General features: G+C 35.7%; 1 non-coding gene across 1 annotated transcript; it reads left to right on the forward strand.

Annotated features, from left to right (window-relative positions):
• The first annotated feature begins 31,844 nt into the window (after window positions 1-31,844).
• LOC120886064 (U6 spliceosomal RNA) lies at window positions 31,845-31,951 on the forward strand. Its single transcript, XR_005728837.1, has one exon. It is a non-coding gene; the product is annotated as a U6 spliceosomal RNA (small nuclear RNA).
• Window positions 31,952-72,089: the final 40,138 nt, after the last annotated feature.

Here is a 72,089-nt window from a genome sequence, read left to right on the forward strand (position 1 = left end):
TCCTTTCCTCCTTTTTGGAAAAAAAATCTTTTTTTCAGTGCTGGGGAGCAAATACAGGGCCTCATACTTACTGGGTAAGTACTCTACCACTGAGCTGCATCTCCAGTTATTTTTATTTATTTATTTTTTAAATTTTGAGACAGGATCTTGCTAAATTACCTTGAACTTGTGATCCTCCTGCTTTTGTTTCCTGAGTACCTGGGATTGTAGGCATGTGCCACAATGTCTGGCTAAAAGCCCTAGATTTTCAATGATTAAGTATCTGGTTACTGTAGAACAGGGGTGAATATCCAGTAACTATTCCTTAGAAAGTATGAAATTATGAGACAGTCCTTCATGTTATTCATTTAATAACTAACATTTATTAAAGATTTTACTGTATGCCAGTCACCGAGTTTTGCCTTTTTAATAAACTATTATACTATTTTACAAAAGATAAAACTGTGGCTCAGAGCTATTAAGTAGTTAGCTCAAAATCACCTGGAAAGTAGCATAGACTGAATCATAATGCAGATTTTCACTTAAAAATAAAGTCCATGCTCTTAAGCATTACTCACTTCCTGATACTCTGGAACAAGGTATTAGCCACACTTCCTTTCTTCCACTCTTACCTTACCTACATGGTAGCACTCAGGGGAATAAGGGAGGCTGTCAAGGGAAGATATTGCTAACTTGCTTTAGATGATTTTCTTTTCTTTTTTTTTTTTTAAAGAGAGAGAGAGAGAAAGAGAGGGAGAGAGAGAATTTTTTTAATATTTATTTTTTAGTTATCAACGGACACAACATCTTTTGTTTTTTTTTGGTTTTTTTTGTGTGTGTGTTGCTGAGGATCAAACCCAGGCTGCACGCATGCCAGGCGAGCGCGCTACCACTTGAGCCACATCCCCAGCCCTAGATGATTTTCTTTCACCTCATTTTTCCATATGTACATAAAGCAGCCAAAGGTCTGTGGTGTTTACTTCAGAAACCTTTAATTCATGCTGTTTTAATTGCTCTGATTCTTTTATGATGTTTAGACATGACTGTGCCTGGGATGCTTTGCTGCATTGTCCTTTGAGGAGCTACAATGCCAGTGAATTAAGTAAAACACAATCTCCTGATTTTTTTCCCCTTGTACTAACCTATTACTAGGTTAAAACCTCGGTGTGTATGTTGGCAGGGGAGTAGACATGGGTGAGAGAAGGACCACTGGCCTCTGGGGCCCCTCATTTATGAAAAGTCTCTATGGATATAGTCCATATATAGATAAAATAGATATATTTTATCTCTAAATCAGGCCAAATATATGGCCATTGTCAACATGTGTGTTCATAACATTATTTTTTTTCATTTAAGAATCAGCTTTCTTGAAATATAATTTATATGCAATAGAATTAAACAATCATAAGTATACAATATAGTGAGTTTTTAACAGTTGGGGTCTATATTAACTTTTTAAAATAATACCTGTATTTAATCTCAATTCATGTATCATACAATTCACCTATTTAAAGTGTGCAGTACACACTAAAAAGAAATCTCATAATCATTAGCATTCACTCCATTTTCCACTTCAAAATTTCCTAGTTCTAGGCAGTTACTGCACTTTCTGTTTCTATGGATTTGCCCATTCTGGACATTGCATGTAAATGGAATCATATGATGTGTGGTCTTTCTTATGCTGTTTTTTTTTTTTCTTTTACATGAGTTCTTATTAAGTTGCCTAGGCCGACCTCAAAGGTGCCATTCCCAGAGCCTCCTGAGATGCTGGGACTACAGATGTGCCAGTGCCCCACTGCTTAAGGTTTTTAAGGTTCATTTTGGTTACCACATACATTAGTATTTCAATCTTTTTTATTGCTAAATAATAATTAATCTTAATATATAGTTGTTTTATTAATATTAATCACTTGTTTGTTGATAGTATTAAATATTTTTTTGGTGTGGCACTGGGGATTAAATTTAGGATCTCATGCATGCCAGATAAACACCCTACCACTGAGCCTCACCCACAAACCTTAGCATTAATTTTAAGTCAACATTTAACAGATAACTTGATTTTTATATTCCCATTTTGGCTTTTTTTCCCCTTCTACATTTAATATACCAGGAAACAGAAACATGGAAGTGGCTTAGTCCTTCTTGAGACAATCTGATCAAGAGCACCATAAATGGATTCATTTTTTGTACTAAAATTATTTATATAATCACATAGCTATTATAATACTGTACATTGTAATATTATTATAATAATAGCATATACAGCCACTTAATATTATAGAAAATGCTTATAGAATTATAGCTATAAAATAAGTATATCTATAATATGAGGATGTCAATATGATTTTACAGAGTTTTAATATTTAAAAGCACAACAGTGTAGATTCTCTTTCTTTAAAAAACTTATTTTGATAAATAACTAAATGTACTTGCCTTTAGAAGAGGAATCATAGTCTGATATGGTGAAATGTCAGTGGAAAATGACAAAAATTGACCTAGTTGCTACAACTTAAAATTTTAAAGACCATGCTCACTCATATGTGGATCAACAAATAGAGCAGATTCACCTGTAAATGTCTTTGACCTAGAGGGAACTGATATTATTTTAAAGCTTGAATTGTCATAAAAAGAACTAGCAGTGGAATGGTTTTATTCTGCTCCTTGTCTTGTGGGAAACTTTGGTTCATATATTTCAGTGAGCACCTTCACTGTTTTGCTATCCCAGGATCCAAATATCCAAATGAGAAAAGAATAGAAAAAACAAACAAACAAACAAACAACAACAACAACAACAACAAAATCAGTACAGGAAAGAATTGCTTAGTGCAGCAAGGGAAGGCTTCCTTCTCTTACTGAGGCCCCACAATGCCACATTCCCTTAGTATGACTGTTCAGTGTAAAATCTAGGAAGTCAAGAAAGTGAGGTCAGGAGGAAAAGATAAGACTAGTTAGATTGGCTGGCTTTGAACTTGTGATCCTCCTGCCTCAGCCTCCTGAGCCACTGGGATGACAGGTATGTGCCACCATGCCTGGCCAGCCTCAGCAATTTAGGGAGGTCCTAAACAACTTAGTGAGACCCTGTCTCAAAAAATATAAAGGGCTGGGATGTAGCTCAGTGGTTAAGCACCTCTGGATCCAATCCCTGATACTAAATACATAAATGAATAAATAGAAAAGGAAAAAAAAAAGATTGGACTAAAGGCTTCATGAATGCTTCATGAACACCACGTGCCTTACCCAGGATTGGCTGGGGGCTGACTTCCTTAAACCTATAGATCCATATGAACTCCTAGACAATAGCCATTCATTGGCAACCCTCAGGTCCACTCCCAGCTTTGCTTTGCTTTGTTTTAATAAATTCTTAAGACTTTTTATTTACCCATAACTGTCTGTGAATCTCGTTCTGACTGCATGCTCTATGTTACAAAAGCACACATTTTTGAGTTTTTGTTTTTAACTTCTGCCTATCATGCAGGGAATATAAATGCTGGATAGCAAAGAGTAGATGAAAATGAAAGTATAAAGAATTGTACTTTTTGAAATTCTTGAAAATTTCAAACAGAAATGAAATGAAGCTGAATTTACAAAAAATTCAACGATCTTTTGAGAAACAGAATGCTAAAATTTATAAGATGGGATTCTGGCAAATTATCTTTGTGAACAAAAGAAGATAGTCATGGCAAAAAAATTTAAAAAAGGAAATGATTTCTGAGCTATTTGCTTATGTTGTTTTAAAATGTGTGTGTGTGTGTGTGTGTGTGTGTGTGTGTGTGTGAGAGAGAGAGAGAGAGAGAGAGAAAGAGAGAGAGAGAGAGAGAGAACGAACATATTTTTAAACAGTAACTGCATCCATCATGGGAAAGCATAGAGAAATTTTAAAACCATATATAATATCCTTAATGTACCTATTTTAGAAATGAGGGTGGTATTTTGGTCCCATTGGCTTAATTTTCTTAATTCAACTCCATTTGTCTGCAGCAGTCCAATAGAGAATTTCACATTGGCCACATCTAGAGAAAATGCTTTTAATATTTTTCATAGGAATTGATGACTTTCCATGATCTCAAAACCCTTGTCACTAACAATAGCTGTTCTAGTTTGGGGCAGTGATTTCACCCTCTTGGCATGTAAATGTGGAGGTCTGCTTATTACTTCCACCATTAAGTAAGCAGGAAAAGCTTAGCCAGCTGGAGACCCTAGTTTGGATATCATTTCCTCATTTATGAGAAGAGAAACAATTTGCTCCAAGAAATGTCCATTTCAGTATAAAAAGCTTTTGTAAGCAATGATACACTATAATGTATACTTAGTGATGATTTATTGGTAAGTGGTTTGTTCCTAATAAATTAGGTCAGTTTATTTTGTCTAGTTCACATTTACTCATGTTTGAGACTTTACAAAGCAGAAACCAATGTTACTGAGTAGCAGACAATCTTGATTCTTCTGAGAAAAGTCTTAACAATTTTACCTTATTTACCATTAGCATTATAAAGCATAAGCCTTCCTTTGTGTTAATATTTTTATAGTAGAGAAATAACTGGTTTGGTGAAAGAGTTTAGAAGCAAATTTTAAAGATTTGGCAAAAATCCTGCAGCTTGCTTATATTTATAAACTCATTCTACTTTTCAGAATCATAATGAAAATATTTACTGCTGTATATAGAAATGCTCACTACAGTTTCTAGATTTGTCATTTATCAATACATACAATTCTTACTACAAAAATATTGAAAAAATAGAGTATAAATATTTTCAGGAAAAGAGAACTAAAGAACTTTGGGAAATTTCATCCATCCAAACATGCAGAACTAATGCTCATACTGTGGGTTGGCTGTATATATGAGGTTGGAGTGCAAATTTATTTTTTAATGTGGTCATTTTACTCTATACCTTGAATCTATTGTAATTCAGAGAAAAGCTTTTTTTTTTTAATTCTGAGAGTCTTTAAAATCGTAAATTCTTTTTACCCTTATGATTTGTTTCCTTCAATGAACCTTTTAAACTTTTAGAAATTTATGCTTCTATAAGTTCTGAAGTTTACATCAAACTTTTCTCCAGCTGGACATCCATTTGTGGCAACCCTTTTACTGTATAAATGTCCAGGTTATTTTTAATGTCAGAGGAAATGTGACATGTTATTTTATTGATGCTAGATAAATGTCTCCTTGCTTTCATTTCGGTTTCCATTGGGAATGAAACAGAAAAAGAGCTGTTGCATAAATAGCACACATTGCAGGATGAAAATGCTATGATTGAGTCTGGAAATGGACACAATAAAATGCCAGAAACAAGAAAATGAAAAGAAATATCATGAGGATATCGAAATTTTAAGAGAAAAGAAGAATGGCATTCAAAGGACAATCAAATTGAACAAGTAAACACAGCATTCCAGGAAAAACAGATTACTATTCTGAAAACTGAGGTTATAATGTAGAATTTTAACTGGAAAATAAAAAACAAAACACAGAAAGACGGGAAACAGAAGTCAAATCGTACCCTGCCAGATGGGCTGTTGTTCCATACCATCATGATGAAAGTCAGACATAAAAAAATAAACAAAAAAAAACAACAACAACAACAACAACAAAACTAGAACTTGGTTTCCGGAGAGCAAGAGATGAGTGTGTTATTTCAAGGACAAGGAGAATTTTGATGTCCAATCTATAAGTGAGTAGTGTGATTATTTCTCTACACGTTTCTAAGTATGAAATAAAAATCAGTAGCCTAGAAAATGAACTCTTAGCTCTGTCATACTAGAGATGATCTTAGAGAAATGACTTTGGTTTTAGAACAGGTACAAAGAGATAAAACACACACAGTGCTAAATGAAGGAAATGGAATACAGGTATCAAAATGAACAATGTCAAGGGAATAAATACAATGGAAAGCAGGAAAGCAGGAATCTAGAGAGGAGAGACTATATCAACTACAGAATGAAAATACATTGCTACAACAGCAATTCCATGACCTTCACAACAAAGTTGGCAATAAAGAAGATGCAGTCATTAGTATCCAAGACCAATTTTATGATAGTTTAAAAATACTTCAAGCTGAGACTGAAAAATACAATCTCACACTGGTTTACAGAAATATGGAGCTAATCAATGAAAATAACCATTTAAAAGAAAGATTATCAATATGAAAAGGAGGAAGCAGAAAGAGAAGTAAGCATCAATCAAGATAAATATAAAAATTGTCTTTGAAGGAAAATTCTACGGGATATTTGATTATGGCTGAATATTGAATCCAGTTGTATGTAAAAATCTGTATATTATAAATGTGTTTGCTCTTTCAGCTCAGAAACATAACCTTGTTTCTGGACATTTCAGGTTAGACTTCATTTTGAATATAAAGAGATGAGTTGTGTTCAAAGTGATGTGTCTACCACTTCTGTTGCTCTGATGATTTCCCTTTGTGTACAAATTTTGAAATAGTACACACTACCTCATAAGTATGTACAATTATTGCCAATTAAAAACAAAAGGAAATACTTAGCTTTATATAAAATTGATTTTAAAATTTCAGAAAAGGAAAAAAATTAAAAACTTTGGAACTTACAGCTGTTCCAAAAAAAAAAAAAAACTAGAGAATTGTGTTTCCTTTGAAGTTTTAAGAGAATAACTTAGAGATTTTTAGTAGATCCATGCTGTCATTAATAAAGTAGTCTTAACAGTACTGAAACAATATCTGTTTTTGGCACTGGTAATGGAATCCAAGGACTTGCACATGCTAAGTGCATTCTCTACCACTGAGCTACAGCCCAGCCCTGAGAAATAATTTTAATGTTTTTGTGTTGCCATATTTTCAGACCATGATGAAACTGGTAAATGGAATGCTCATACCTACTTTCAATTAAGTGGTTTACTTTGACAATTAATTCCAGATTTCCCAGCTGAACTGAAATGTAAATGCTATATTTCCTTCATTAGCATTTATAATTTTCTAGTAAGTAATTTTATTTTTTACTTATGTCAACTTGAACTAAATCTGAAAATAATCGTCCTAATTTCTTGTCCTCATGACGTTGAAACTATTTAAAATCATCTACTTGTTATTAAATCATAATTTGGGACAAATTTGATGAATTGCAACAAAACTATAATTGATTTAATCTTCCCACCACATCTATAATTCATTGCATATGTTCATGATAACTTGCTCATACTTTTCATTTCAAATCTTAATTGCTATCATATAAAGGATATAACCTCTTCCAGTAAAAAGATAATTGTAGCTATTGTGGTTCATTAATATGGCATTGAATCCCCATTTTCAGACAAATGTGGGTGCAGGATTCATGTACCGCAGGAATGGGTGAGGAGGGGTGAGGACAGGGAGGGAGGTAAAGGCCAGGTTGCCGAGGGCCTCACTTTTATTAGGGCCATCTTATAGAGGGGAATCTATTAGAATAATTTGAGCAGAGGTTTGAATATATGTGAGGAACTCTGGTAGTAATTTGAGATTCTAATAAAAGAGAAGGATAAAATTCACATCTGTGTAGAATTTACCACCAGTGGTCACACCTTCATTCCCATTTCTGATTGAGAATTCAGAGGGTTGTAAAGCATTGCAGCTTTACCAAGGGAGGTTGATAGAGGACTGACCCTATTGTCTATGAAATACAGCAGTGACTGATTAGGAAGACAATACCTTCTCTTTCCTTATGGAATTAAGAAATAAGCAGGCATGTATACATATGAGAAAAAAGGATGAATTGATGTATGTGGTGATATTTTTCGGGGTAAACATCAGTGTTAAATACTATCAACATACTTTAATAATGAGGTGATTTACAAAGTTATTAACGGAAATATCCATTAGGTCATTGTGAGACCAGATGAAAAAGACCTGGCTGATGCCCTGAAAAAACAATTTATGTCAGAGGTTTTACTAGAAGATCCATCAGGTAATCACATTAATTTAGAAAATAAGACACAGGATTTAAAGAAGAAACTAGAAATCACAAGTCGAGTATATATAAAATGGAACATGTTAACATTTGATGTACACTTGCTTAAATAATATAAAGTGTTTTCGGTTATTTATCCTAATGAATAGCTTTCTTTCAATTTTCATTATAATTGATTTTTATTATAATTCTATGATTTTTTTTTATTATTATTTTTTGGTATCAGGGGTTGAGCCCAGGGGCGCCACAGCCCCAGCCTTTTTGAAAATTTTTTTGAGACGGGATCTCACCAAGTTGCTTAGGTCCTCACTAATTTGCTGAGACTGTCTTAGAACTTGTGATCCTCCTGCCTCACCCTTCTGAGTTGCTGGGATTACAGCCAATTCTATGATCTTTACATTGCATTTATTCTTAAATCTGAATTTCATTCTTGCATTTTTTCACATAAAGTTATATGGTATGCTGTTCCTTAAAATATTTACCCTTAGAAAAGCTGAGAATTGTACATCATTCCTTGAACAATTTGAGAGCTTTTTTTTTTTTTCTGTTAACCAGTATTTTTTAATGTTGTCACTATTGCCATGGTGAATCAAGGCAGATTAAATCAGAGGATGCCATTTAATGGAATGTTCCAGGGAATTACCTTATTTCTTGTATATGGATTCTTTGTACCCATTCATATTTGTGAATGGATACAAAGTCTGTGTGTGGATTCAAGATAACTTGTACATAAAGGCTATTATACTTTTCTCTAAATACACAAATGTTTTGGTTAATTTTAAAATTATTGGAAAATTTAGGCTTTTCTTTTTAGACAGATTATTTTTATTATAACTTTCAAGTATTATTTTTATTTTATTAGTTTCATTGTCACCCTATAGCAGAACTGGTTGATATGCACCATTTGTATTCCTTATGAATGCCATTATGTGTGTGAAGAAATCTCAGTGTAGTTTTTATTTGCAGTTCCCTAGTTGCTAATGATATTGAATTTTTTTTCATGTATTTGTTGATTATTTTTATTTCTTCTTTAGAGAGGTGTCTGTTTAGTTCATTTGCCCATTTACTAATAGGGTTTTTTGATTTTTTTTTGTTGTAAAGTTTTTGAGCTTTTTATATATTCCAGATATTAATCTTCTGTCAGAAGAGTACCTAGCAAATATTTTCTACCATTCTGTGGGATTTTTCTACCATTCCTAATTGTTTCCTGCTGTGCAGAATCTTTTAAATTTGTTACTTTCCCAATCACTAACTATTGGCATTATTTCATGAGCTATTGAGAAAGTTGTTCCCTGTCCCTAAAAGCTGAAGTATTGACCCTACATTTTCTTCTAGGAGTTGCATAGTTTCTGGGCTAATTCTGAGGTCTTTAATCTATTCTGAATTGGATTTTGTTCAGAGTGGGAGATAAGGGTCTAGTTTCCTTCTTCATATGGATAACCAGTTGTCCTAGCACCATTTATTTAAAAGACTCTCTAATGAATGTTTTTGGTACCTTTGTCAAGAATCAGATGACTCTGTGTGAGTTTGTCTATTTGTCTTCTATAATATTGGTCTATGTATCTCTCTTTTAAAATTTCTTCTAATTAGTTATACATGACAGTAGAATGTATTTTGACACATCATACATAAATGGAGTATGACTTCTCATTCTTTTGGTTATTTATGATATAGAATCACACTGGTCATGTAATCATATATGTACATGTGTAATAATGTTGGATTCATTCTACTATCATTCTCATCTCCATACCCCTCCCTTCCCTTTACTCCCCTCTGCCTAATCCAAACTATCTCTATTTTTCCCTAGCTCTGCCCCACTTATTGTGAAGTAGCACCCATGTATCAGAGAAAACATTTGGACTTTGGTTTTTTGAGATTGGCTTATTTTGCTTAGCATGATATTCTCCAGCTCCATCCATTTACCTGCAAATGCCATAATTTCATTCTTCTTTAAGGCTATGTTCCATTTGTATATATGCCACATTTTCTTTATCCATTCTTCTGTTGAAGGGCATCTAGATTAGTTCCATAGTTTGGCTGTTAAGAATTGAGCTGCTATAATAAACATTGATGTGACTGCATCACTGTAGTATGATGATTTTAAGTCCATCGGGTATAAACCGAGGAGTGGGATAGCTGGGTAAAATGGTGGTTCCATTCCAAGTTTTCGGAGGAATCTCCATACTGCTTTCCACTACGGTTGCACCAAACTTGCACTTCCACCAGTAATGTATGAGTGTACCTTTTCCCCTACATCCTCTCCAACATTTATTGTTGTTTGTATTCTTGATAATTGCCATTCTGACTGGAGTGAGATGAAATCTCAGTGTAGTTTTTATTGTTATTTCTCTAATTGCTAGAGATATTGAATTTTTTTATATATTTGTTGATTGATGTATTTCTTCTTCTGTGCAGTGTCTGTTCAGTTCCTTGGCCCATTTATTGACTGGGTTATTTGATTTTTTTGGTGTTAAGTTTTTTGAGTTCTTTATATATCCTGGAGATTGATGCTCTAACCCAGGTGCAGGTGTTAAAGATTTTCCCCCATTCTGTAGGCCCTCTCTTAAAGTTATTGTTTCCTTTACCAAGAAGTTGTTTTATTAGTTTGATACCATCCCATTTGTTGATTCATAATTTTATTTATTGTACTTAAGGACTTTTGTTAAGGAAGTGAGTTCCTAAGCTGACATGGTGGAGATTTGGGCCTACTTTTTCTTCTATTAGACACAAGGTCTCTGTTCTAGTGCTAAGTCTTTGATCCACTTTGAATTGAGTTTTGTGCAGGGTGAGAGAGAGGGATATAATTTCATTTTGCTACATATGGATTTCCAGTTTTTCCAGAACCATTTGTTGAAGAGTCTATCTTTTCTCCAATGTATGCTTTTGGTGCCTTTCTCTAGTATGAGATAACTGTTTATGTGGGTTTGTCTCTGTCTTCTATTCTGTACCATTGGTCTACATGCCTTTTTTGGTGCCAACACCATGCCATTTTTGTTACTATGGCTTTGTAGTATAATTTAAAGTCTGGAATTGTGATGCCTTCTGCTTCACTCTTCTTGCTAAGGATTGCTTTGGCTATTCTGAGTCTCTTATTTTTCCAAATAAATTTCATGATTGCTTTTTCTTGTTCTATGAAGAATGTCATTGGGATTTTAATGAGAATTGCATTAAATCTCTTTAATAGTTATACTGGTATGGCCATTTTGAGAATGTTATTTCTGCCTATCTAAGAGCATAGGAGACCTTTCCACCTTCTAAGTTCTTCAATGTGTTTCTTTAGTGTTCTTTGGTTTTCATTGTAGAGATCTTTCACCTCTTTTTTGATTGATTCTCAAGTATTTTTTGAAGTTATTGTAAATGAGGCAGTTTTTGTAATTTCTCTTTCAGTTGTTTCATCACTGATGTATAGGAATATATTTAATTTATAGGTGTTGATTTTATATGCTGCTACTTTGCTGAATTCATTTATTTATTCTAGAAGTTTTCTGGAGGAATTTGTTTTGATCTTCTACATGTGGAATCATGTCATTGGCAAATATTGATAGTTGGAATTCTTCTTTTCCTATTCATATCCATTTAATTTCTTTTGTCTAATTGCTTTGGCTAGAGTTTCAGGAACAATGTTGAATAGAAGTGTTGAAAGACGGCATTCTTGTCTTGTTCCAGTTTTTAGAGGAAATGCTTTCAATTTTTCTCCATTTAGAAAGATGTTGGCCTTGGGTTTAGCACAGATAGCTCTCACAATGTTGAGGTATGTTCCTACTATCCCTAGTTTTTCTAATGTTTTGAATATGCAGGAGTGTCATGTTTTGTCAAAAGCTTTTTCTAAATCTATTAAGATGACCATATGATTCTTATCTTTAAGTCTATTGATGTGATGAATTACACTTATTGATTTTTGTATATTGAATCCACCTTGGATCCCTGGGATGAATCTCACTTGATTGTGGTGCACTATCTTTCTAATAAGTCATATATGACTTATTAGATTGGTTTATACAACAAGAAGCTGGATAGTGCCACAATGGCTGTCTACAGGCTGGAGAGATGGAGGAATCAGAAGCTGCTCAGTACAAGAAGCTGGAACCCCAGAATGACAGAAACCAATGATGCAGTACCAGTCTGGGACAGAAGACCTGGAAACTCCCTGGAGAGTCATCAGTCAGAAACTGCTTTGAAAGAGTGAAGCAGCTGGAGCCTGATGTCTTCAGGTAATTACAGCAGTAATCAAAGCACCTGCTCCAGAAGAATAGAGCTTGCATCTTCTGCTGCTTCCTTATTCTTCTACTTTTTTGTTCCATCTAGGTCCCCAATCTATTGGATGGTGCTGTCCACATTTAGAGTGAGTATCTGCCTCAGTTTGCTGCTCTATATGCCAGTCATTCTTAGAAATACCCTCACTGAAACACTCAGAAATTTCTTAGACCAATCAAATTGACAATTCAGATTAACCATCACAATATATAATATAGATAACATATTTAGGAAGGTTGTGTACATATATATGAGATATTTACACAAATGTGTCACATATATGCATATGTATGTTAGTAATATTTTAGTGTTGTCATATATAAATTATAGTTTCATACTATTCAATATTAAAGTAGTTTTATTTTCATATCCATAAAATAATGTAGTACACAACCATTTTAAAAAATGAGGTTAGGTATGATGATTTGAATTGGGTGTCAACATATCTTATATACAAACAGATATGAAAAACTGTTGTATATATGAGTATTAAGAATTGTAATGAAAAAAGTAATGTATAAATTGACATGAACATACTTTATATACAGAGATATGAAAATTGTGCTCTATATGTGTGATAAGGATTGTAATGCATTCCACTGTTGTATTTTAAAAAAATAAAGTTAACAAAAAAAATTTAAAAAATGAGGCTAGATCTATAGTATAGAGATTATTTCACAAAAATACAATATTTAAATCACTTAGTTTGATGGCATATTTTAGACTAATTTTGTTCTAATACTGTAACAACTGCTGAGTTGCAGAAGGAAGCTACATGCTATACTGGCACTCTACCTACTTACAGCAAAATTACTAGTTATTATATTTAAATTTTTGTTCCCAGTGCATGAGTGCTCCAATATTGGACCCTCATATTAATCTGAATACTGCTATGGTATTGAACAAAAGGATTCATGTTCTATAAATATGTCATATATTTGATGGTCGCTTTATTATTTGGCACAAAGATCATTATTACATTTTTATTTTAACTTATGATTTGCCTTTATAAAATTTCCTTTATTTTATTTTATTTTATTTTTTTTTTCAGTTTTTTTTAATTTTTAATTTTTTTATTGGTTGTTCACAACATTACAAAGCTCTTGACAAATCATATTTCATACATTAGATTGAAGTGGGTTATGAACTCCCAATTTTACCCCAAATGCAGATTGCAGAATCACGTCGGTTACATATCCACAATTTTACATAATGCCCAATTAGTAATTGTTGTATTCTGCTACCTTTCCTATCCCCTACTATCCCCCCTCCCCTCCCCTCCCATCTTCTCTCTCTACCCCATCTACTGTAATTCATTACTCTCCTTGTTTATTTTCCCATTCCCCTCACAACCTCTTATATGTAATTTTGTATAGCAATGAGGGTCTCCCTTCATTTCCATGCAGTTTCCCTTTACTCTTCCTTTCCCTCCCATCTCATGACTCTGTTTAATGTTAGTCTTTTCTTCCAGCTCTTCCTCCTTGCTCTGTTCATAGTTGCTCTCATTATATCAAAGAAGACATTTGGTATTTGTTTTTTAGGGATTGACTAGCTTCACTAAGCATAATCTGCTCTAGTGCCATCCATTTTCCTGCAAATTCTATGATTTTGTCATTTTTATTGCTGCATAGTACTCCATTGTGTATAGATGCCACATTTTTTTTATCCATTCATCTATTGAAGGGCATCTGGGTTGGTTCCACAGTCTAGCTATTGTGAATTGTGCTGCTATGAACATCGATATGGCAGCATCTCTGTAGCATGCTCTTTTAAGGTCTTCAGGGAATAGACCGAGAAGGGCAATAGCAGGGTCAAATGGTGGTTCCATTCCCAGCTTTCCCAGGAATCTCCAAACTGCTTTCCAAATTGGCCGCACCAATTTGCTGTCCCACCAGCAATGTACAAGAGTACCCTTTTCTCCACATCCTCACCAGCACTTGTTGTTGTTTGACTTCATAGTGGCTGCCAATCTTACTGGAGTGAGATGGTATCTTAGGGTGGTTTTGATTTGCATTTCTCTGACTACTAGAGATGGTGAACATTTTTTCATGTACTTGTTGATTGATTGTATGTCCTCCTCTGAGAAGTGTCTGTTCAGATCCTTGGCCCATTTGTTGATTGGGTTATTTGTTATCTTATTGTCTAATTTTTTGAGTTCTTTGTATACTCTGGATATTAGGGCTCTATCTGAAGTGTGAGGAGTAAAAATTTGTTCCCAGGATGTAGGCTCTCTGTTTATCTCTCTTATTGTTTCTCTTGCTGAGAAAAAACTTTTTAGTTTAAGTAAGTCCCATTTGTTGATTCTTGTTATTAACTCTTGTGCTATGGGTGTCCTATTGAGGAATTTGGAGCCCGACCCCACAATATGTAGATCGGAGCCAACTTTTTCTTCTATCAGACGCAGAGTCTCTGATTTGATATCAAGCTCCTTGATCCATTTAGAGTTAACTTTTGTGCATGGCGAGAGGAAGGGATTCAGTTTCATTTTTTTGCATATGGATTTCCAGTTTTCCCAACACCATTTGTTGAAGATGCTATCCTTCCTCCATTGCATGCTTTTAGCCCCTTTATCAAATATAAGATAGTTGTAACTTTGTGGATTAGTTCTGTGTCCTCTATTCTATACCATTGGTCCACCCGCCTGTTTTGGTACCAGTACCATGCTGTTTTTGTCACTATTGCTCTGTAATATAGTTTGAAATCTGGTATCGCTATACCGCCTGATTCACACTTCCTGCTTAAAATTGCTTTTGCTATTCTGGGTCTTTTATTTTTCCATATGAATTTCATGATTGCTTTATCTATTTCTACAAGAAATGCCATTGGGATTTTGATTGGCATTGCATTAAACCTATAGAGAACTTTTGGTAATATCGCCATTTTGATAATGTTAGTTCTGCCTATCCATGAACAGGGTATATTTTTCCATCTTCTAAGATCTTCTTCTACTTCTGTTTTTAGGGTTCTGTAGTTTTCATTGTATAAATCTTTCACCTCTTTTGTTATTTTGATTCCCAAGTATTTTATTTTTTTGGAGGATATTGTGAGTGGAGTGTTTTTCCTCATTTCCGTTTCAGAAGTTTTGTCGCTGATATACAGAAATGCCTTTGATTTATGCGTGTTGATTTTATATCCTACCACTTTGCTGAATTCATTTATTAGTTCTAGTAGTTTCTTTGTAGACCCTTTTGGGTCTTCTAAGTATAGAATCATGTCATCTGCAAATAGTGATAATTTAAGTTCTTCTTTTCCTATTTTTATGCCTTTAATTTCTTTCGTCTAATTGCTCTGGCCAGTGTTTCGAGAACTATATTGAATAGTTCAATTTCAATATAGTTGATAGAGGGCATCCCTGTCTTGTTCCAGATTTTAGAGGGAATGCCTTCAACTTTTGTCCATTCAGAATGATGCTAGCCTGAGGCCTAGCATAGATAGCTTTTACAATGTCAAGGTACGTTCCTGTTATCCCTAGTTTTTCAAGTGTTTTGAACATAAAGGGATGCTGTACTTTGTCGAATGCTTTCTCTGCATCTATTGAGATGATCATATGGTTCTTATCTTTAAGTCTATTGATGTGGTGAATAACATTTATTGATTTCCATATATTGAACCAGCCTTGCATACCAGGGATGAATCCTACTTGATCATAGTGCACAATTTTTTTGATGTGTTTTTGTATTCGATTCGCCAGAATTTTATTGAGGATTTTTGCATCCAGGTTCATTAGAGATATTGGTCTGTAGTTTTCTTTCTTTGAGGTGTCTTTGTCTGGTTTCGGAATCAGGGTGATGTTGGCCTCATAGAATGAATTTGGAAGAGCTCCCTCTTTTTCTATTTCCTGAAATAACTTGAAAAGTATTGGTATTAATTCTTCTTTAAAGGTTTTGTAAAACTCCGCTGTATACCCATCCGGTCCTGGGCTTTTCTTGGTTGGTAGTCTTTTGATGGCTTCTTCAATTTCATCCATTGATATTGGTCTGTTCAAATTGTGTGTATCCTCCTGACTCAGTCTGGGCAAATCATATGACTTAAGAAATTTATCGATGTCTTCACTATCTTCTATTTTATTGGAATATAGGTTTTCAAAATAATTTCTAATTGTCTTCTGTATTTCTGTAGCATCTGTTTTGATATTGCCATTTTCATCCTGTATGTTAGTAATTTGAGTTCTCTCTCTTCTTCTCTTTGTTAGCATGGCTAAAGGTCTGTCGATCTTATTTATTTTTTCAAAGAACCAACTTTTAGTTTTGTTAATTTTTTCAATAGTTTCTTTTGTTTCAATTTCATTAATTTCCGCTCTGATTTTAATTATTTCTTGCCTTCTGCTACATTTGCTGTTGTTTTGCTCTTCCTTTTCTAGGGCTTTGAGATGAAGTGTGAGCTCATTTATTTGTTGGTTTTTTTCTTTTTTTGAGGAATGACCACCAGGCTATGAATTTTCCTCTTAAAACTGCTTTCATTGTGTCCCATAGATTCCGATATGTTGTGTCTGTATTTTCATTTATCTCTAAGAATTTTTTGATTTCCTCCTTTATGTCTTCTGTAACACATTGATCATTCAGTAACATATTGTTCATTTTCCATGTGATGTAGGATTTTTCCTTCCTTCTTTTATCATTGATTTCCAGTTTCATTCCATTATGATCAGATAAAATGCATGGTATTATCTCCACCCCTTCATATTTACTGAGGGTTGCCCTGTGGCATAATATATGGTCTATTTTTGAGAAGGATCCATGTGCTGCTGAGAAAAAAGTATATCCATTTGATGATGGTTGATATATTCTATATATGTCAGTTAAGTCTAGGTTATTGATTGTGGTATTGAGTTCTATAGTTTCCTTATTCAACTTTTGTTTGGAGGATCTGTCCAATGGTGAGAGAGGTGTGTTGAAGTCACCCATAATTATTGTGTTGTGGTCTATTTGATTCTTGAACTTGAGGAGAATTTGTTTTATGAATGTCGCAGCGCCATTATTTGGTGCATAAATATTGATAATTGTCTTGTTGGTGAATGGTTCCTTTTAACAGTATATAATGTCCTTCTTTATCCCTTTTGATTAACTTAGTCTTGAAGTCGATTTTATTCGATATGAGAATGGCCACCCCTGCTTGCTTACGAGGACCGTGTGCGTGGTATATTTTTTCCCATCCTTTCACCTTCAGCCTGTGTATGTCTTTTCCAATCAGATGTGTCTCCTGGATGCAGCATATTGTTGGATTTGTTTTTTTAATCCATGATATCAGCCTATGTCGCTTTATTGGAGAGTTTAAGCCATTAACATTCAGAGTTACTATTGATATATGGTTTGTACTTCCATCCATGTTTGATTATTTATCCTTTTTTTTAAAAAAAATTAGTTTGTTTCTCCATGATTATCTTTCCCCTCTCCCTCTGTCTTTACCGAGGCACTTCCCTCTGATGATTTTGGTTATTGTTTTTCATTTCTTCCTCGTGTAGTGTTTTGCTCAAAATGCTTTGCAATGCTGGTTTCCTGGCTGCAAATTCTTTTAACTTTTGTTTATCATGAAAGATTTTTATTTCGTTGTCATACCTGAAGCTTAATTTTGCTGGATACAGAATTCTTGGTTGGCATCCATTGTCTTTCAGTGTTTGAAATACATTGTTCCATGACCTTCTTGCTTTCAGTGTCTGTGATGAAAAATCCGTTGTTAACCTTATTGGTTTACCCCTGAATGTAATCTGTCTCCTTTCTCTTGTAGCTTTTAATATTTTCTCTTTGTTTTGTATATTGGATATCTTCATAACAATGTGTCTTGGCGTTGGTCTACTGTGATTTTGTGTGCTCGGTGTCCTGTATGCATCTTCAATTTGTATATCTGTTTCCTTTTTTATTTCTGGAAAGTTTTCTGTAATTATTTCATTCAGCAGGTTACTCATTCCCTTGGTTTGAATCTCTGTACCTTCTTCTATCCCGATGACTCGTAAGTTTGGTTTTTTTATGTTATCCCATAACTCTTGGATGTTTTTCTCGTGATTTTTTACCAGCCTTTCTGAGTTGGCTAGACTCTTTTCAAGATGAAATATTTTGTCTTCATTATCTGACGTTCTGGCTTCTACTTGCTCCACTCTGTTAGTGATACTCTCAATTGAGTTTTTAATTTGGTTTATAGTTTCCTTCATTTCTAAGATTATGGTTTGATTCTTTTTTATAATCTCTATCTCCTGATAAAGGTGCTTAACTTCTTCTTTTATCTGTTTGTGTAATACATTCTCAATGTGTTCTTTCGCTGCTTGAATTTGCTGTCTCGTATCCTCTTTAAGGTTCTATTCCATCTGTCTAAGGTGTTCCTTGAGTTCTTTATATGACCATTTTTCTGATGACTCTAGGTCCTCCTGAATATTTAGGCTGTCCTGCATTGTTTGTACTCCTTTTCTTCCTTGCTTTTTGAAGCTGCTCATGTTACTTCTTGTTCTGTTTGACTGCTGAGTTACTGTTTACTCCTATAAATTTATTTGATGCTTGGGAGGAAAGGTATTAGAAGGGAAGGGAAAAAGTCACTAAAGAGAATGAGAGTAAGCAGGTAGAATTCCAGGAAGGGGGGATAATATAATTGAAAAGAAATGAAAAGACAAAAGAAGAAAAAAAATAGGAAATAAAAAAAGAAAAAAAAATTTTTTAAATAATAAAAAAATTAAAATTAAAGTTGGAAGAAAAAAAATTAAAAATTGTTGAAAAAACAATTAAAAAAACAAGAAAGAAAAATGAAAATGAAAGAAAACCCGAAATCAAAATTAAAAAAAAAAACCTAATAAATGCAGTCTTAGAGTTTGATTAACTTCTCTTCCAGTAGGTGGCGCTGTGACCACCAGGCCAAGTTTCTCCTATCAATACGCAGAAACCAATCACTGTGCAGCAGCTCCTCCTCCCAGACTGGGCGATTCTCCAATCCTGGGTGCCTAGGGCGTCCTCTTGTGTCTAGTCACTTCCCCACTTTTCCTCTAGCCAGGCCCCTCTCACGGGTGCCGCTCACCACAATACTGGGTACACGCCAGGTCTGCTGCTCCCGGGAGCCCTGTTGTCATGAATGACTGGGCACACTCTTCCAGTTTGCCATTCCCTCAGACCCTAAGTTTGTAGAGCTTGGGGCTGAGAATCCTCAGCGAATTTTACTGCCCCTCCGGTAGCCACACCCCCGGTAGCTGGTGCAAGAGACCTCAGCTGTCAGCACTGGTGGGAGCGGGTCCTGCGCCACCTCTAATTCCCTCGGTCTGGCTACCGTGCTCACGGGAGAGCTGGGAGAGGCCCTTACAGGAGAGCTGGGATTGGCCCTTAAGGTTTCCCCGATGTGTGGAGCGGGAAGGCTAGGGAATTACACACCTGTAGCCGCAGGTTTCAATGAAGTTATCTCCTCCGCCGCAGTCTGATGACGTCAGTTGTCTGCCATGGTGGTATCTCTTGCAAATGGCGACAGTTCGTTTCCCTTTGCCGGGTGACCAATGCAACGGGTGGGTCCTTACTGTCTCTCCCAAGCCCCGTTTCAAACCTGTGGCCACTACCTATGAAGGCTCGGTTGGCATTTACCTCCGTAGGATCAGAAGGGCTGACTGTTTGTTTCAGCCGGATGGATTAGTGCTGAGTCACAGCTGTTTGTCTGCGGGAAGCAGGCGAACGGGAGCTTGAATTCAGCCGATCCAGGTTCAGTGTGTGTTCTGAGAGGCCCAGACTGCTCGTCCCAGATCCACGTCAGCTCAGCATTGCCTAGTGATCCTGAGCAAACAGAATTAGGCTGTTTATGACTCCCTATGCCTGCACAGCTGAAGAGGTCAGAGACTTGATCTCTCCGCGCCCGCCGCCATGTTGGAGAGAGCCCAAAATTTCCTTTTTTGCTTAAAAATAATTTCAAGCTTTGTGGGCCAGAAGTTCTCTGTGGTCATAGACTGAAATCTGCAATAGACAATAACTGAAGGTGTGTGGCTACATTCCAATAAAACCGTAGGATATGGCTCAGTGGTAGAGTGACAAAACAAAACAAAACAAAACAACAACAACAACAAAAATACTTCATGTACAAAAATAGGCTGTGGGCTTGATTTGGCCCATGGACACTAATTTATTAATCCAAGGTGCTGCTAATGCAGTGAATACTCAGTGTTACATTGTGGGCATAACATCGTTCTTTTCACAGATAATGTATTTTACTATGCACTACATCATTTTTTCAATAGGGACTTTTTTATGCAGTTAACAAAGATTGAGTCCATTGGTCTGGGGTTGTTGTTTAGTCGTAGTGCGCTTGCCTTGCATGCTTCAGTCACTGGGTTTGATCCTCAGCACCACATAAAAATAAATCAATAAAATAAAGGTATTGTTCCATCTACACCTAAAAAAGAAAAGTAAAAAAAAAAACTTTTAAAAAATTGAGTTCATAAAATAGATTATTTTCTGAAATTTTCCCCCATTAATTATTTAATTTATTTCAATATTTTAGAGAAATACTGCCCTCAAAACTATTATTTTTCTGTGATCTTTGCTGAATATGCAAAAATTAATAATGAGCTTATATGTCAGGAATAAATGTTTTTTAAAAACCCTTTAAGTTTAGATGAAAATTTTATGAATTTATTTCTTAACACCTTGGTCTAAGATTTTTGGTGCCACATATATGCAATTTAGAAAAATCTTCAAATTGTTACAAACATACTACATATGATTGTTACGTGAGGACTTAAAAATAAAGTTAAAGGAGAAAATTAGATTTTCCTCAATTATGCCACTTAAATATGATGCCCTTGAAAGGTGGATTGTTGAGAGCCACAGCCAAAGGGGCCCCAGCAAACTTCCAGCTGCCGGCTGATGATTGGCTCACAGCGGCCCCAGCAACATCTAGCTGATTGGCTCCTCTGCGGTGATGTTCATTGGGCTGTTTCCCTGCCCTTTCAGACCACGGAGCTGCTCATTGGGGGACTTCTTTGGCTCTGCCCACATGACCCAGCCAATCGGCCTCAAGAGCAGGAGGATTGTGGGAGGTGGAGAGGCTGGTGGGGGTGAGAGGCTTGTGGGAAGCCGGTAGTGGCAGTTGGGCTCTGAGGGTTTTTTCCTGAGGAGCTGTTTTGTTTGGTGTTTGTAGTTCTAAAAATAAAGTTAGTTTCTTTTGACAAGTGGCTCCTGAATTGTGCCCAGCCAGACTGCAGCAGTGGATCTCTTCTCACTGACTGAAATTCATTTGCCTTTTTCTTTTATTTTTGGTAGTGTTTAGGACCAACCCCAGGGCATGCTCTGTCCCTGAGCCATGTCCTAGGCCCCTCATTCATTCTTGAACTCATTTTGTGATTTTTCTTTCCCAGTACTCCTCCAGAATTATTATTCCTTAAGTTGCCACTGATTTTCACTAAAACTTCAAAAATGTTGCAAAAATGTAATAGAGGAATGGAAATGGAAAAAAAATCTAATTAAAATATTTGCTAAGAGAATCTATCAAAAAGAAAAATGCATTCTAAGGAAATAAATCTAGATGTGAAAGAATTCCTTCTCAGAGAATTGAACTCTAATCAACAGTTTAAAAGAGAAAACCTGAGGAAAATCTCCAGTAGATGAGGGAAGGAAATATTCGGTAAGTGTATCTAAACAAAACATAGTGGAAATAGAAAGGAAACTCATAAATAGAATACCATCTTTGAAAAACCAGGAGACAATGCCATTTTTAGATGCCATAATATTAGTAATATTTTAATTAAAATCTTGAACTTGTGGTATACCAGCTATTGCTGGTACTATTCAGAAGTAAATAATCATTGTTTAAATAACTAAATAGGAAATCCACGTATTTAATTAAATAAGAAAGGAAAGGAGGTCATTGGCACATGTGCTAGAAAACAGATGAAAAGACCTTTTTTATTAATCTTGAGATTGTTCACAAATCACCAATATTTTAAAATTGGGATGGGCTATGCATAAATTTGACAAACAACAGCTTTATTCATAACACACATTAACCATTAACTCTCTATAGCTATGGTCTAATTTGTTATAGACAAGAAGCCTTGTGGTACATCCCTGTGCATCTTGCTGGCTCCCACCCAGCACTGGCTGCAGTGCCCACAGCACCTTCATGTGGCATTAGTGGGAAAGCATGAATTACCAGGAACAAGTGAATGGCCAGTCAAAAGAAGCTGTTTTTCCAGGTCACATCATGCCAAATGAAATAAGCCAGACTCAGAAAGTCAAGGGTTGAATATTTTCTTTCATATGAGGAAGCTAGAAAGAGGGAGCAAAAAGGAATGATAAAAGGCCACCTCCAAAAATAGAAGGGAGATAGATAGAGTAGAAGTGAGGGACCAAGGGGGAGAGAGGAGGAGAGGGAAAAGGGAAAAACTGGGGAATAAAGTTGACCAAACTATGCTATGTGCATGTATAGACATGTCACAATTCATCCTAAATTTATAGATAACCATAGGCATCAATTAAATAAATAAATAAATATCTTAAAGACTAATAGGGTATAAAATTGGTCTTCAATTGGACTAGGGGGAGGGAGCAAAGGATGGAAAGAGAAGTACTGGAGATTGAAATTTAAAAAAAAAACCTGTGCATTTATGAATGTCAAAATAAAACCCACTTTATGACTTTATGCTGTAATAAAAATAAAACATGTTCAGAACTTTTAGTAGTTTAAAAAAGCATTGAAAGTAGCTAGTGTATTTCAAGTAAAAAGACATATAGAACATCAATTTGCAAACGTCAAATATGTATGATCTTTCTAAATTATAAAAATAGTTTCAAACATGATTTAAATAAGAAATAAGTTGTGTGAAATGATGAAAATGTAATCAACTATGAAAAATTACAAATACAATTATACTGTTAATGAGGAAAAAAGCCAGGCAAGGTTGTATACACTTCTACTTCTGGAAACTTGCTGGAGTGAGGAAGGAGGATTGAAAGTTTGATGCCAAACTCAGCCATTTAGTGGGACTCTGTCTCAAAATGAAAAATAAAAAAGGCCTGTGGATGTAGCTTAGTGTACAATGCAATACTCAGTACAAAAAAAAAAAAAAAAAAAAGAGTGAAAGGAAGAAAAGAAACAGCCACATTCTGACCAGGTTCAGGGGTATAGGCCTGTATTCCCAGCAACTCAGGACACTGAGGCAGAAGAATTGCAAGTTTAAGGCCAGCCTCAACCCTGTCTTAAAAAAAAAAATAGAACTGGGAATGCAGCTTAGTACTAAAGTGCCCCTGGGTTTAATCCCCAATACTAAATTAACAGCAAAAGTAAAAAAAAAAAAAAAAAAAAAAAAAAAAAAAAAAAAAAAGAAAGAAAGAAAAAAGTCTTTCCTAAATTATGTCTTGCCACCATGATCCACAATAAATCATGAGTTCATTAACAATTTGATTTAACAGAGGAAATAAAAGTAAAGAAAAAATAAATGTAAAGCTGGGCTGAAGAGGAGGGAAGGAAGCATGCAGAAATGTGTTTTCATTTCATCTGGAGAATATGCTCTGGTTTCTCCTCAAAGGTTTGCACCTGTTGATATGTTGGCTCCTTGCAAAATTGTGAAAATAGCCTCAATTACTGCATGTGTTAAACTCCCCTGGAGTTTACCAGCTCCAGGGGAGTTTAACACATGCAGTAATTGAGGGGGGATGTGGAAGGGGAAGAAACAAGAGGGATAGGAGATTTAAAAGAGATTATTTTAAGGGAGTCTTCTTGTAGATCAGGTGTTTAGTCAGATCTTGCAACTCTGTGACCAATATAACTGACAAGAATAACCTAGAGAAGGAAAAGTTTATTTTGGATAAGAGTTTCAGAGGTACAGTCCAAGGTCAGCTGACTGCACAGCCCTGGGCACAAGATGAAGCATAATATGTGCTGGAATTGCTTGTGGAAGGAAAGCTGCTCAGGATGTGACAGCCATGAAAGCAGCTTCTTCAACAGGAAAAATCTATAAACCCCCAATGCACCCCCCCCAGTCATAACCTACCTGCCTACAGCTACCACTCAGTTAGTCCTATCAGTGGCTTAATCCACCGATTAAGTTACCACTCTCATGATATAATAATCTTACCTCTGAACTTTCTTGTATTGTTTCACACATGAGCTTTCAGGACACCGCAAATTCAAAACCATAATACCAGGCATTAAGCATCCGGAAGTTCCTGCCTACTTTGAGCCCAGTCCTGGGCCTCTGGCTTCTGGAAGGTAGCAGGGGTGCTGCTCTAGCCCAGATTGAACCTTGTCCCTACCCCTCAGGGAGGGAGGGGGCTGCAGCTTGGAAAGGGCAACCCTGCATGGGAGCAAGTATCACTTGGGTGGAAGGACAGCTGAACTGACAGAGCCTCTTTGTTGGCCTCTGAGGGACAGCCCTGGCACAGGAGTGAGATGTGGATGGAGTATCACTAGCAGTGACTCTGGGCTGCCGAGGTGGCTAGAGCCCAGGAACCCAGAAAGAGCGAATGTTAGTTGACCCACCGAAAGCAGACCCTAAAGTGTCCTGTTCTGTCTGACACCTAGACATATCCCTGGAACTGTGGATCCCTGGAACTAGGGATCTGGCCTGTCTGGCCTTCCAGGAGCTCAGGAAGGTCGTCTCCCTGCACCACGCTCAGTAATTTTTGATCTGGTACCAGGAGGCTTAAGCTTCATCCAGCTTCACCTCTGCACGGGGCAAGCTCTCCTTCTACTACTGGGCAATCTGCTGGGACTTAGAGGCGTCCGGCTGTACTTCATCTTCCAGGGATGCCTCCAGAACTGTGTCCCACACCTCCACCTACTTCTGGGCAAAGGAGCCCAGCGCTGGCTGGAGCGCACGCGGCAGGCCGGGTGGACCCGCAGCGGTGGCGCTCTCAAGTGTTCCGTAGTGTTGCTTGGCAACGACAGTTAATGCAGTTGACTGATACTTAACAGTCAGGAGGCCGGTTTTGGACGCTGCGGGGAGACTAGGTTAAGCAATCTATAAATCCCAGCACTGAGTTCCAGAGGCAGTGAGAAGTCCGGGTGAGGAAAGGGGCTTCTGACACCGATGATGAACTCAGCTGGAAAGAGTTTATTACCTTTGGCTTGGGAGGTAAGGTTATTAGATACAAGCCTGTCACAGGATCCACAGGGCTGCAAGGGATGGAGATGTAGCCCTAGCGAGGGATCTCCTCTCTCGTGGAAAAAGTCAAGTTGATGACATAGACCAAAAGAACAGGTAATGGGTTCTGGAAGGTCAGGGACCCAAGGGGCAAGAGACCAACCCTGGGGGCATGCAGGTATCATAGGGAAGAAGCTTGCGCCATCCCAGGTTATGACCTGAGGCACAGCGCAGGAGAGAGGCCACCTCTCCTTTCACCAGAATGCTTGGCTTTCTTATCCCACAGATGCCTCAGAACCTGGAGTCTAGTATCAAGGCTCTCTTAGTGAGCAGCAAAACAAAACACAACTTTAGCCGGTTTCCCAGCCACTTATAATTCCCTAGAGAGCCACTGATTCACTGTCTAAAAGCCTCAACTCATCAAATCAAGCAGAAGAGTTTATTTTTAATGTATACATTTAACATACAATTCGTGATCTTCAATTCTGAAAGAGTGGAATAGAGTTCACTGGAAGTTTTCACACTTTCCAAAGCACCAAGCACATGGTGGTTTTTCAATTTTGTTACCACATCAGGCAGATTACACTAAGCAACACCTGTGAAAAACAATTTTGCCCAGGAAGTTTTTTTTCCCCCCAGGAAGTATTTGGCAATTTCTCCTTTTTGTTTCTACTTAATTTCATTGACATCAGAAATATACTATACTAATTCATTATTTGACATATTTTGAGTTTTTGCCTTTTTAGCCTACCACATGGTTGGTTTGGGTAAAATTCCACATTCATCTACCTTTCTTTTTCTTTCTTAACCTGTGATTTCTATAATTAATATTTGTAAAAGTTCTGGTAAGAGCTTTGTGTACAGGGGTGGACCACCTTGTCTGCCAGAGATGGCCACTTCCTGCTTACCTCCAATGATGCTAAAGCTAATGCAGTTCATGAGAAGACAACAAGTTCTTAGGCTGAGCAGAAGGATCTTACAGGAAATTTGGCAAGTTTCAAATGTTTCTGATCACAAATACCTGAAGAACTGGGCAAAAAGAATTCAAAAGAAATGAAAGTGCCACCAAAGAGGAACAACTCAGATCATAATTGCTCAAGGCACTCTGCAGCTAAAAGAGTTAGAAAAAACACTATAGTATTATCCTAAAGGTTCTTCACATCTTCCATGTATTTTGTTGAGCTTAGGCTGTCACACTATGTACTGTACTTGAGCAAAATATCAAATAGAGATGGTGTGTTATAGAAAGGAAGAAAAGATCACATTGAAGTAATTGCCTCAGGACTGAAAAATATACTTGAGTTTTGAAAATGTTTCTGATGTGTCCAAAGTTTTTTGAGAAGCAAAACCCATTGTAACATGTGGCTGGTTAGCACGTGAAAAGAAGCTCAACACAATCATCAGGAAAGTAAGTGCAAATCGCCTTGGTTTGGAATAGAGAGATCTTTTTGATGTTCTTTCCATTGCTAGGAAAGCAGTTGAATAATAAATGGTAACAAATATCATGCCAAAAATAATAACAATAAAGCAGAACTTCACTTCCACTTCAATGGCTGTAATTCAAAAGAGAAATAATAAATGCTGAAGATGTGAAGAAATTGGAAACTTCAGACAATGAAGGTGGGAATATAAACTATCTGCAGCCACTTTGGAAAACACACCATTAGCTTCTCAAAAGGTAACATGGAATTACCATATGATTTAGCTGTTCTCCTAGGTCTATAATCAAGAGAACTGAACACATACCTATGAGAAAGGTGTACATAAATGCTTGTAACAGCACTAGTCAGCATAGCCAAAAGGTGGAAAAAATCAAAATGCTTATCAACTGATAAATATATAAAAAATTTAGTATATCCATACAGTAATTTATTTGGCAACAAAAAGAACTTATTGTTTATAACAATCCTTGGGAAGGGCAGGGATATGAGTTTCATACAGATGAAATTTTCTCACTTTCTATGAATTTGTATGTGTTTGTGTATTGCTGTCTTCTGCCAACTTTTAGTCTCTTCAAAAGTGAAGGATTCTTTTCACCTGTGTTTGCAGATATTTCTACATATATGTGTTATATATATGTTTTATTGCATATAGATTTATTACATAAGAGGCAATTATAGATTTATCATTTTTTAGTTGTATCATTATAAAAATATGAGAGCAAGTATAAAAGATTATTACTATTGCAAAAGTATTGCTTTACTTTATAAAAATTTTGTTTAAAAAACTAAACTCCTCAACTGTACATATCTATTCTCACCACTCATAATCTGAATACCTACCATGTAATCGACATATTTTACTATATATCTCAGGACCTTCCATCCTCAAAATCTTCATGTTTCCTTATCCAGAGATTTAGAATTGAAAGTGATAGGACTCAATTTCAAGTGAAGTCTTTCCTTCTTCTTTTCAAACAAAGCACTTCTAGAGGTAGGAAATTATAAACTGTCGTTTTGAAAAATTAACACCATAATTATACTGATTAAACAATGGAAATACTTAAAATTTACATGCAGCCTATATATATTGATAAAAGTGAAACATACTAATTCATTTGAAACATACATTTCCTTTGGCTTTAAGTTTCTTTTAAAAAGTGATAGTTTTGCTTTTAATTAGATCTTTATGTTGTTACTCAGCCCTCTTTATCCATAGTACTTTTAAGAACTAAAATTTCTTTAAATGTGAAGATGTGAAGTCCAAGTGACTAGGACTGTAATAAAGTCTTTTTTTTTGATATTACATTTTACTTAATAAGGTAGGGCACATGGATTGTGTGATGGTCCTTTATTTTGTGTTTGAAGAAACATTTTAAGTGCTGCCAATTACAATGTGTAATACATCACGAATTATTAGTAGCATTCCAATGTCAGTGATATTAAAATGTTAGCAAAAAGAATATCTAAGACTTTGAAAAACAGAATCCTTAAAACAGCTATGCAAAATTGATATAATTTTATTATTTTAATTGAAATTCTGTCTTTGTTAACTAGCAGTAAAAGTAATAATTATAATAGCTAACATATTGAGTTCTTCTTTGTGCTAGAAACTGTTAAGATGCTTTGTGTAGATTCTCTTTCAAGTATCACAGTGGTGTCTTGGGAGGTAGCTACTAATTTTAATCCTCATTTTATTGGTGAGGAAATTAAGGCACAGAAGGACTAAGGGTTAGCTGGTATGCAACAGAGCTTAAGGTAGAATTCAAATTCAGTAAGAGCTAAATCCAAAGACTATGCTCTTTCTATTCAAATGGGAAGCTCTGGATTGGGGATGTGGCTCATTGTAGAGCCCCTACCTAGCAGGCTTCAGACTCCGTATTCCAACCCTGGCACAACAAAAACAAAACAAAACAAAACAAAAATCAAAAGCCAATAAGACCAGTTCTAGTTGTGCTTATCTGGAATCTCAGTGACTTGGGAAACTGCAGCAGAGGATTGCAAGTTCAAGGCCTTCTGGACAACTAAGTGAGACCCTTCCTTAAAATATGTGCCTGAGATCAACTCCCAGCAGTAACAACAACAACAACAAAAAAGTAAATCAATAGAAAATAGGGTTATTCATTAACTTAATAAGTTATAACAGATAACAAATATAGTTTCTTCAAAAGAAAATTATTGGATTTAAGGGAGAGGAATCACATGCTATTTGATGTTTATAATGGCATGAATAGTCATAATTTTTGAGAGGATGCTCTGTGAATTCCTAACAAATCTCCTTACTTTTATAGAACCCCTCTACATTATACCTGTGCCTATGGCCAGGGAGAAGTGGTGCCACTTCTATTAGAATACTGTAACATTTCACCCCTGTGTTAGTGACAAAAACACACCACTGATTAAGGTAGATGTAGCTAAGGATTTCTACAGGAAGTGAATTCAATTGAAATGCTTAGACTAAAAATTGAATACTATCATTTATATAAACTAATTAGTGCATCATGTGGAATATTTTTTTGAATTTCTAAAATTTATAATCCATTACTTGGTACAAAACCAACAGTCTATACAACAGCAGGAAGAAAAATATGCAACTATTCTAGAAAATGTTGCTTATCTAAATTTTAAGAATTCAGGAGTGAAACTCCTTCCCCTCATTCTGTCTTTTGCAAGGACATGTCAATGGCAGCAAAACTGTTTTCAGGAAATACAAAACAAGGCATACATCCATCACCTTTATTTCCAAAACAGTTGAAATACATTTGTTTTAACATTAACGTAGGTGAACAAATCTTGAGTACAATAGTAGCAAATGTTGAAACCTTTTTTTAAATCTCATGGATACATTTAGTACATATAAATTTATATAAATTGAGTCAATATTTAAAATTCAGGAGATGCATACAGAAATCTGAAGTTCAAGTTTCTCTTGGAGAACCACATGGTGTCTCCTCTGAGTCCATGTTACTTAGTAGCGCACAGGGTGCCCCCTTCATACTGGGCATGCGCTACTGGCAAGCTGCAGCATTCGCGCAGAATCAGGTACTTTGTTTCTATTAAGGAGATTATAACTCTGTTTTACAGCATATTTTGATTAAAATTTCATGGTTTTCATGATAGTTTTTATTAATTATAAGAATATGGCCTATGTAATATATTGATCTCTAAAGTAGAATTGAAATTCAGAATTTAAAAATTTATGTTTTAAAACCCTTTTCTTATGTGTACTATAAAAATCATATTCTCATTAGAATTTCTATGTGCCTCATTAGATTTTTATAAGCCTCATGGTTAGAGGTAGGTAGGTAATGCATGTTGCAAGCAATATTATGTCTTTCTCTTCAGTCTTGCTCTTTTAACATGTGGTTGATTTAGTGTCTTATGATGCCAAAAATAATCCATGTAGACCAGGATAAAACTTTTGTTTCTACACAGAATTTCTGTATTACATTTTGTCTATAAATACCTTTAATTCACAATTAAAGTGGAACCAGAGTGAAAAAGAACTTGGAAAAGTGCATTAGGGTCCCAGGATTATTATTTCAACTAAGAATGCATTTTTATTAGCTTTCTAGCATGTAAGATTAATATCTTTCATCTTATAATAGGAGGAAACACAGGGACCAATTAGGAAGAGGCAATCAAAATTAATTTGAACCTATCTCTTCTAACTCAGAGCCCATTCCCCAGTGACCTAAGTGGAGAGGAGTGCCTATATTGGTGTCTGGAATTCTGACACTAAATAAAAGAGAACCAAGAGGGTTTATATAGCATGAAGAAACCTTCCATGTTATTGTTATTGGAAAGCACTCAGAGATGTCTATCTGCTACTCGAATTCTCCAAATGTGAATATCTGCTATAAAAAAGCATTGTTCCCCTCTCCTTGGTCTATACAAGGACAAAAACAGCATACTACAGAGACACAGCCAAATCAATGTTTAGAGCAGCACAATTCACGGTAGCTAAACGATGTAACAAACCTAAATGCCCTTCAGTAGATGAGTGGATTAAAAAATGTGGCATATATACACAATGGAATATTACTCAGCAATAAACGAGAATAAAATCATGGCATTTGCAGATAAATGGATGCAGTTGGAGAAGATAATGCTAAGTGAAGTTAGCCAATCTCAAAAATAACAAATGGTGAATGTTTTCTCTGATATAAGCTGACTAACTCATAGTGGGGTAGGAAGAGGGAAAATGGGAGGAAGAGATGAACTCTAGATAGGGCAGAGGGGTGGGAGGGGAAAGAAGGGGGCCGGGGGTTAGCAATGATGGTGGAATGTGATGGACACCATTATCCAAACTACATGTATGAAGACATGAATTGGTGTGAACATACTTTATACACAGAGATATGAAAAATTATTTTCTATAATGTGTAATAAGAATTGTGATGCATTCTGCTGCCATGTATTTAAAAAATAAAAGCAATTAAAGTAAATAAATAAATAAAATTGGGAAATTAGAACCCCCCCCCCAAAAAAATAAAGATGAGATTCAACAAAGGTTAAAAAGAAAAGAAAACCATTGTCAAATAGGTGTTAGCAATAGTAAAGAGATTGCTTCACACTGGACTATAATGCACAGTTTTGTAATATTCCTCTGATAGTGACTCAAACAATCTTTCTAATGAGGCTTGCTATTTCCAGAAAATCAGATATTCTTTGGGATATAGATTGATAAACTCTGCTCTAGAGATGAAAATTTAGCTCGTCAATTCAATAAAATGCTTAAATCCTTTACTTCTATATTTTAGGGTTTGGGGCTATTGAGATTAAAGATACAATCCCTGTCCTCAAGAAGGTCTTGGCTTAGATGGGGGAGGGGCTATCACATAATTTCAAGATACCATGATAAAGGCTGTGACAGAGGCAAAGATTCCTGGAAGCAGCAAACATTTGTAGGAAGTTTTGGAGATGACTGGAGCTGGCCACTCTAGGCATAGGAGGGCATTTCAAAGTGAAAGAACAGCTCATATGAAAGTGTAGGGTGGTAGAAGGGAGAAGCTTTCCTTTCTTTACTTTATATATGTTTGTGTTCCTAGGGTCTTTTTTAAAACTTTCAGTTCAGTTGAGAAATAAGTAATTTTGTGAATAAATTATTTTTGATTTCCAAAAAACTACTTTTACTTGCTCTACAGGAAAATAAACAGCAGATGGCAGAATTTTAATTTGGAAGAAAGCAAATATACCCGCAGGCAATAAGAAGGGAAGGTGTAGTGCTCACTTGGGCAGCACATATACTAAAATTGGAACAATACAAAGAAGATTAGCATGGTTCTTGCACAAGAATGACTTGTAAATTTGTGAAGCCTTCCATATTTTTGAAAAAGAAATTAGGAAAACTGTCCAATTCACAATAACCTCAAAAATACTTGGGAATTAATCTAATGAAGGGTGTGAAGGACTTCTACCATGAAAATTATAGAGTACTGAAGATATAAATTGAAAAAGGCCTTAGAAGATGGAAAAGACCTCCCATGTTCTTGGATAGGCAGAATTAAAATAGTCAAAATGGCTGTAATACCAAAAGCAATATACAGATTCAATGTAATCCCTATCAAAATACCAATGAAATTCTTCACAAACTAGAAAAAGCAGTTCTAAAATTTATTTGAAAAAACAAGAAACCAATTAGCCAAAGCAATTATGAGCAAAAAGAGTGTTGCTGGAGGCATCACACAATACCAGATCTCAAATTATACTACTGAGTTATAGCAACAAAAACAACAAGGTATTGGTACCAAAATAGACATGAAAACCAATGAAATAGAAGACACAGAGACAAACCCACATAAATACATTTATCTGACTTTTCTGTTATTTTGTTTCTCTTGATTCTGTTGCTGCAGTGTTGCTATTAGAACTGACCCTACAATCTGATAATGATTAACTTTTACTACTGGGTTGTCTTGACTGATCCATATATCTGAATCTTCATGGCAATACACACTTAAACTTAAATGTTACAACATGTTTATTATTTATTCATTTATTATTTGTCTGCTCTTCTAGCAAATATTAATTTAGAATCATTCAAAACTCTCCAATAATTTCAAGTAATATCACAGGTAGAGATAAGCATTTCCTTTCATCCTTGCTAATAAATCTATACCCCAAAGATATTTCATATCTCATGAAATACATTTTCTTTGATTATGGGAGATCCCATATCACTGTTTCCCAGGGTGGGTACCAAATTTTGGTTGGCACCTCTAGTGATCTGTTTTTCGTAGTAATATTTTTCCAAGATATTTGTACCTCTGCTTGAAGTTTTCTGAATATATAAATTCTACTTTATAAGGAAGATATTAAACAAAATCTTCTGAACCTAAAGTAGATTCAGTGCACCTAAGAGAGCTAAGCCCCATGATGACTCATCAGTATGCAAGTATAAAACAGAATTTTGTCTTCGATGTCAGTTGGAAAGCAACATAGAGATTAAGCATCACTCTAACAAAAATCTTCTGGTTTCCTTTGATTACTTGGACAAGAAATAGAAGAAGTCCAAGCAAGTTTTGACATTAATTTTCTGCCCTTGGTGTGATTGATTATTTTCATTACAGGGGACAATGGATGATTTTATTGTCTAATTTAAGAATATATATATATATATATATATATATATATATATATAATGCTATTTTTCCTTGAGTTATAAAGCACAAAGAAGAGCACAGACAATAACCAAAATTAGGACACAATAGCTTTTTTTTCAATAACTGAGAACTTGTGAATTAATACACATTGGATTTAATTTGGAATTCCAAAAGAGTTCAGCATTAAAAACCAAATTATTCCATCATTATACTATTGTTCTTAGTGTGTTTCAGTATTATCTCATTAAATCTTTGTAACAAACCAGCGAACTAAAGCAGTACAACCCTTATTTTTAGAAGGAGACCTTGAACCTAAGAAACAGGACTTGTGTAAGAACAAAAAGCTATTGGTTACAGAGAAGAGGACACCTGAGTTCAGGACAGTTTCTTTTATGTCAAGCTATTCTGGTTAATGTAGTGAGCTGTGTTATCCTCAATCATGATCATTTCATTTTTTTCCTCTTTAATTACAAGCTTATGGGTACAGTAGCATGTGTCTTTACTCCAGCTATGGGGTAGGCTGAGGCAGGAGCACTGCTTGAGCTCAGGAGTTTGAGACCAGCTTGGGTATCATGGTAAAACCCCATCTCCAAAACAAACCAAAAGATAAATAATTGTCAAGTCAGAAAAATGTTTATAGGGCTGACAAATTTGAAGTACATGAGACTGAGTTCTGATATTAGCTGTGATGTCTAAATCTCTAATTGAACATATTTTGGTTAACATATTTATATAGTGTAAAATAACAATTTCATGACGGTTTTCATAGATAGCAGTAGGAAAATAACTCTTGAACATATGAAAGCAGAACCTAAAAATTCAGAAATTAGCAATCCAGGTAAAACTTCTGAAAGTGAATTACTCTTGGTATGCTTACTCTATACAAAAAAAAGTAAAAATAAGAAAGCTTTGATCACAAAGGAGTGGTGAAAAAAATCAATGTGTAAAATTTTTCTTAATGTCTTTATTAACCTCCAATCTAGAATTATGTAAGCAATTAGTTTTAGGAAATTTATAATCTGAAACAATTTTACAGTAATTTAGTTTTTGCCCCTGAAATTATATATATATATATATATATCTTTGTATAAATAAGAAAAATATTTTTAAATTATGTTGTGTTTCCTCTATAGTGACATTATGGTAATCAGACTTATAAAAAGCAGATGTTCTTTTCTGCTATAAATGTTGACTCCTATTGTTTGCATAAATTTGTGGATTTGACTGATACACCCATACATACATATATCATACTTGAATTCTATCCACTCTACCTACTTTCATTCTCCCCCCACCCCAGTTCCCTTCCCTAATATCCCCTCTTCCATTTTCAGGTCATTGATATATGAGGGCAAACATATGATACTTGGATTTCTGGTTATGCATTGTTCTACTTAACATGAGAACCATCGTTTTCATCTATTTTCAAGTGTTTTCTTTTTAATTCAGGGCTTGGGAGATACCATTTTGTGCTGCCCTGGCTTTCAAGTTTTCGTTGAGAAACTGCTGTTCTTCTGATGTGTTGACTTTATAGTATCTTTGCCCCTTCTCACAGCTTTCGGTATACTTTGGCAATTTTGCATAACATGATTTGAAGCAGTTCTTTTCTGGTCATGTCCACTTGAGGTTCTAAATGTTCTTGTGCATGGGTGTTCAAACCTATTCCCCAATCTGAGAATTTTTCTGCTACTATTTTACTTAATAAATTTGCATTGCCTATAGCTTTGCATTGCCTATAGCCTGTACCTTCACTCCATTGTCTGTATTTATAATTCATAAGTTTAGACTTTTCATCAGGTCCCACTGGTCTTGTATGCCCTGGATCATTCTTCTTTTTGTCAGGTTTTGAATGTGATTTTCATTGTTATATTCTAGCCCTGATATATTTTCTTCTACTTGATCTAGTCTATGGAGGTGTAGCCACATATTTAATTTGAAATACTGACTCTGTATTTCCAAAATTTCTGTTTGATTCCTTTCCAGAATTTCTATTTATTGAACTGCTTTTCTATGTGGCATTGTTCTCCTTATTTGCCTATTTATTTTTATCTTTGTTGAATTCATTGATCATAGTTAACATTTTAAAAGTTCTTTTTTTTTGGCATTTCATATACTGCAATATCTTTGGAATCATTTCCTAGATAGTTATGACCATGTGAAGAAGCCATGCTACCTTGGATTTTCATCTTGTGTAGGATGTATAATTCTTCCACATTTATGTGAGTGGCTCTTAGAAAAAAGCCTTTTCTCAATGTGTCCTGAGCTTTTGGTTGTAGTGTTGACTTTATTTACAAATGTAGTTTGTACTGTAGTTGTCCTATCTTCTATGGTGTGATTTATGAGTTTTGACACAATTGTACTGTCAGAGCTTGAGGGTCCAATTTTCTTTGTAGATCCTGTAAGAGCAGAGTGACTTTGGTTGCAAGGGTATTGTACAAAATGTGGTACCTGGGATGCATTCTCAATGGCTACTCTTCCAACCTTGTCAATAATGTTTTTTTTTTTTCCTACAAGTGTATGGGAGAATTCTAGGCTGTGGATCAAAGTAGGCACAGTATTCATAGGAATTGTGTCAATTCTCTCTGCTCTTTCTATGGGGGTTAGTGTCCAAAGATTGTATTTTAGTCTCTTCTATTCATACCTACATGGGAACATATCAACTGGGGGCTTTTGTCTCCCATATTCATTTTTAATTTTTAAATATTTTTTTAAAATGGTAGTTAGATTCAATACCTGTATTTTATTTATTTATTTTTATGTAGTGCTGAGGATTGAACCCAGTGCCTCATACATGTTAGGCGAGTGCTCTACTGCTGAGCCACAACCCCATCCCCTGTCTTCCATATTCTTTAGGTTGAAATATCTTCCAAGACTTGAGTGGGATTATGTCTTGGGTGGAGTAAGGTATGATTCCTCTCACCTGTGCTGTTGATGTCACGGGTGGCAAAGCACCAATCATATGTGTTCAAGGCACAGGGATGGCTCCCTAGCTCAGAAGAAAAGAAACAATAGTAACACTCATAAAGACAAACCAGATATACAGTAGCAATCAATTAACATCAAGAAACCAACAAAATACCAATAATAATACAAAGAAAGAGGCAAAACAAACCAATTCCAATAGAAAACTTGTAGAGCTGAATAGTTGAATTCAAAGTAGCAGGATACAAGATCAACACCTGCAAATTGGTATCTTTCCTATACTTTAATAGTGATTCTGCTGAGGAAGAAATCAGCAAAACCATCCCATTCACAATAACCTCAAATACCAAAATCAAAGATAAAACCAAAACAATGACAAAAAACCCTGGAAATAATCTAATAAACCAGGTGAAAGGTATCTACAATAAAAATTAGAAACACTGATAAAAGAAATTGTGAAGGCCTTGGAAGATGAAAAGACCTTACATGGCCTTGGGTAGACAGAATATTATCAAAATAGCCATATTACCAAAAGCAATGAACAGATTCAATGAATTCCAATTAGAATACCAATTACATTCCCCACAGAACTGGAAAAAAACAGTCCTTAAATTCATTTGGAAAAATAAAGAGATCCAGAATATCCAAAACAATACCGAGCAAGAAAAGCAACTCAGGAGGCATCATAATGCCTGATCTGAAATTATACCTCAGAGATATAGGAAGAAAAACAGCATGGTTTTGGCATAAAAAATAGCTACAAAGACCAATGGGATAGAATACAAAACACAGAGAAAAACCCACATACTTAACAGCCATCTGAAACTCTACAAAAGTGCCAAAAATATTTGTTGGAGAAAAGACAGCTTTATAACAAATGGTGCTGAGAAAACCGGATGGCCGTATGTAGGAGAATGAAACTAGATTCCAATCTCTCATTTGGCACAAAAGTCAAATCAAAATGGACCAGAGACATAGAAATTAGATCAGAAATCTTGCAACTGCTAGAATTAAACATAGGGTCAACATTCTATCATATTGGCACAGGCACTGACTTCCTAAATAAGACCCCTGAAGCTCAAAAAAGAAAACAAAGAATAAGCGGGATGGCATTGAGTTAAAAAGATTCTTCGCAACCAAGGATATAAGAGCATGAAGAAAGAGCCTACAGAATGGGAGGAAATTTTACCAGTTGCTTCTTTGTGAGGGGATTAATATCAAGAATATATAAAGAACTCAAAACATTTAACACACGAACATATACATGCATGCATGAAGGTGCTTTGTGCGTGCACACACACACACACACCAAATAATAAATGGGCAAAAGAAACAAAGAAGAGATACTAATGGCCAAAAAAATGTACAAAAAAATGTCAGCATCTCTAGCAATCAGTGAAATTCGAATCAATACCACACTAAAAGGTCATAAAAGATGACAGAAGGGAGCCAGGCAGTGAGTCCCACTCTCCTCATAGCACAGAAAAAAAAAGCAGAAAATAAAAGTATAATTGAGATGTGGGTGACAATATAATGTTCTAAGACTCAATATTACAAAGTTTGAGACCTGGAGAGACTTGAAGATAGGTTATCAGAGTAGAGTTCCTAACCCTGAACCTGAACCCAGGGTATGGAAGAGGGAATGGCAGCAACAACAAAAGAGAGAGAGAGAGAGAGAGAGAGAGAGAGAGGGGGGGGAAGAAGAAGAAGAAGAAGAAGAAGAAGAAGAGGAGGAGGAGGAGGAGGAGGAGGAGGAGGAGGAGGAGGAGGGATGATGATGATGATCAGAAAAACTCTTAAGCTCACCCAATTGAAAACATTTGGAAAGGCAGACAAATTTAAAGTGTATGAGGAATAGCAGGGTCCTTAAAACATCAAGCATGTTAACACCAAATCATGTAAAGGATGCTGAGCAGGGGGTCCAAAGTCATCTTGTGAAGCCTCAGTCACTGGTCACCCCCCTTAAATCAACACAACATCCTTCCATGCCCAGACAGCTGTAAATTAAACCAGACAGAAGTTCCCTGCAGTGGAACATCTTATGAATCCAGCCAGAATTTGCTGGTAAATTGATGGAACAGGAGACTCTCAGGCTAAGTGAAATAAGCCAATCCCCCCAAAACCAAAGGCTGAGTGTTCTCCCTGATGTGTGGATGCTAACACATAATAAGGGTGGGGGAGGGAAGAATAGAATTCATTGGATCAGACAAAAGGGAATGAAGGGAAGAGAGTGGGTATGGGAACAGGAAAGACAGTAGAAGACATTGGACATAACTTTCCTGTATTCATATATGAATACACAATGAATGAAACTCCACATCATGTACAACTGCAAGAATGGGATCCTAATTAGGATAAGTTATACTCCACGTATGTATAATATGTTAAAATAATTCTGTCATATATATCTAAAAAGAACAAATTAAAAAAAAAATCCAGCCAGAACTTCTAGAAGGACAACTACTAGCCTCAAATCACTGAAAACCAGGGTGGTGAGGACCAATGTGGGGAAATGCACCTAACCCACTGCTGTGCTACCACCCTCCATGACCCAGGCAAGGGTCAAAAGCTCTGCGCAGGTTCCACTTGACTCAGAGACAGAGCAACAAAGCACTTTTGCCTCTAGCAGAGGAAAGCAGATTCACCAGGATCACACCTAACCCAATCACTGATATTGGGAGGAGGCAATCAGAGTCACTCCAGAGGTGGGAAGCCTAGAGATTGTTCCTGGGTTGGCAGGGCTGTATCGGAAGGAATCTGCCTTGATATCCAGTGACATAGACCCAGTTCCCAGATAGTGACAGTTGCGAACAGAAGGCTATTAGTATACCCCAGAAAACTTAAGTGGAAGACATCCACAACAGAGCTAGAGGGAGATCAGAGTAGAAAATTAGCAGAGCCTAGGCAACAGAAAGTGCCTGCTCCCAGATTTAACTGGCACCAAGCCTGGCCCGTGATTACAGCTGGTGAGTGAAATGGCATTGTTTGGAGACTGGCAGGACCTTGAATCAAACACAGATGACAGAGGAATCAACACTCACAATTTACAACCTGGGTCAGTGGAACTAGAACATAGGTGAACAACCTAAGTCCTTTCACTACAGTACCCCAGAGAGTGGAGTTGGCTAGGGGAATACTCATGCACCACAGAACACCCACAACCAGAGTTCCTGCACTCAGAGATGGCCACCAGAATATCACTCCACAAAAAGAATCCTGTAGGGGGGAGCAGGTTCACGGTGACCCACAGCAATCACAGTAACTCCAGAGTCTGTATCCTGAACCCCTACACACAATAGAAACAAGAAAGCTGTAACATCCTCAAAGCAATCCTCAAAGCAGTCAGCTGCAGATCTCTGAGCTAGAAACCAGAACTGGCTGGTGGCAGCTCGATAGCAACCAGGGAGTTGACTACTGTTCCCCTGCAACTCTGGGTCAGCCACTGAATAGCACACAATTGAATTAGCTTCATGAATTTCTTTGAGCTCAAGTTCTCCATTTGTAAATCAGAGCAGGATTGATTTAAATCAGAAATGGTAAACTAGAAGGTACAAAATGTGGAAAGTGATGGATTTTGATCCAGTTTGCCCTTGGCAGGCGTTGGTGAAGATCCAGACTGGTCCTTGGTGCCACTCCTCTGCCACACAGAGCTGTAGGCAGCTACTTGAGTCAAGTTGGTTTGGGGACTGAAGTCCTTGATATCCCTGGCCTCCTGCCCTCTAATGCCTTTTCCCAGTCTAGTGTCCTGGAATTATATTTCCCCTAGATAGTCATAAGAGGCCGTCTATTATGTACAGTTACCTTGAGCTTTAACTGGTCTGATTTGTCAAATTCAGAATCTTGGATTTGAATTAGTCTGTGGAGATTGGTTCATCAGTCACTCCCAGGACTGTTCTAGTCTTACATTCTATCTGAAAGTGGAGCCATGATGGGAATGGGAGGTTTGAAGGCATGTTGATGTTTATTTTAAACTAACACTTTTTCTGGGTTATTCTCCTATCTACCTGTATCAAAGGTATCAAAAGAGAAGACTGTTACTGAGTTTTTGGGACTATGAAGGCTGTCTATAAATTTTTTTTTCATCCTTTAAATGTAAAAGGAAAATAAGGGGCTGGCCATGGTAATCCAGTAACTCAGGAGGCAAAGGCAGGAGGATGACAAGCTTGAGACAAAACTGAGCAAGTTAGTGAGACTCTATCTCAGAATAAAAATAAATAAAAAGGGATGGGGATATAGCTTAGTATTAGAGCACTTGCCTAGCATGAACAGAACTCTGGGTTTAATCCTCAATACCTGCCCTTCCCCCACCAAAAAAGTGGGAGTGTTGATCTTTCATGGGTAGAATAATATTATATATATATTATATGCATATATATATCCAGAAAAATTTAGCAATTTATTCTTACCATTAAGCTCCCAAATTTAGAGGCATCATCTAAATGTAGAATATTTCCCCTATCTCATTCTCTCCCCAATTTAAAAGCATTTTGTTCCAATGTGCACTGGTTTAATTCCCAGGGCAGAAAATAGCTCCTGTTCTGTCTAAGAGAAAGCTTTGAGAATTCTTATTTAAGTCCCTGATGTACTAAGTACTTGTTATTAGTACATAGTAAATATTGTGATTCATAGGTAACCTAGTGGCCAAGTGAAATTCTCACAGCAGTTGGTATTTTGAGAAGTTTGTTGGGCTATGGCCACTTCTTAGGTCTTCTGGCACCATTCTGAAGTTCAAATAACTTCATTCTTATAGTGTGTACACTTAAGGACTGATAACATAAGCCTGGAATGGGAAGAAAGTTATTCTTGTTTCCCCCATAGTTTTAGAGATGGAGAAGAATAGAGAGGGGGGTAAAATGTCTGTTTTAAAATAAGCCACAATAGCAAAGCAGCAAGGGTTATGTTCAAGCATGAAGTGGCCCTGTTACAGCCCCACCCTGGGAGTGCATCATTGTGGTTTACACAGACAAATTTCCAATTGACAGTATTTCCCTTTCCATCTACCTTATACTGAAAAGAAACACAAAAAGAGGAAGAATAAAAAATCCCCAGTCCTTGTACTTTCTCTCAGTACATAGCATAAGAAGAAATGGAAAGAAGGACAGAAGGGCACAGGCAGTGACCATGCATTTTCATTGATGGTTTTGACCATGTCAGTGGAGATGACCAATTTGTTTTTTCATAAATAATCTTCTTTTCTTTTTTTGTGTTCTTGTTGTTCTGAGTGATGCATGAACAAATAAACACGTACCTATTTGTTTCTTTTTTTCCTCATTTTTAGCATTGTCTAATGTCCTTGCCTTGTATTTTGAGAGTTCGGATTTTTGGTTATTTTAGTTTGCTTATTTCTCTCCTTTCTTCTGTTAAGAGCTAAATTTTCTTGTTTTCTCTCCTTTACTTTTTTATTTTCCTATTTTTATCATTCTTTATAACCATCATATTTTTTACAATTCCTTCTACATTATCTCTGTTCACATTGTATACATTTAAACTCTCTTCTACCTTCTTAAAACAATTTTTTTCTCTTAATGTAATATATCCAATGAAAACAAGTAACTGAAATAATTCATGACTATTAATACAGCACTAAAGAATTTAAAGAAGTACTCCACGAAAAAGAAACAAAACAACAAAAAAAACCCCAACTCCAGAGCTCACTGATGAACAAACCTCATTTGAAGAGTAGCTAAGGGAATGAGAAATATGACCAAATAAAACATTGGAAATTAATAAAATGGCTGAAATTAATGAATATATCTCAATAATAACATTAAACATAAATGGTTTGAGTCCTCCAATTAAAACATCTAGACTGGCAGAATTGATTTTAAAACAAGAAGTAGGCCAGGTATGGCAGTACATGCTTATGATGTCAGTGACTCAGGAGGCTGAGGCAGAAAGATTGCAAGATGAAGGCCAGACACAGCAACTCAGAAAGGCCCTAAGAAACACTGTCTCAAATAAAAAATTAAAAGGGCTGAGATTTTTAACTCAATAGTAAAGTACCCTTGGATTCAATACCCAGTACCTCTTCATTCCCACCCTCTAAGGGGGGGGGGAAAGACCCAATTATATGCTGCTTGCAAGAGTAATACTTTATCACATATCATATACTGCCAAACTCAGCCATTTAGTGGGACTCTGTCTCAAAATGAAAAATAAAAAAGGCCTGTGGATGTAGCTTAGTGTACAGTGCAATACTCAGTACAGGAAAAAAAAAGAGTGAAAGGAAGAAAAGAAACAGCCACATTCTGACCAGGTTCAGGGATATAGGCCTGTATTCCCAGCAACTCAGGACACTGAGGCAGAAGAATTGCAAGTTTAAGGCCAGCCTCAACCCTGTGATAAAGCCAACTGCAAGTCAAAATTAATCAGAAGATGAATAATCAATGGGTTTTAGAAGACATCAAGGAGGAAATTAAAAAATTCTTAGAGTTAAATGAAAACACAGACACAACATATCGGAATCTATGGGACACATTGAAAGCAGTTCTAAGAGGAAAATTCCTTGCTTGGAGTTCATTCCTTAAAAAAAGAAAAAACGAACAAATAAATGATCTCATACTTCATCTCAAAATCCTAGAAAAAGAAGAGCAAAACAACAGCAAAATAAGTAGAAGGCAAGAAATAATTAAAATCAGAGCTGAAATTAATGAAATTGAAACAAAAGAAACAATTGAAAAAATTGACAAAACTAAAAGTTGGTTCTTTGAAAAAATAAATAAAATCGACAGACCCTTAAGGATGCTAATGAAGAGAAGAAGAGAGAGAACTCAAATTACTAGCATACGGGATGAAAGAGGCAATATCACAACAGACACTTCAGAAATACAGAAGATAATCAGAAATTATTTTGAAGCCTTATACTCCAATAAAATAGAAGATAGTGAAGGCATCGATAAATTTCTTAACTCATATAATCTGCCCAGATTGAGTCAGGAGGATATAGACAACCTAAATAGACCAATATCAATTGAGGAAATAGAAGAAACCATCAAAAGATTACCATCTAAGAAAAGCCCAGGACCGGATGGGTATACAGTAGAGTTTTACAAAACCTTTAAAGAGGAACTAATACCAATACTTTTCAAGCTATTTCAGGAAATAGAAAAAGAGGGAGAACTTCCAAATTCATTCTATGAGGCCAACATCACCCTGATTCTGAAACCAGACAAAGACACTTCAAAGAAAGAAAACTACAGACCAATATCTCTAATGAATCTAGATGCAAAAATCCTCAATAAAATTCTGGCAAATCGGATACAAAAACATATCAAAAAAATTGTGCACGGTGATCAAGTAGGATTCATCCCTGGTATGCAAGGCTGGTTCAATATACGGAAATCAATAAATGTTATTTACCACATCAATAGACTTAAAAATAAGAACCATATGATCATCTCGATAGATGCGGAAAAAGCATTCGACAAAGTACAGCATCCCTTTATGTTCAAAACATTAGAAAAACTAGGGATAACAGGAGCATACCTCAACATTGTAAAAGCAATCTATGCTAAGCCTCAGGCTAGCATCATTCTGAATGGAGAAAAATTGAAGGCATTCCCTCTAAAATCTGGAACAAGACAGGGATGCCCTCTCTCACCACTTCTGTTCAACATAGTTCTCGAAACACTGGCCAGAGCAATTAGACAGACGAAAGAAATTAAAGGCATAAAAATAGGAAAAGAAGAACTTAAATTATCACTATTTGCAGATGACTTGATTCTATACCTAGCAGAACCAAAAGGGTCTACAAAGAAACTATTAGAGCTAATAAATGAATTCAGCAAAGTGGCAGGATATAAAATCAACACGCATAAATCAAAGGCATTCCTGTATATCAGTGACAAATCCTCTGAAATGGAAATGAGGACAACCACTCCATTCACAATATCCTCAAAAAAAATAAAATACTTGGGAATCAACCTAACAAAAGAGGTGAAAGACTTATACAATGAAAACTACAGAACCCTAAAGAGAGATATAGAAGAAGACCTTAGAAGATGGAAAAATATATCCTGTTCATGGATAGGCAGAACTAACATCATCAAAATGGCGATATTACCAAAAGTTCTCTATAAGTTCAATGCAATGCCAATCAAAATCCCAACAGTATTTCTTGTAGAAATAGATAAAACAATCATGAAATTCATATGGAAAAATAAAAGACCCAGAATAGCAAAAACAATGCTAAGCAGGAAGTGTGAATCAGGTGGGATAGCGATACCAGACTTCAAACTATACTATAGAGCAATAGTAACAAAAACAGCATGGTACTGGTACCAAAACAGGCGGGTGGACCAATGGTACAGAATAGAGGACACAGAGACTAATCCACAAAGCTACAACTATCTTATATTTGATAAAGGAGCTAAAAGCATGCAATGGAGGAAGGATAGCATCTTCAACAAATGGTGCTGGGAAAACTGGAAATCCATATGCAACAATATGAAATTGAATCCCTTTCTCTCACCATGCACAAAAGTTAACTCAAAATGGATCAAGGAGCTTGATATCAAATCAGAGACATGGCATCTGATAGAAGAAAAAGTTGGTTATGATCTACATACTGTGGGATCTGGCCCCAAATTCCTCAATAGGACACCCATAGCGCAAGAGTTAACAACTAGAATCAACAAATGGGACTTACTCAAACTAAAAAGTTTTTTCTCAGCAAAAGAAACAATAAGAGAGGTAAACAGGGAGCCTACATCCTGGGAACAAATCTTTACTCCTCACACTTCAGATAGAGCCCTAATATCCAGGATATACAAAGAACTCAAAAAAATTAGACAATAAGATAACAAATAATCCTATCAACAAATGGGCCAAGGACCTGAACAGACACTTCTCAGAGGAGGACATACAATCAATCAATAAGTACATGAAAAAATGCTCACCATCTCGAGCAGTCAGAGAAATGCAAATGAAAACCACCCTAAGATACCATCTCACTCCAGTAAGATTGGCAGCCATTAGGAAGTCCAACAACAAGTGCTGGAGAGGATGTGGGGAAAAGGGTACACTTGTTCATTGTTGGTGGGACTGCAAATTGGTGCAGCCAATTTGGAAAGCAGTATGGAGATTTCTTGGAAAGCTGGGAATGGAACCACCATTTGACCCAGCTATTCCCCTTCTCGGTCTATTCCCTAAAGACCTAATAAGAGCATGTTACAGGGACACTGCTACATCGATGTTCATAGCAGCACAATTCACGATAGCAAGATTGTGGAACCAGCCTAGATGCCCTTCAATAGATGAATGGATAAAAAAATGTGGCATTTATACACAATGGAGTATTACTCTGCATTAAGAAACAACAAAATCATAGAATTTGGAGGGAAATGGATGGCATTGGAGCAGATTATGCTAAGTGAAGCTAGCCAATCCTTAAAAAACAAATGCCAAATGACTTCATTGATATAAGGGGAATAACTAAGGACAGGGTAGGGACGAAGAGCTAGAGAAGAAGATTAACATTAAACAGGGATGAGAGGTGGGAGGGAAAGGGAGAGAGAAGGGAAATTGCATGAAAATGGAAGTTGATCCTCAAGATTATACAAAATTACATATAAGAGGAAAGGAGGGGTAAGAGAAGAATAATACAAGTGGAAGAAATGATTTACAGTAGAGAGGGTAGAGAGAGAAGAGGGGAGGGGAGGGGAGGGGAGGGGGGATAGTAGAGAATAGGATAGACAGCTGAATACATCAGACACTAGAATGGCAATATGTAAATCAATGGAAGCGTGACTGATGTGATACAGCAATCTGTATACGGGGTAAAAATGGGAGTTCATAACCACTTGAATCAAACTGTGAAATATGATATATTAAGAACTGTGTAATGTTTTGAACTACCAACAATAAAAAAAATAATAATAAAAAAACAAAATACATTAAAAAAATTAATCAGAAGAGGCAAGAAGGTCAATTTATGCTGTTAAAGGGATATATCTAATGAGAAGTGATAAGTAACAGTAGTAAATATTTATGCACCGTACATTAGTGCTCCTAATTGCATAAAAGAGACACTACTTGAATTAAAGCCTCAGATAGACCCCAGTACAATAATACTGGGTGATTTCAGTACACCTCTCTCGTCAATAAATAGACCATTTAACATAAACTAAGTAAATGCTCTTTGGACCTAAAATATTATAAATCAAATGAACTTAACAGACATCTATAGATATTTTATTCAACAATAGCTGAATACACTTTCTACTCAACTCCTGGAACCTTCTCCAAAATTGACTATATTTTAGGCCACAAAACAACTCTTAGCAAATACAAAAAATTGATATATAACTCCTTGCATATTATCAGATCATAATGAAATAAAATTAGAAATCAACAACAAATACCCTACAGAAACTATAAACACATGAAGATTGAGCAACATACTTTTGGATGATGAATGGGTAATAGAAAAAATAAGGGGAAAATTTTTTTAAAATTGTTAAAATCAAACAGGAATAGTACACAACATATATCAGAATCTCTGGGACACTATGAAGTCAATTTTAAGAGAAAAGTTTATAGATATGAATGACTACATAAGAAAATCAGAAAGATCCCAAATAAACAACCTAATGATGTATATCAGGACCCTTGTAAAACAAAAACAAATCAGTTTTAAAATCAGTATAAGGAAGAAAATATTTAAGACCAGAGCAAAAAATAAATTAATGGAATTACAAATTTTAAAACCCCACAAAGTATTAATTAAACAAAGAGTTGGCTCTTTTAAAAGACAAGCAAGATTGACAGGCTCTTTGCCAAACTAAACAAAAGAAAAAAGAACTCCAAATTAATAAAATTAGAGATGAGAAAGGATAAATCACCATAGACTATTCAGAAAGTTAGTATAGTTTTGAAAACTTATATTCCAGTAAATTGAAATACATTTCTAGACACATACTACCTGCCAAAATTGAATCAAGAGGACATGGAAAACCTAAATTGACAAATAAGAATGAAGAATGAAATAGAAGCAGTTAAACAAAACAAAACAAAGAAAAAACCCAAAACCCTTCAACAACAACAACAACAACAAAAGCTGAGGATCAGACGGATTATTCCCAGCTGAATTCTATCAAACCTTTAAAGAACACATAATATCAAGGCTCCTCAAATTATTCTGTGAAATAGAAAGGAAGGTAACACTTCCAAATTTATTCTATGAAGCTAGTATCACACTCCTACCAAAACCAGATAAGGACACATCAAGGAAAGAAAACTATAAATAAGTCTATTTGATGAACATGGGTGCAATAATTCTTAATACAATATTAGCAAATCATATTAAACAACAAATTAAGAAGAGTGTTTTTCATGATTGGTTTTATCCCAGGAATTCAAGGATGGTTTAACATTTGCGAATCAATAAATGAAATTTACCAAATAAAAAGAGTTAATGATGGAGGGTTTTCCAATATGTTAAAATAGAGAAGGTCACTTTTCTATCTGCTCCCTGGTGTGAAACCAAAAAGGCAGATAGGCAGATTCTCAGCAAGGTGGGTGAGCAAAACAAAACAAAAAAATAAGTTTACTGGAATTTAATACTGGACATTCAGAGCAGATCAGGGACTCAGACAGTTGGATATAATAAAATAAGGAAGAAATCCCCAGTGCGCACTGCTGCTGCAGCCAGAGGCACCTGTCAGAGTGGTCCCTTCACAAGAAAAGTGGAGAGATAAAAGAAACAAACCTGTATTTTTAGGAGGCCTGTGTTGTGTCTGGGTATGGAGAGTTGAGAGATCAAACACACTGCCCAACTGAACTGAAACGTGCACTGCACAATATCCTTGTGCAGGAAAGAAGCTCCATCTTTAGAAGCTATATGTGGAAGAAAGAAGAAGGAACAATTTTGCAGCCATGGCACAGGGTCTGGCAGTTGAAGGAGCCAATTCCTGGCAAACCTGAGTTGGTCTAAAGTTCAGGCCTTGCAAACCCACACTACATGAGGAAGAGTGTGACCAGAAGAAAATAAAACATGGGGAGATGTTTGTACAGGGAACTACTGGCTGGGGAAACCCACTCAGTGCTCCCCATCTCCCTCCAATCAGCTGCTTGCAGGATGGGCTGGAAGATACTCACCTGGTCAGGATTTGAAATATCAGGGGTGGGAAGGATTGAGTTTGGAGACTGAATCTGAGACCAGGAAACATGGGGTTTGCAGGTGATGTAGTAGACTGAGGATTGGATTCTCCACCACATGAATGGAATCCAGGGGATGTCCCTAGGATGTAGTCTTCCAGCATGGACTAGCATTTGCTGGGCCTTAGAGGTGCACTGACTTAAAATCTCCAGACTAATTGGCATTTAGTGAAGAGCCTAGAGTCTACTTAAGCCTAAATCCTACCTCCAAGAGTTCCACCTTTGGGATTGCTTCTCTCACTATAGCAACCCCACCCTGAGGGTGGAGCAAGCATCATACTCCAGATGATGTCACCTAACACTGCTGAGAAGGGAAGCTGACAATCTTTTGAACTCCAAAGGAAACAATTTTTTAAAAACTTTTCATTAAGATCTTTTTTTTCTTTTCTCTGTTTAATTATGACTTAATGGTTCATGGGCATTTATACATATTCTTATTTGTTTTTTCTCAATTCTAGCATTTTTGAAGTAATTTTTCATGGATCAGTTTTTGGAGGACTAGGATGTTTGATTAGTATATTTCAGTTTTTTTCTATTCTTTATTTTTAATTTTTTTACTTACATATGTGTGTGTGTGTGTGTGTGTGTGTGTGTGTGTGTGTCCTTGAATCTCTCTTTTCTTCTGCTAACAGCCAATCTCATTTGGTCATTCTTTCACTCTTCCTCTAATTTTTTACTTCTATTTTCTCTCCTCCTCCCTCATAATCATTACATTCTATATCACTTTGGTCCATCCATTGTCCACCATTTGAAATTGCAAACCCTTTTTCAAACTTACTGTTTTTATTGTAGGCAATAACTGATCATATAATTTCTGTTTATTGTGACACATTGTAAACGTAGAAGGAACTATTTGGTTCAATGCTGTATAATATTTGCATTGGTTGTTGTTATTATTTGTCTCCCCATAAATGGTGAGGTGCTAGAAACCTTCAGGGGCACTCTAAATCTACAGGGTAGAAACTCTACTGCCTCATATCCATACTATTAGATGGTTAGACACATAAACAACATGAAAAAATAAGGAAAAAATTACCCCAAATGAACCAAGATACTTTAATAACAGAATCCAATGATACTACAGTGAAACAAATGTCAGAGAAGGAGACTGGAATTTACAGAGTCAAACAGATTTTCAAGTAAAGGACAATGTAAGGAGTGAAATCAGAGAGAAAATACAAGAATGAAATATTGGTTTAATAAAGAGATAGAGATTCTGAACAATCAAGCAAAATATTTGAAATGAATAAATCAAAAAACCAAATTTAAAATTCAATGAAAAGCGTCACTAAAAGACTGGACCATGTGGAAGACAGTTTCAGCCAATGAAGACAAAATATATAATCTGGAAAATAAAGTTCACCAGGGAGAAAAGATGTTAATAGACCATGAACAGAAGTTCCAAGTAATATGGGATAACCTGAAAAAAAACAAATTAAATATTTATTGGAATAGATGAAGGCTTGGAGATATAAACAAAAGGAATGTACAATTTTTTGAAATAAAATAATATCAGAAAAATTTTCAAACCTAAATAATGAAATGGAAAATCAAATACAGGAGGCATATAGGACACTGAATGTACAAAATTACAGCAGACCAATGTCAAGGCATATTATTATGAAAATAGCCATAAAATAAGGAGGATAAAATTTTTAAGATTTCCAAAGAAAAATGGCAGGTCACATCCACAGGGAAACCAATCCTGAGCTCAAATAATTTCTCAACCCAGCCTCTCAAACCTAGGAGTTCTTGAAATGATATATATGAAACTCAGATTGTTTGTTTGCTTGGTGTTAAGTTTTTTTTTAGTACTAATATCCTGGAGATTAGTATTCTATCTGACATGCGGGTGGCAAAGTATAGGTTCTCTCTTTACTTCATTGGTTGTTTCTGTTGCTGAGAAGATTTTTCATTTGAGATAATCCCATTTATTAATTCTTAATTTTGTTTCTTATGTTTTAGAAGTCTTGTTAAACAAGTCTGGGCCTATTCTGACATGATGAAGATTTGGGCCTACTTTTTCCTCTATTAGGCTCAGGATCTCTAATAAAATTCCTAGGTCCTTGATCTGCTTTGTGATGAGTTTTGTGCAGGTTGAGAGATAGTGATTTAGTTTCATTTTTATGCATATGAATTTCCTGTTTTCCCAGCACCATTCATTGAAGAGGCTATATTTTCTCCAATGTATGTTTCTGGCACATTTGTCTTGTATGAGATAACTGTATTTATGTGGGCTTGTCTCTGTGTCTTCCCTTCTGTATACCACTGGTCTACATGTCTATTTTGGTGACAATACCAAACTGTTCTTGTTACTACAGCTTTGTAGTATAGTTTGAGGTCTGGTGTTGTAATGCCTCCAGCTTCACTCTTCTTGCTAAGGATTGCTTTGGCTATTCTGGTTCTCTTATTTTTCCAAATGAATTTTATGATTGCTTTTTGTATTTCTTTAAGTAATGACTTTAGGATTTTAATTGGAATCACATTGAATCTGTATAGCACTTTGGGTGGTATAGCCATTTTGACATTATTAATTCTGTCTATCCAAGAGCATGGGAGATATTTCCATCTTCTAAGGTTATCTTCCAATTTCATTCTTAAGTGTTCTGTAGTTTTCATTGTAGAGGTCTTTTATGTCTTTTATTAAGTTCATTCCCAAGGGTTTTGTTTTGTTTTGTTTTTGTTTTTCAGACTATTGTGAATGAGGTGGTTTTCCTAATTTCTCTTTCAGATGATTCATCACTGATGTATAGAAATGCATTTGATTTATGGGTATTGATTTTATAACCTGCTACTTTTCTGAATTCATTTATTAATTCTGGAAGTTTTTTGGTGGAGTTTAAAAAAAATTTGATAAAGAAGAAATGAAAAATAAAAATGAAAACCAGAAAAGGGAGGAACTGCATTAAAAGAATAGTGAAGCAAAGAAGGAAGTCATTCTAATTAAAAAGTAGGAACAAATAAAAATGACAGAATAAAAATTATTTCTTAATATTAATATTTATTGTAAATGGCCCCAAATCATCAATCAAAAGACATAGATTGTCAGATTGTATTTTAAGATCTAACAATATGCTGTCTCCAAGAGACTCACTTTATAGGCAAAAGACATGTACAGACTGAATGTGAAAGGAGGGAAAAAACATATAATTCACATGGAACTCAGAAACAAGCATTTCTATCCTCATATCACGTAAAGTGGTAAATGATAAAATAAAAAATAGAAGCTAATCTAACAGCTGGAAACTCAATAATATGCTATTTAATGACAAATAGATAGGAGAAGGCATGAGGGATGAAATAAAAAAAAATAGAGGTAAATAAGAATAGCCACAGAACATATTAAAATATCTGTGACACTATGAAGACTGGTCTAAGAGGAACATTTATTGCAGTGAGCTTATTTATTAAAAGGATAGAAAGTCATCAAATAAATAATCTAACATCAAATTTCAAAGCCCTGGGAAAAGAAGAACAAATTAAGACCAAAAGCAGCAGAACACAGGAAATAATTAAAATCAGAGCTGACATCAATGAAATTAAAACTAAATTTAAAAAAATCAATAAAACAAAACATTGGTTCTTTGAAAAATAATCAATAAAATTGATAAATCCTTATCCATCCTAATGAAGAGAGAGAAACCTCAAATTACTAGAATTCATGATGAAAAAGGAAACCTCCTGATAGACACTATTGAAATAGAGATGATAATATCAAACTATTTTGAAAATTTATAGTGTACTAAAATAGAAAATGTTGAAGACATGAACAAATTTCTAGAGAAATATGACCCACCCAAATTGAATCAGAAGAAAATATAAAATTTAAATACCTCAATTTTATTGCTTGTTCATCAAAAGACTACCAAAAAAAGAAAAGCTCAGGACTGGACAGATTCTCAGCTGAGTAATATCAGACTTTCAAAGAAAAACTAACACCAATCTTCCTTAAATTATTTCATGAAATAGAAAAGGTGAGAACCCTTCCAAACTTATTCCATGAGGCTTGTCTCACCTGATAAAACTGGACAAAGACTCATCAAGGAAAGAAGACTTCAGACCAATATCCTTGATGAATATAGAGCAAAAATTTTCAATAAAATTCTGGCAAATTGTATCCAAAAAATATATTATAAAGATAGTACACTATAATCAAGTGGGGTTCATCTCACAGATGCAAAGTTGATTCAATATATGGAAATCAATAAATATATCACATCAATAGACTTAAAGACAAATGATTATCTCAATAGATGTAGAAAAAGCATTTGACAAGACAGAGCATGCATTTATGTTCAAAACACTATAGAACCTAGGGATAGTAGGAAGATACCTCAAAGATGTAAAAGCTATATATGTTAAATTCAAGGCCAACATCATTCTAAATGAAGAAAAATTGAAAGCATTCCCTCTAAAAACTGGAACAAGACAGGGATGCCATCTTTCACTACTTCTATGCAACATAGTCTTGGACCTCTAGCCAGAGCAATTAGATAGAAGGGAGAAATTAAATGGATATGTCTCGAAAAACAAGAACTGAAATTATCCCTATTTGCCAATGACATGATTCTACATCAGAAAACTTCTGGAACTCATAATGCATTTAGCAAAGTATCAGGATATAAAAACCCATAAATCAATTGCATGCCTACACATCAATGATGAATCAGCTGAATGAGAAATTAGGAAATCTATCCCATTCACAGTACCCTCAAAACAAAAATAAAATATTTGGGAATCAGTCTAACAAAAGAGGTGAAAGAGCCCCACAATGAAAACTACAGAACACTAAAGAAAGAAATTGAATAAAGCCTTTAGAAGATGCAAAGATCTTTCATGTTCTTGGATAGGCAGACTTAATATTGTCAAAATGGCCATTCTACCAAAAGTGCGATACTGATTAAAATTGAAATTTCTATTAAAATTCCAGTGAAGTTCTTCATAGAAATAGAAAAGGCAGTCATGAAATTTACCTGAAAAAATAAGCAGTCCAGGATATCCAAAGCAATCCTCAGCAAGAAAAGTGAAGCAGGAGGCATCACAACTCCAGATCTTAAACTATTGTACAGATCTATAGTAACAACAACAGCATGATACTGGCACCAAAACAGACATGTAAATCAGTTATACAGAATAGAAGACACAGAGACAAACCCACATAAATACAGTTATTTCATCCTAGACAATGATGCTACAAACATACCTTGGAGAAAAAAAAAATAGGCTTTTCAACAAATGATGCTGGGGAAACTGAAAATACATGTAGCAAAATGAAATTAAACACTTTATTTCTCACCCTGCACAAAACTCAAAAGTGGATCAAGGACTTTGACATTAGACCAGAGTCCCTGCACCTACCACAAGAAAAAGTAGGCCCAAATCTCAATCATGTCAGATTAGGAAATGAATTCCTCAACAAAACTCCTAAATCACAAGAAGTAAAATCAAGAATCAATAAGTGGGATTGTATCAAGCTAAAACTTTCTTCACTGCAAAGGAAAAAAATCAAGTACATATTGAATGAATGCCTAAAGCATGGGAGAAAATCTTTGCCACCTGCACATCAGACAGAGAATTAATCTCCAGGATATATAAATAAATCAAAAAATTTAACACCCCCAAAACAAATAACCCAATCAATAAATGTCAAAAGGAAATTAACAGATATTTCAATAAAGAAGAATTATGAATGGTTTACAAATATATAAAAAATTGTTAATAACCTCTAGCAATTAGAGAAATGCAAATTAAAACTACATTGAGATTTCATCTTACTCCAGTTAGAATGGCAATTATCAAGATCACAAGTAATGGCAGACTCTGCTGCCACAAATGCTCCTGCAGCAGATGCCGTTACTGTGCCCAGAAGTCCCTTCTCTGGGCAAAGCCTTGGCTACCTCTATAGCTACTTCTGACACTACCTCCGTGGTTGCTGCCACTGAACTGGAAGTCTCCTGTCAATCAACTGCCACAGTGCACTGCTATCACCATTACTGCTGCCAAACTGAGGTCATCTGGAGGTCTTCTTTCTGGGTGCTGCTGCCCTTGCAGCTGCAACCACCTGCTGCTGCTGCTACAAAAGACACCACTGCCCCTGAAGCAACTGAAACTGACACTTCTGCTGACTCTAGGAGATCGCCTAATGATGCTGCCCCCACAGCTACAGTTGCAGCTGCAGCTGCTGCTGACCAGCTGCTTGCTGCCAACAACCACTGCCACTATTGCTGCTACCATAGCTTATAGGATTGCAGTTTTGGTTGCATGTGGGTGCACCTATTGTGGGACACCATCCAGGGCCTGGGCCTTGGGTGTCAGCAGGTTTACCACCACAAGAGCCTCTGTCTGGGGACTCCAGCCAAGACCTGCAGGTCCAGTGTGGGGTGCCTGCAGGTTTGGAGGAGCCTGGAAGTCTTCCTGCTGAGAGTGCTGGTGGCCCTTGTCTTGCTGCTGCATTTCAGGGTTGCTCCTTTGCATGAGTGTCTCCCTAGTATCTCTCTGCAAGTAGGAGAAGCATTGAGATTTTGGGACTGCAGCGTGGCCAAACCTGAGGTATCTGGAGCCCAGATTGGTGGGATAGAGACTGGGTTTACAAGGGCTGATCTTTGACAAGAAATGTCAGAGACAGGGCTGAGAAACTGTTGAACACTGACAGAGACAGTTCAACTTTCCAGCAAGACTTATTTTATTCTTTTTTTTTATTCACTAATTTCTCTACCATATTTGAAACAGGATGTTTTTTGTGCACCAGTGTGTGGAGGACAATGATACATGATTAGTGTTTTGCAATTTTGTTGTATTCTTATGTCTTTAATATTTTCTCTGTTTGTATTCTTCCTCTCTTGTCTGTTTTCTTTCAAACTTTTCTGCAACCAACATCTGTCAGTTCCTCTTTCACTCTTCCTGTGAATTTTTACTTCTAGTTTCTCTTTTATTCCTTTGTGAATATTGCATACTACACTACCTCTGTTTTATCATCCACCATTTGAAATTGTAAGCCATTTTTACAAATTTTTTGTTTATACAATAAATAGATATAGAACTCATCATTTAGGTTTAATGTGAGAAAGCAGTAGATGCCTTAGTGGGAACTATTAGATTTAAGGCTATTTATTGTGTATAGTGGATGCTGCTGATATTGGTCTCATCATTAAAGGCAAGTCACTGGAAACCTTCAGGGACACTATAGGCCTACGGGGTAGAATTTATGCTGCCTTAGAGCTATACTTCTAGATGGGAAAAGACACTAACAATATGAAAAAAACAAGGGAATAATGTGCCCCAAAAAAACCAAGATGCTTCAACAACAGAAGCCACTGATAATACAGAAGAAGAATTGTTCAAGAAGGAGTTCAGATTGTACATAGTTAAACTGATATGTGAAGTAAAGGATAGTATAAGGAGTGAAATCAAAGAAAAAATACAGAAAGTGAAAGATCACTTCAATAAAGAGTTGGAGATCACCACCACCACCACCACCACCAACAACAACAACCAAAAACAAGCAGAAATCCTTGAAATGAAGGAATTAGCAAGTCAAATTATAAATTCAATAAAAAGCATCACCAATAGACTAGACCACTCGTAAGACAGAACCTCAGACAAAATATGTAATCTTGAAAGTACAATTGATAATGCAGAGAAAATGGTAAGAAACCATGAACAGAACATTCAAGAATTATGGGATAACATGAAAGACCAAATTTAAGAGTTATGGAATAGATGAAGGAGCAGAGACACAAACCAAAGGAATGAACAATCTTTTCAATGATATAATAGCAGAATATTTCCCAAACCTAAAGTATGGAATGGAAAATCAAATACAAGAGGCTTACAGGACCCCAAATGTACACTATTACAGCAGACCCACACCATACACATTATAATGAGAATGACTAACACAGAAAATAAAGATAAAATGTTAAAGGCTGTGAGAGAAAAAAAATTACACATAGGGGGAAAATAATTCAGATCTCTACTGATTTCTCAGCCCAGACCCTCAAAGCTAGGAGGTCCTGGAATAATATATTTCAAACTCTGAAAGAAAAAGGATGCCAACCAAGAATTTTATATCTGGCAAAATTAAGTCCCAGATTTGAAGATGAAATTAAAACCTTCCATGATAAACAAAAATTAAAATAATTTCCACCATGCGAACAGCACGCTGGTTTCATACAAGAGGTTCATAGCATAAAAGTTAACTAGTGAGATCAAAATAAACACACAAGACTCAATTACCTTTTTCTTTGACCAGGTCCGAGATGGCCCTTGCTCTAGCTCTTGCCTCAAACCACCTGGTGGGGCAGCAAGGCTTACTCAGGACTAGCAGGAGAGAGAGAGAGAGCACACCAGGGAGTGGCCTTTTATTGGGGAACAAGAAATTCAGGGGAAAATTCCATCCAATGAAGGTTGAGGGGGGCAGCATTCCAAGGTCAGCATTCCAGGGTCAGTGATGGGTCTCAAGGTCAATGGTCAGTCACACCCCCACACAGACAGGCTCTTGCACCTGGAGAGGGTGGGGATAAGCTCCAACACAGTTTGGCCAGAACGCCTCACACCCAATCAGGGAAGTGCCCAATCACGTTCGAGAATGGCTTCCCACAATAATTCACAACTAGAAAGCCTATACTACAGAGCATTCTCAGCAAACTATTCCATGAGAATTGAGTAAAAAAAGTGAGAAACGGCAAAGAGAGGATCTACACTAAAGGGATATTCAACCAAATGAGAAACTAAGACAAAACCCATAAATAAATAAAAATGACAGGGAATACAAATCATATCTCAATAATAATCTTGAATACTAATGGCCTAAACTTGTCAATCAAAAGACATAGATTGGCAGATTGGACTAAAATGCAAAACTCAAGAATATGCTGTCTTGTTCAAAAGACTCACTTCATGGGCAAAGACATCCACAGGTTGAAGGTGAAAGAATGAGAAAAAAACTTATCATTCTTAAGGATTGTGTAAACAAGCAGGGGTTTTCATTCTCATCTCAGATAAAGTAGACTTCAAACCAAAGTTAATCAGAAGAGACAAAGAAGGACATTTCATACTTCTTAAGGGAAATATATATAAGCAGGATATAACAGTTATAAATATTTATGCTCCAAACAATGAAACATCTATGTGCATTAAACAAACCCTTCTCAATTTCAAGAGTCAAATTAGACAACAATACAATAATACTGGGTGACTTTAATATGCCTCTCTCACTACTGGAAAGATCTTACAAACAAAAACTAAAGAAGGAAACTATAGAACTAAATACAATCAAGAATTAGACTTAACAGACAACATATAGAATATATTGTCTATATATATAGAAAATATATACAAGCAAATATACTTTCTTCTTAGCAGCACGTGGCTCCTTCTCTAAAATAGATCATATCTTATGCCACAAAGCAACTCTTAGTAAATACAAAAAAAGAGAGTTAATATCCTGCTTTCTATCAGACCACAATGGAATGAAATTGTAAATCAATGATAAAGTAAGACATTCAAGCTACTGTAACAAATAAAGAATAAATAATACACTATTGAATGATAAATGGATAGTAGGATGAAATTTAAAAAATTCTTAGTGGCAAATGAGAACACTGATACAACATATCAAAATCTCTGGAACACTATGGAACACTATGAAGGCAGTACTAAGAGGAAAGTTTATTGCATTGAGTTCATTCATTAAAAGAATAAAATGTCAACAAATAAATGACCTAATACTACATCTCAAAGCCCTAGAAAAAGAAAAACAAATCAACACCCAAAACAGTAGAAGACAGGAAATAATTAAAATCAGAGCTGAAATCAATGAAATCAAACCAATTGAAAAAATTGGCAAAACAAAAAGTTGGTTTCTTGTAAAAATAAGTAAAATAGATAAAACCCCTGGCCATGCTAATGAAAGGAAAAGGAGAAAAAACTCAAATTACTAAAATAAAAGATGAAGAAAATATCACAATGAACATGTCTGAAATACAGAAGATAATTAAAAACTATTTTGAAAATTTAAATTCCAATAAAATAGAAAATATCGAAGACATTGACAAATTTCTACAGACATATGACCTACCCCCACTGAATGAGGAGGTCATACATGATTTAAACAGATCAATTTCAAGTAATGGTATAGAAGAGGCCATAAAAATTCTACCAATCAAAAAAAAAAAGCCAGATGGATTCTCAGCAGAGTTCTACAAAACTCTCAAAGAATTAACACCAATAGTCTTCAAACTATTTCATGAAATAGAAAAGGAGGGAACCCTTCCAAACACATTCTAGGATGCTAATATCACCCTGACACCAAAACTAGACAAAGACAAATGAAAAAAAAAAAAAAGCAGGAGGCATCACAATACAAGATCTTAAACTATACTACAAAGCTATAGTAACAAAAATAGCATGGTATTGGCACTAAAATAGCCTTGTAGACCAATGATACAAAATAGAAGATACAGAGACAAACCCATATAAATACGGTTATTTCATACTAGACAAAGGTGCCAAAAATATTCACTGGAGAAAAGATAGCTTATCCAAAAAATGGTGATGGCAAAACTGGAAATCTATATGTAGCAAAATGAAATTAAACCTCTGTATCTCACTTTCACAAAAATCAACTCAAAGTGGATCAAAGAATTAGGCACTAGAATAGAGACTCTGCACCTAATAGAAGAAAAAACAGGCCCAAATCTTCAACATGTTGGCCCAGAATCTGACTTCCTTAACAAAACTCCTAAAGCACAAGAAGTAAAATCAAGAATCAATAAATTGGATGTATTCAAATTAAAAAGCTTCTTTTTCAGCAAAGGAAACAATAACATGAGGAGCGAGCATATGGACTAGGAGAAAGTATTTACCACATGTACCTCTGATAAAGCATTAATCTCTAGGATATATAAAGAATTCAAAAAACTTAACACCAAAAACAAATAACCCAATCAATAACTGGGCTAAGGAACTGAACAGACACTTCACAGAAGAAGAAATACAATCAATCAACAAATATATATAAAAAAAGTGTTCAACATCTCTAGCAATTAGGAAAATGCAAATCAAATCTACTGTAAGATTTCACCTCACCCCTGTCAGAATGGCAATCATTAAGAATATAGGCAGCAGGGGCTAGAGCTGTGGCTCAGTGGTAGAGTGCTTTCTTGGCATGTGTAAGGCCCTGGGTTTGATCCTCAGGACCACATTTAACTAAATAAATGAATAAATAAAAGATCCATTGACAACTAAAATAAATTTTATAAAGAATATAGACAACAATAAATGCTGGCAAGGATGTGGGGAGAAAGGTACACTTATACTTTGCTGGTGGGACTGCAAATTGGTGCAACCACTATGGAAAGCAGTATGGAGTTTACTCAGAAAACTTGGAATGGAACAATCATTTGGCCTAGATATCCCACTCCTCGGTATATACTCAAAAAGATTTTAAAATCAGCATACTACAGTAATGCAGCCACATCAATATTTATAGCAGCTCAATTCACAATAGCTAAACTATGGAACCAACCTAGGTGCCCTTCAACAGATGAATAGATAAAGAAAATGTAGCATATATACTCAATGGAATACTACTCAGTTTTAAAGAACTGATGGCATTTGCCAGTAAATGGATGGAGTTTGAGAATATTATGCTAAGCGAAATAAGCCAATCCCAAAAAACTAAAGGCCAAATATTTTCTGTAATATGAGGATGCTAATTCACAATAAAGCAGTGGACACTAGAGAAGAATAGTGTTACCTTAGATTAGGTGGAGAGAAGTGAGAGGAGGGGAGGGAATGTGGGGATAGGAAAGATAGTAGAATGAGACAGACATTATTACTTTATGTGTATATGTGACTGCATGACAAATATGATTCTATAACATGTATAATAGAAAAATGAGAAATTATATCCCATCTAGGTGTGATATATAAAAGTGAATAAATGCATTCTACTGTCATGTATAACTATGTATAATTAATTATATATGTATAATTAAAACAAAATTTGAAAATAATAAAACAAAAGATTACAAGTAACAATAAATGTTGGTGAAGATGTGGGGAAAAATTTACACTCATACATTGCTGGTGGGAGCCCATTGGTGCAAAAACTATGGAAAGCATAATAAATATTCCTCATAAAACTTGGAATAGAACTACCATTTGACCCAGGTATTCCACTCCTCAGTATGTACCCAGAAGACTTAAAATCAGCATACTATAGTGACATTGCCACATCAATGTTTATAGCAGCTCAATTCACAATAGCTACACTGTGGAACCAACCTAGGTGCCCTAGGTGCCCAATTAATGGCTAAGGAAAATGTAGTATATATACACAATGGAATATTACTCAGCAATAAAGAAAAATGAAATTATGGCATTTGCTAGTAAAGGGATGGAACTGGAGACTCTTAGGCTAAGTAAAATAGCCAATGCAAAAAATTCAAACACTAAATGTTCTCTCTGATATGTGGATGCTAAAGCAAAATAAGGGGGTATAGGGAAGAATAAAAGTTCATTGGATTAGACAAAGGAGAATGAAAGGGAGGGAGGGGGAATGGGAGTAGGAAACAGTAAAATAATTGAGCATAATTTCCTATGTTCATATATGAATACACAACCAGTGTAACTCTACGTCATGTACAAGAATAAAAAGTTATACTCCGTGTATGTATGTCATAATTCATTCTACTGTCATATAGCTGAAAAGAACCAACAAAAATAAAAATATAAAGCATTAAGGACCAAAAATTATCAAGAAATCTTAATAGATGCAGAGAAAGTCTGATAAAAGTCATCATTCATTCATGATAAAAATGCTGAAGAAACTATGGATAGAAGGAAATTACCTTAGCATCATAAAGGCTATATATGACAAATCTAAAACCAAGTCATAGTGAGTAGAGAAAAACTGAAAGCAATTACTTTACAATTTGGAGCACAACAAGGATGTCCACTCTTGCAATTCCTGTTTAATAGTAAAAATTCTAGCCTATATAATTAGGCCAGAAAAGGAAACAAGTGGGATAAAAATTGAAAAGAATGGAGACAAATTATCACTGTTTGAAGATGGTATTATCTTAGAAGATCCAAGAACTCCACCCCAAGACCGCTAGTGGTAATAAACAAATTCAGCAAAAGAGCATATTACAAAATAAACATACAAAAATTAATAGCTTTCCTATATACTAATAATGAATTGCTGAGAAAGAGACCATGAAAAAAAATCCCATTCAAATAGCCTTAAAAAATATTTAGAAACAAACCTAACCAAGGATCACAGCAATGAAAAGTATGGAGCATTTAAGAAAGAAATTGAAGAAGACACACGCACAAAATGAAAAAATTTCTCATGATCATGGATAGTCAGAATTGATATTGTTAAAAGATTCATACTAGCAGTGAAAAATCCTATAGCTTTTATTAAGGGAAAGGATATGTGTTAAGGTGGATAATGACCCTGTTTTGCTATGTAATTGATTATGCATATGTGTGGACATTTATCTATCTATAGTCCATGTTAAAGCAGGAAATGTTATATGAATATATAAATGTATGTATGTATATAATAAATGTTTAATTATTTAAAAAAAGATTCATACTCCCAAAAGCAATATACAGATTTAACACAATCCCCATCAAAATACCAATGACATTCCTCACAGAACTAGAAAAAAGAAAATGCTCATTTTCATTTGGAACAATAAGTCCTAGAATAGTCAAAATAATTCTATGCCCAAACAGCAATGCTAGAGGCAGCACAGTATCTGAATTCAAATTATGCTAAAGTTATGTTAACAAAACCACATGACACTGGCATAAAAAAGCCACATGGACCAATGATATGGAATAGAATACACAAAGACAAACACATACATCTACAGTATCTGATCCTTGACAAAGGTGCCAAAAATGTACATTGGAGAAAAAAACACCTGTTTACAAATGGTACTAATAAAACTGGTTGTTCATATACTGAAGAATGCAATTAGACCCTTTTTTCTCATCATGCACAAAAATTAACCTAATACATACATCTAGAAATTAGAACTTATAAAATTTCCTAGAAGAAAATGGTGGGACAACACTCCATTGTAGAGGCACACACAACTTTTTTACTTGGACATCTAAAGCTCAGGAAATACTACCAAGAATTAATAAATGAGATGATATCAAATAAAAACCTTCTGCACAGCAAAGAAAACAAGAATATGAAGAGAGAATTTACAGAATGGGAGAAAATCTTTTCTTGCTACTCTTTGACAGAAGATTAATATCTTGAATATATAAAAAAACTCAAAACACTCCCAATAAAAAGCACAATAACCCAATTCATAAATGGGCAAATGAACCAAATAAATACTTATCAAAAGAAGAAATAAATATGGACAACAAATTTTTGAAAAAAGTAATAAAGATTTTTAATAGGATGTGGATAAAAAGGAATACTCCAACACTTTGGATGGAATTGTAAATTAGTACAACCACTATGGAAATTAGATGAATGTTCCTCAAAAGACTAGAAATGGAATCACCATATGACCCATCTATACCACTCAGTGTTTATCTGAAAGAACTAAAATGTCATCATACTATAGGGATATATTCAATCCCATGTTTATAGCAGCATTACAAATTTTAGAAATTTGAGTTTTTTCTCCTTTCTCTTGGTTAGCATGGTTAAAGGTTTATCAATCTTATTGATTTTTTCAAAAAACTAACTTTTGGGGTTTTTTTGGTTTTCTGAATTGTTTATTTTTTTTCAATTTCATTGATTTTAGCTCTGATTTTAATTATTTCCTGTCTTCTATTGCTTTTAGTGCTGATTTGTTCTTCTTTGTCTAGGGCCTTGAGATGTAATGTTAGGTTATTTATTTGGTGACTTTCTATTCTTTTAATGAATAAGCTCAGTGCTATTAACTTTCCTTTTAGAACTGCCTAAATAGTGTCCCAGAGATTTTGGTATATTCTGTCACTCTTCTCATTTACCTTTAAGTATTTTTTAAAATTTCATCCCTGATGTCGTCTGCTATACATTGATCAATAATATATTAGGTAGTCTCTAGGTGTTAGAATAGCTTCTATCTTTCATTTTATCATTGATTTCTAATTTCTATTGTGATATAATAGAGCACAAAGTATTACCCCTGTCTTTTAGTATTTGCTAAACATTGCTTTGTGGCCTAAGCTGTGGTCTAGTTTAGAATATTATCCATGTGCTGCTGAGAAGAAATTGTATTCAGTCATTGATAAATGAAATATTCTATATATGTCTGTTAAGGCTAATTATTATGTTTTGGTTGTATCTTCTTTGTTTAGTTTTTGTTTGGAGGACCTATTGAGTGAAGATATTATTGCTGTGTCTACTTGATTCTTAAAACTGAGAAGTGTTTCTTTGATGTAGATAGATGTTTCATTGTTTGGGACATAAATATTTATGACTGTTATGTATTGTTGATGCATAATTTCTTTAGGCAATACAAAACATCCTTCTTTGTTCCTTCTGATTAACTTTGGCTTGAAGTCCACCTTATCTGAGGATAGAAACACTTGCTTGCTCATGAGATACATGTGAATGATATGTTTTTTCCCATCCTTTTTCACTTTAGTCTGGGGGTGTATTTGCCTATGTGGTGAATCTCTTGGATACAGCACATTGTTGAGATTTTTAAATCCAATCTGCCAGTCTATGTCTTTTAATTGATGAGTTTATTCAATGTTATTATTGAAAAATAACTTTTATTACCTTCCATTTGCATTTATTTGTGTTTTGTGATTTGTATTATTTTCTCCTATGATTGCCTATTCTTCTAGTGTAGTGCCTCCCTTTGCTGGTCCTCATTTTTATTTATTTATTTATTTATTGTGAAACATTTTATTGAATATGTTTTCTACCACAGGTTTTCTTGTTGTGAATTCTTTTAGCTGTGTGTGTGTGTGTGTGTGTGTGTGTGTGTGTGTGTGTGTGTGGAAGGTCCTTATTTAATCCTCTGTTCTGAAGCTTAATCCTTCTGTGTATAGTATTCTTGATTGGTGTTCATTTTCTTTCAGGGCTTGATATATATTATCTCAAGACCTCCTTCCTAGCTTTGAGGGTCTGGGTTGAGAAATCAGCTACATTCTAGATTGGTTTCCCTCTAAATGTGACCTGTTATTTTTCTCTAGCAGTCTTTCAAATTGTATTCTTATTCTATATGTTGGACATTTTTGTAATTATGTGCCTTGGTGTAGGCCCTTTGTAATTTTCAATTTTGGGGTTCTGTAAACCTCCTGTCTTTGATTTTCCATTTCATTATTTAGGTTTAGAATTAAAAAAAATTTTTTAGCTGTAGATAGACACAGTATCTTATTTCTATTTATTTATTTTTATAGGGTGCTGAGGATTGAATCCAATACTTCACATGTGTGAGGCAAGCACTCTACCACTGAGCTACAACCCCAGCCCTGAGATATTTTTTGATATTATTTTATTAAAAAGGTTGTGAATTCCTTTGGTTTGTATCTCTGAGCCTTCATCTATCCTGATAAATATTATATTTTGTCTTTTTATGTTATCACGTTTCTTAAAAATTCTGTTCATGTTCACTTAACATCTTTTAACCATGGTGAACTTTATTTTTCAGATTATATATTTGTATTTGTTGCCCGAAGTGATCTAGTCTGCTGGTGATGATTTTCATTGAGTTTTTAATTTGGTTTATTGAATCCTTCCTTTTGAGAATATCAGATTTATTCTTCTTCAGGATTTTTATCTCCTTATTAAAGTGATCTTTCACTTCCTGTATTTTTCTCTCCTTATATCATCTTTTACCTCACAGATCAGTTTAACTATGAACTTTCTAAATTCGTTCTCTAAGATTTCATTCAATTCTGTTAATGTGGCTTTTTTATTTCATTGGGATGGTTTTTCTCTTGATGTTTTATGTGGTTTGTAATGTCTATTCATTTATCATAAAGATTCTATGAATTTATAGTGTTCCTGAAGATTTCTAGGACCTCATGTTTTATGAGGAGAAAAATAATAACAATAAATGGAATCAATATTCAGCATTAAACTAAATACTTTGGTTTTTATTTTGGCATCTACAATGTTAATTGACACTACAAACAGAAATTGTATGCTAGGAAATTGCAAACAGTATAGATATTATATTTATATAAGAATTTGTTATTACAAAAATGTGATGAGGGTGAATCAAGAGGATATGTAAGATGTAATAATTGAGAGAGAGGATGAAAGAATAATAGTAAAGAGTTAAAGGAAGAATTAAAGAGAATAATAGAATCTGTTAAAGAATTAAGAAATTAGGAGAAATAAAATATGTCAACAACAACAACAAAACCAATATAAGACAAGACCAAGATATACTAATCAAAAACCCTAGTCCTCAAAAGACAGAGTCATGAAAATAACTATCTTCAAGAATGCTATAAATAAGAAAAATTACACACACACACACACACACACACACACACACACACACACACACACACCTATCTGTCCATGGACCACTCGGCACAGAGAAGTTTTGTTTTTTTGTTTTTTTTTTAAAGGTACTTGGACAGAATAAGGAAAAAAAAGGTACTTGATGGAAGATTAGAAATTGTTTCTGTTGAAATGATCAAAAAATGATAAATTTGCTATAATATTATATGTTGGTTGTCCATTCCCAATTGTCTTTCTTTCATTTATTTCTTGACATATGTATTTCATGAAAGAGTAGTAGCTGGGAGCTGTCAATTCTTTTCTTTTTGTGGAGCTAGTCATGTTGCCCATTCTCAGCTGATCTTCTCAGCAGTATGAGGTGTGGGGTAAGTGAGAGGGTATTATCTACTCCACTCAATTTAAGGGGTTACTGTACAGTTCTATGAAAGGGGTTCCCAAAGGCAAGCTCCTACAGACGGGGTTTGGATCTAGCTAAACTCCTGGTACTTTGTGGAATGATGTTTGGTGAAGCTTTTAAACAAATGCACTTCAAGAGCCTGGCTGCTTCTTATCCACACTGGGCATCTGCATTGCTTAAATTTCCCCAGGGTTCCATTTGAGTGGTGGAAGAGCTAGTCCTTAACCCCTTCCCCTCCCATAGCTGCTGTATCTTAGACACATGTACTTAGTCCCAACGGGCACATTCACTTCCCATCCTTTCACCTACCCCCTCCCGCCCCCAGCCTGACCAAATCCCCAGTCACTCCCAGCTGGTCCTGCAAACCACGAGACTCAAAGAATGAGAGACTCCTAGTATCTCTCGGGTCTGAATGTCTTAAATTCCCTTGATGCAATACTTTCATGCCTGAATTTCATCTGTTTTTTTAGTAACACTCTGGGACATGTGATGGGTCTCTGAAAGGTCAGGTTTTCAGACCCAGCTGGAATCACACAGGTCTGGATGCCTGGGTCTGTACTCACACCTGCTGACTGCCATAGCACAGTGGGAATAGATGGTAGTTGTCCCTGCTGTCCACAGGTTACTGGGAGACATCAGCTTCCATCTCAGATGAAAACAAAGTGCAGCTCACCCCATGGTTCAGCTGGTCAATGTCCCTAATCGCCATCATCTCTGCTTCAAGACGTGACTTGCTGCCACCTGAAATGCAGGCTCTCTGAGTCTCTCTCTCTTGGACCTGCCCACAGTGGATCCACATTGGCAGCTTCTGGTGCTGGTCATGGATTTGTCCGTCTGTTTATTTATTTATTTAATTCTATGCAACTTCTCTGAGTCACTAGGTCATTCTGAGAATCCAGTGTTAAATTCCTGTAGGATTTTTTTTTTTGCTTTTTCTTTCTTTTCTCTCTTTCTCTCTCTCTTTCTCTCTTTCTCTCTTTCTCTCTTTCTCTCTTTCTCTCTTTCTCTCTTTCTCTCTTTCTCTCTTTCTCTCTTTCTTTCTTTCTTTCTTTCTTTCTTTCTTTCTTTCTTTCTTTCTTTCTTTCTTTCTTTCTTCTTTTCTTTCTTTTAACTGACCTCAAAGAAGAGCTGCTGTCTGCTTTCCTGTTCCCCCACCACAGAGCAGTTTGGAAAGTCACCTTCTCTACTCCATCATCTTGACCCCAAACACTTTTACAGCTTTCTATAGCAGCATAATTCATAATAGCCAAATTATGGAAGCAATCTAGATGTCCATCAGTGGATGGTTGAAGAAAATGTAATATATCTATATCTATATATTTGAGTTTTATTCTGCCATAAAGAAAAATAAATGTATGTCATTTGCAGAAGATGGATGAAATTTAAAACCATTGTGCTAAGCAAAGTAATCCAAAATCAAAGGTCAAGCGTTACATATTTTCTCTGATATGTGGAAGCTAGAGAGAAAAAAAAATAAAAGTGTGAGGATCTGAGAAAAATTGTAGGGAAATCAGTAAAACAGAGAAAAATTACCAGGAGACGAATGAGTGGAGGGAAAGGGAAAATACCTATAGATTATATTATCCAAATTATATTGTTTTATTGTGTTCATGTAAAAATATGTAACAACAAATGCTACCAGTAAGGGGAACTATTATTCACCAGTGAAAAATGTGGATTAAATAAAAAATATAGTCCAAGGCATGCATTCTTTCTATCAAGTTATATAAAGATAAAACGATCATATCAAGCCTATATTTTAACTAAAAATAACAAATTTAACATCATTCTCAAATCTCCCCTTTTGTTTTGGGTATATCCAATATAGTTAAATGTTGGAAATTTGACTCTGTATTTCATTTAACTATGAATAATTTCAGAATTTAGGAAGAATCTTTCTCTTATTGAAATATTTTCTGAATTTCCCTGCATCTAATCTGATCAACTCTATGGTAATCTCCTGAGATTATCTATGTTATATGATATATATTATAGTGTATATTACTTTGCATAACATTCTATATAATATGCTCTGTGGTATATATTTTTGTCAAAAAAGCAAAGGCATATAATACACTATGTATTGTGTATTTATATGTAGTCTGTGCCTTTGTTCTTCTACAATAAACTTTTAGCTACTTGGCTACTTATATATTATTTGAAGGCAATTCATTTGTGTGTTTCATGCCTCCACACATGTTCCAAGGCTCTGTCAGGACAGTTTAAGTTTTATTTTGTAACAACCGTCTACTTTATGCCTTGAAGGTAACCCTTGCTACTTTGTCAATGCAGCTTATTTAAAAACTGACATTTTTTTCCCTTTCTCTTCTCCTTTTCCCACTTCCTAACTATGGGGGAAATAAGATTAATCTTCCTGTCCAAGGTCAAGTTACCTGTTTTTCAGCTCATAGAACACAGGAATGAAGGAATCCAGACTTCAGTACTGGCACCAGAAGATCTAAAGGATGGCTGTCACTCAAGGCTACAAGTGAAGTAAGACTCCTGACAGAGCTCAGCTGGAGTGCAACCTTTGAATTACCTCTTTAAAATGACCCTGTTTCCAGGACAGTTTCCAGACTTTGGGACACAAGTCCAATGCATTTCCCCTTGGCTGGCAAAGCAATAAAACTTTTCCCCCCTTTCTCAAAACCCTGTCTTCATTACTGGATCAACACTGGGGACAAGGCCCAAACTTTCAGTATCAAATTTGTTGACAGGGATGGGATGTAAAAGCGACCCTGCTCCAGCTTTCTGGGGCAGCTATGGCACTCTGAAGAACACCCCCTTTCCATGCTGAAGAACACCCCCTTTCCATGCTGAAGAACACCCCCTTTCCATGCCGAAGACACAATGTGCTGGTAAGCATGTTGATAGTTGATCACGCAGAATTAGGAGATGTGGCAAGTTGGCCTCAGATAGAGCCAGAGAAGCTATTCGTATAAATAAAGGGAGGGACTGAGAGACCATCCCAGCAGATGCTGAAGCTTCTTTTGTTTTGGGAAATGTCTACCTTCTCTCCCTACATGGTCTATTTTGCTTCACAAGTTGGTTTATTTTGAGAAAAAGGAAACTAAATCAGTAGAGTTGCGACACCTTGGCCATCTGGTAAGCTCCCCAGTGTGCAAGCTGAGACCATTGATTTCATCCATCTGGTCCCCCTTTTTGGTAACCTCTGGTTTCCCTTCATGAAAACATCTTAACTCACTTTGTGGGGAAATCTGTGATGCCATTGGTGTGGGAGTCACAGTTAAGTGGGAGTAGAAAACCAAGGAAAAATTTTCACCTATCTGGTTTGTTTTAAAGGTTTTTATCTGTCATCCATGGTTTGGGGAATCTCATCTGGTTGTTTGTCTCTGCGTTTTGTTTGCATCTGTTACTGTCCCTTTAAAACATGATAAATGGTGCATTGATCCCATCAATAGTCTCTTAGGAAAGACCTTGGCTAAAAGAGCTACATATAGGTATAAGCCTATGATGGAGAAAAAGATGATCTTTTACTGTAACACAATCTGACCAATGCATGATATTCTGAATTATTATGCAATCTTGCATTTGGAGTTGGTCTCTCAGAGGTCAGGTAAGTGGAAGAAATTCTGAATAGACATTTATTTCATGATAAATAGTATGTGGTTGAGTATACATTTATTCTGAGTATACATTTGTTTCATGATAAGGAGTCTGAACAGTCAGAAACTGAGTTGATGGTGCAAAAAGACTCTTCCTCTGGTTTATAAGAACAGCAGGACACCAGAAGAAAAAAGTTAAAAAACAGGATTTAAGTCCTTTCAGGCCAGTGCTGGCAGGACACACACTAATTCTAGTCCAGCTCCAAGCAGCTGCAGATCATCCTGCTGTGGGTCAGGAACACCAATCCTGGGCTGAAAGGAAAAAAATTCCAGAAAAGCTTTCTGGCCTATAGAGAAGTGAACGATGAGGACTTGGATTATTCCCTGCCTTCCAGCCTCCTTTGCCCATGGTTGTGGAGGAGGGTGGGTTGTTGGTTACTGTCCCTTGCTGGGACACAGTGCATCAGTATGGCTAGATGATGACCTGGAGAAAGGAATGGTCACCCCCTCTAAGATCCCATAGGACATCCAATTTGGCAAAGGGACACCCATTGCTGGGGCAGAGCAAGTCTTTCTATCACAGCATCCAATCCACATAAATGCTTCGAAGGACTTGCCAGATAAACAAATGCATATGGCAAATAATAATAAACCCAGAAATGGCTTGAAAATGAATGAGTGAAAGGAAAAAAAAAACCATGACCTCTTGATTTCCGGACAAAAGTAGTGGTATAAAAAAAATAAGCCAAGCAGGGTTCTAAGTTCTGGCAAAAAACAAAACAAAACAAAATCAAAAAACAAAAACCAAAGCCTGTCTAAGCTGTGTTGCAGCTATACCACAAGCAGCAGGGGCCATGCCCATGTGGAGATAAAGAGGAACTGCCTGTCTGGCCTCAGCACCCAGGCCCTGACTGCAATTTAAGGCCAGGATTGCTGGGGAGAGGCAGGCATTCTCCCCGACCTTGTGTGTCCTGGGATCTGAGCTTCTGCCTGCCAGTGGACACTTCTGCCTGCTGCTTACAGAAATGAACAAGGACAGGCCCTCCTGGAGTCCTGCTCCTTGGCTCCGCTGGTTGAGAGAGAGAGAGAGGCCCTAAAATCTGTACACAATGTCACCTGCATTTGATGGAGTGCCATGGATATACGAAAAAGTTTTAGTTGTTGGAGGGGGAAAATTGATATAAACCCTCATAGCTAATTGATAGTTCCTCTAAGATAAATAATACAGAAAGTAAAGCCATCTCATGTTTGGTTGGCAGCCCCTGCAAAACGATCTTCAAGGAAGCCTACAGTGTGAGAGGGGCCCCCCTCCCTTGAAAATTAATATGACTGCTATAAGAACAAGAGTATTGGGGTACAATTGATGGTGGGGAACTCAATTAAAGTTGATGGTACGTGATAATGATAACTGTGACCATTCGGACTCAACCATATACCATGCTCCAACCCCTTGAATGCAACCTGGGAAAACAAACATATAGTATAGTTTTATTTATTTATTTATTTATTTATTTTTGCGGGGGAGGTATCCTGGGGATTAAATCCAGGGGTGCTTAACCACTGAGCCATATCCCCAATATTTTTAAATAAATTTTTTGAGACAGGGTCTTCCTAAGTTGCTTAGGGTGTCTCACTAAGTTGCTGAGGTTGGCTTTGAAATTGCTATCCTCCTGCCTCAGCCTCCCAAATTGCTGGGATTAAAGGCATATGCCACCATATCTGGCTGGGCTATTTTGTTTTCTGGTGTTAAGTTTTTAGAGTTATTTATATATCCTGGAAATTAATGCTTTATCTGGTGTGCAGTTATGATTTTCTCCAATTCTGTAGGTTCTCTCTTCAAGTTCTTCCTTTGCTGTGAAGAAGATTTGATATCATCCCACTTATTGATCCTACATTTCACTTCCTGTGCTTTAGGAGTATTGTTGAGGAATTCAGTTCCTAATGTGACATGATTGAGATTTTTCTTGTAGTAGGTGCAGGGGCTCTGGTCTAATGCTGAGGTCCTTGATCCACTTTGAGTTGAGTTTTGTGCAGGTTGGGAGATAGGGGTTTAATTTCACTTTGCTATATATAGATTTCCAGTTTTCCCAGCACCATTTGCTGAAGAAGGTATCTATTTTTAAATTTATGTTTATAGTGCTTTTGTCTAGGTTGACTGTGTGTGTGTGTGTGTGTGTGTGTGTGTGTGTGTATGTGTGTTTCTATATTGTCATGCCTCCTAAATCACTTTTCTTGCTAAAGATTTCTTTAGTTACTCTGGGTATTTTATTTTTCCAAATAAATTTCATGATTGCCTTTCTATTTCTATGAAGAACATCATTGGAATTTTAGTAGGAATTGCATTAGATCTATGTAGCACTACTGGTAGTATG

Source organism: Ictidomys tridecemlineatus, chromosome 1 (assembly GCF_052094955.1).
Source record: "Ictidomys tridecemlineatus isolate mIctTri1 chromosome 1, mIctTri1.hap1, whole genome shotgun sequence".
In the NCBI taxonomy this organism is placed as follows: Eukaryota; Metazoa; Chordata; class Mammalia; order Rodentia; family Sciuridae; genus Ictidomys; species Ictidomys tridecemlineatus.